At 45.0% G+C, this 62,300-nt stretch overlaps 1 protein-coding gene across 2 annotated transcripts; it reads right to left on the minus strand.

The window, feature by feature from the left end:
* Nucleotides 1–1,573: 1,573 nt before the first annotated feature.
* NGF (nerve growth factor) lies at nt 1,574–28,704 on the minus strand. 2 transcript variants are annotated; one of them, XM_033080179.1, is made up of 3 exons: nt 28,219–28,704; nt 5,891–6,018; nt 1,574–2,428 (listed from the first exon to the last, which is right to left on the minus strand). In XM_033080179.1, exon 3 carries the CDS (start codon nt 2,415–2,417, stop codon nt 1,701–1,703), a length of 717 nt encoding a protein of 238 aa, XP_032936070.1. In that variant the 5' UTR covers nt 2,418–2,428; nt 5,891–6,018; nt 28,219–28,704; the 3' UTR covers nt 1,574–1,700. The 2 variants fall into 2 exon arrangements, with proteins under 2 accessions (XP_032936070.1, XP_032936071.1); XM_033080180.1 differs by lacking the exon at nt 5,891–6,018.
* Between the last annotated feature and the right edge of the window lie 33,596 nt (nt 28,705–62,300).

The raw sequence follows: 62,300 nt of genomic DNA on the forward strand, positions 1-62,300 counted from the left end.
AGGTGGCTGCCCCTGCTCTGTTCTGCTGCTGTGTCAGAGCATCTGATACCTGTGTGAAGCACCCTGAGCCTTCCTTGCCTCCCCCTGCTCCAGAACAAGGGTTATTTGGAGGATCAGGACAGCCAGGAACCTGCCTGTTCCTCAGCCTTTAAGAAAAGTGATTATTCACAAAAACATTGCAAATATGTAGTTCTGGAGAGAGCCTTACTTTCTCACTGGGACACTGCTGCCCCACACCATAAAGCTTCTCAGAGGGGTGAAAAAACTGGCAGGGCAGTGATGGTCAGGAGTGTGGCTGTGCCCTCCACGTCACACACACTGGCACTGTCCCCCAGGAGCCACCTCTTGCCTGCCTGGGCTCATTCCCCTGGCACTGTTTTACCCCAGCACGTTTCCTCTGCAGATTTGCTGCCCTGCTGTGCTGCTGACGTGGAGGAAGCGAAGGTCAGCTCTGCTTTTTGCATTAAAGCAGGAACCGTGCAGGAGGGGAGGCGAGGGTGGCTGTGCCCTCCAGGGTTTGGAAGGGACCACGCTGAAAAACCTTGGTGGTATTTGTTTTGAAACAGTTTCTGCAGTGGAGAACAGCTGCTTTTCCAAGGGAAACAACGAGAGGATCTGCAGATTTTGGAGAGCGGGGTGAAACGCCCAGCACAGGCCTGGGGCTCCGCCGGGTATTTCTGGAGGTTGATGTCCCCAACACGCAGAGATTTTGAGCTCTGGGTTATTTTGGGTCCTTGCTAAAACACAGCCTCAGTGATTTTTTTCATATTTATTTTTGGATTTGATTCTGTCATGCATGAAAAGACTTGCTCCTATGGCAGGTCCCCATTACCAGAACACTGGTTTAAGAAAATTATTGAATTTGGATTATAAGGCACGGGAACTTTTTTAATTTATAGAAGTATATTGACATTTGAAATCCCATCACTGTAATGTAGTTCTGGAGTAATGAGCTCTAAAATACCATTGTAACAGAAAAATACACACTTTGAAATCCTACTCTTGTGCAGACAAATGTTCCAAAATAATTCAGAATGGATTATTTTTGCAATGAAAATACTTTGGCAATTTTAAAATATGCACTAAGGGTCTTACTTAGAAATTGATCTGGCAACAATGAAGAACTAGTGTTTCTACCAGAGCTTCACTAAGATGATTAATTATATGTGGATAATTAGTTATTATATTAAGTAGCTATCATATTATATTTGGATAATTAGTAACACTGGAAGCAAATTTTGAAAGTTCTGTTTCAGTCCCTTGGTATTTGGACAAAAAAAATTCAATTTAAAAGAAACCTACAGCAAACTGGTGGGGCAATTTTCTTGTCAAAGAGCAACTGCCCAAAGTCCTGTTGGATTTGCCGGTTACTGCCGGAGTGGCCAGCAGTAAATGAGCTCCAGAGGAGTTAAATGTCCTCGGGTGGGGTATCAATATGTGTGAAAACTGTGTGGAAAACGTTTTGTTTTTGCTGAAAGCTTGTTCAATAGCCCAGAGTTGCAGAGATGAACTAGACTAAAACAAACACGCGTTTTAAAGAGCTCTGCCAGCAAATAACTCACAAAACACCAAAGGTTTCCAAAAGAGTTTAATAAATAATGAGGTTCTTTCTGTACTGTATAAACTATAAATATACCATGCAGTCCTTTATAACTTAAAATAATTTACAGGCTGAGGTAGGGGGGTCGGAGGGTGCGGGCTCAGGGCCTGGCCGCCTTCCTGCTGAGCACGCAGACGCAGGCGGTGTCGATGCGGATGAACCTCCAGGCCGCCTGCTTGCCCTCCATGGTCAGGGCCTTGACGAAGGTGTGCGTGGTGGTGCAGTACGAGTTCCAGTGCTTGGCGTCGATGCCGCGGCACCCGCCCGACACCGGCTTGGGGTCCCTGCACTTGGTCTCGAAAAAGTACTGCTTGAAGACGTTGTTGTTGATGTTGACCTCGCCCAGCACCGTCACCTCCTTGCCCTTGATGTCGGTGGCCGTGGTTTTGTCCCCGACCCACATGCTGACGCTGTCGCACACCGAGAACTCCCCGCGGTGCAGCACGGGGTGCGTGCTCCTCCTGCTCCTGGCAGTCCTGTTGAGACCCCCTGCGCCGCTGAGAAATCCCAAACTCTGGCCCTGCCCGGCCAGCGGCGGGGGCTGCGTGCTGAACAGCACCCGGGGAGAACGGAAACGCCGCTTCCGAAAAATGTTGGGGTCCACGGTGATGTTCAGAGCTTCTCTCCTGCCGGGGCTCCACGTGGCGCGGCCGTGGGACGTCTGCGGAGCCGCCTGGGCAGTGCGGTGTCGGTCGCTCCGGGAGCTGAGCAGGGAGTGTTCTGCAGGGAACTCCAGTGGAGCATTGTCCTCTGACTTGGGAGCTGCCTGTGTGCCGATCAGAAAAGCTGCAGTCAGAGTGTAGAACAGCATGGGCATTACGTTAGGACCTGGAACGAGAGAGAAAGGCACGGTTACTGCAGGCAGAGTGTAGAATGGGCATTGCATGATAACCTAGAACGAGAGAGAAAGGCACTGTCACTGCAGAGTGCAGAGTGGGCATTGCATGATAACCTAGAATGAAAGGCACTGCAGAGTGTAGAACAGAATGGACATTGCATGATAACCTAGAACGAGAAAGGCACTGCAGAGTGTAGAACAGAATGGACATTGCATGATAACCTAGAACGAGAAAGGCACTGCAGAGTGTAGAAGAGCATGAGCATTTCATGATAACCTAGAACAAGAAAGAAAGGCACTGTTACTGCAGTCAGAGTATAGAATGGGCATTGCATGATAATCTAGAATGAGAAAGAAAGGCACTGCAGAGTGGTGTAAAACAGAATGGACATTGCATGATAACCTAGAGTGAGGCAGAAAGGCACTGCAGAGTGTAAAACAGAATGGGCATTTCATGATAACCTAGAACGAGAAAGAAAGGCACAGTCACTGCAGTCAGAGTGTAGAACAGCATGGGCATTGCATTATGACCTAGAACTGACTGTTGCTGTGAGCCAGGTGGGCACAAACCGCTGCTGTTCTGGCCATAAATTCATCAGATACCCGGGATCATACGGATTTCATCAGGTATTCATGTGAGTGCCAGATGTTGTTCTTCCGGAAGAGCTCATTCAGACAGCATCAGTGTTCTTAATAAAGCGAGAACATTAGAAAATAATAGCTAGATTATTATTAATTCCTCTGGTATTTGTTGTTAGAGCACTGTTTATGAAGCACTTGTTTGGTGTTATTAATGTGGAGACCATATGGCGACAGCATGCTCCCAGGAGTCAGATCTCTGCTGAGTTTTGCAGCAACCTTTTTGGCCAGGGCCGGCCTCTTGGCTGCAGAGGAGTGAAAGCAGAAGCAGTCCCTTGGCTAAAGCAGCTGTCCATTCTCTAAATTTGTCTGCAGTGGGGGCCACCAAGCCAGGCCCTCTTGCCATTGTCACCCCCTCAGCAGCCACACTCACCTGCCCCGTGGCCAGGCCCCAGTGCTGGCTGGCTCAGCAGCCTCCAGCAGCTGCCAGCTCTCCCACCTGCCCTTCCAGGACACACCACATCACTGAGTTAGGCCAGATAAATCCCAGCTCCTTCCTCCAAGAGCTCAGGTATCTGTGTCACAAGAGCAGATAGGATTTTTCCACATTCAAGGGCAAATATGGGAGCACTGTGGGTGCCAAGCTACCTCTGCATTGGCATATTGGATACAGCTCAGCTAAAGCCATTGTGGCCAAAGCATTGGGAATTCTGGACAGGGAAATACCTGCTTTTTTTCAGAATGCCATGAGCAAGAACTCCCCAAAAGTCCTGCAGAGCAGATGCAGTGCCAGTGCTGGTCCTCCTTCAATCCAGAGGATAAGCACATCTGTTTGGTCATGGAAAAGTGCAAGCCAAATGTCCAAACCTTTGCTAAGACCCATTGCATGCTGGAAGAGCAGCAGCAGCAACACCTCGTTGGGCAACTACCATGTGCTGACTAATTCAGCCACGTGTTGGGAATGAGAGACATTCAAAAATGCTCTGGAATTGCAGTGAAGGGCAGACGTTGTATTTCCTCTGTAAAGACTTAATAAGCAGAGACAGGGTATAAACAGAAAAGCCCTGGTGAGGCTCCTCCCCGTCTCTTTGCCTTGTTTTCCTGACATGTCTCAGCTGGCCCCGAGCTCTGCCGTGGCTGGCCAGCAGGCAGGGAGCCCCAAAGCCACTGGACAAACAGGGTTTTGTACCAGAGGAATCGGGCTCTGCAGTTCCACTGTGATTTCCCAGAATGTCTCAATGTTTTTTCTGGGTGTGGGTCAATTCTGGTTGCAGTTCCCCCTCTCTGTGGAGCTTTCTCAGATTAGAATCCCAAGCAGCACTAAAGGACTGGACCAGGGTGCTCTGCCAGAGCATAATCCTGTGGAAAATGCAGAACAGCCCTAAGATGTCCCACAGGATCTTGTGTGTCTTATCTGGGACAGGAGCTGGAATTACATAAACAGCAGGGTTTGTGAGGGGCTGAGCAAACATTTAGGAAACCAGGAGGAGACACCAAGGGAAGGTGGTGACTGGGGAGGGTGGAGAAGCAGAGCCTTGGAAGAGAGGCCAAAAGCAGTGTGAGCACTTGTCTGTGCAACTGTTGGGCTGGAGGCACTGGGGGCAAAATGATGACGAGGAGAGTCAAATGTTTGTCACAGAGCAAATCCTTACTGCTCCAAAGCCACTTTAATTTGCTTAGAGCAAGGCTGAGGGTTGCTGCTTTCCCACGTGCTGCTCGTGCTGGAGCACTCGTCATCCTCTGTATAAGGAAAGAGAGCTGGGTGTAGCTCTGAGCTTGGCTGTGCACCCTCCAGAGAGTAACCCCTTGTTCTACAAGCAAATTAAAGTCAGATGGTTCATTACATGTCTCAAGAGTCAGCTTTCCCGACAGAAATGTTAATGGAAAAGGTTTGCAGAATAAAATCCAGGCACAATTTAGCCATGCCAATAGAAGCCTCAGTGTATTGTGTTTATGCAGAAACCCCTTTTTTATTATTTCCTTCTATAGGAAAGAGATGCTGCAATGTCAACAAAGAGCTGGTTCTGGTTTTCTGCTATACAAGATTTGCTGCTCTAAAATGCAGCTACTTTTACCTCCCTTCTCTGGGTTTCTTGTGTTGCCCATGCTGAGATTTTTGCTTTTAGGCCATTAACACAAAAGCAGAAAAACATTGCCTGCTTGGCTTTTTTCTTTAATTGTCCTATATTTCTTCTCCTTGTGCTAAATCACTATGTGGAGTGTGGTCCAAACAGACAGAATGCATTTGAATACGTGGTAACTTTTCTGAAGGTACAAAATGGAATATTTTTATCAATTAGTGAGTTAGTGGAGAATAGAAAGTGGCACATTAAAAAAGTGAACTCGACTCGATGACAACACAGGCAAGAGAAGTTAACATTAAAGAATAGATGTGCCTTGGGCTGTGAGGGTTGAGAATCTTTTGCTGGCACAGAGAGGTACTTTACAGATTATTTTGGGGAGCTTGGGGTGTCCCTGCCCATGGCACGGGGTAGGAACAGAATGAGCTTTAAGGTCCCTTCCAACCCAAACCATTTTGGGATTCTGTGATTCTCCCTCCAGACTTTGTCACATAATTAGTTAGTAGAGCCTCTGATGGTGCTCTCTGGAGATGTTCACAGTGATGCCTCCTGGGCTTGCAGGGGATGTGCAGCTGCCAGTTCCAGAGCTGGGGGTCCCTGGGTGTCTGATGGAACCCTGGCCACAAAGGTTATCACAGGCAGTGCCAAGCCACAATGCCACCACCTGTACTAACCCCACTTCCATGCTGGGTAAGTGCCATTAACCCTTCCTGTGGTGCAGCTGCTGGGTGAGCCTGGCCAGGGGTGACTCCAGGCTGCTGTGGGCACTGAGGGCAGTGAGGGCTGGCTTACCTCTGAGTGCACTGCACAAAGAACTGCTCCCCCAGCAAGGTCCTTATTTCATCCAGAGCTGAGCCGGGCTGGGCTGCACCTTGCCATGGGGCCCTGCTGCTCCTGCCAGCTGCCTGTGCCGTGGGTCACTGGGGGCACAAGGGTTTGTGTCAATAATTAGCCAGCAAATCAGTATTCTCAGTGCCATCCCCCCTTGGGCAGCAGGAGCACAGGGATGAACTCCCTTGGCTTTCTGAGCTGTGCCTCTTCCCTTTTCCCTTTTCCCTTTTTTTCCCTTTTCCCTGTCACAGCATCAAGCTTGTCCAAAGCAGTTCCAGACTCTGCAGAGCAGCACATTTGTAAATTTGTAGGCAGGTCTGCCTTTACTCAGCACCTTCACTAGACTGTGGATGTTGAGCCACTGCTTCCCACTCCTCTCAGACACCTTCCAGGCTCAGAAAAGCCAGGAGTGGTGCCCTGTGGGGCAGCAGTCCCTGATGGCACTGCACAGCAGCCAGGCACCAACCAGGGCTCACAGCCCCGACATCTGTTCTGGGAAGCAAATCTGGTTACAATTAAATTCAGGAGGAGACTCACAGATTGCCATTTATTGGCAGACAATTATCTGATTATGGCTGATATTTGAGAAGAATTGAAGATACAAAACTTGCAGGCACATAAAAGCACATACTTCAGTGTTTGTTGTGTTGCTGCTGCAGGGGCAGCAATGAATCATTACATTGTCAATGGCCATTTAGACCCCACCTAAAGGAAAACCATTATTTTCTTCACCAATTAAATCAAACACACTGACACCATCTCAGCAAAACACATTTTCTGATTGCAAATTCATGGCACTGAAGGGGATAGAAATAGCATTTTATTAATCTTATTATTCAATAGCTTATCTGCTCCATTTCATAAGGGAAGTAGGGGTTGTATAAGGGAAGTAGGGGTTGGATAAGGTAAATAGGGGTTGGATAAGGTACTCCTGTGCTGCAAAACTCCTGCTGCATTCAGGCTGAAGTGCATTTGCTCAGGAGAACAAGCTGCTAATGCCAAAGCAAAGATCTGGACTCACTTTCCACCTGCACAGTGTCTGTCCACGGGAGCACTGGCTGCCAGCAAAGGCAGCCACTGGGTTTGGCTCTTACCAACACCCAAGTACAAGTTACTTGATGTTTAAACCTTCCCAGCCTGTTTCCATCAGTGCAGGCACAGGAGTCACCCTGTTACGTGCTCATTGAGCAACCCCTGTGCAGTGGTTTGGCCACCCTGCCTTTGTCTGGGGCTCAGGTTCCCCCTGGGTGTTGCAGGGTTTGGGAGCTGAGCTGGTTACACTCATATCAGTGTGTCAGAGAGGTCACACAGAGTTCCAGAATCCAGAGCTTCATGCTACAGATGGAGTATGCTGTATTTTTGCAGGAATGTACTAGTGAAGTAATAACCCTTTCAGTGAACTCTGGAGAGTTGAGTACCAGTAATGATAGAGCTATAATGTGCTGGCCACTGCCAAAAATAATCCAACAACTTTTCCAACTGTTCTGCCACCCTAAGAAAACACTGTTTCAGTTCCAACTGGCTGGTTTTTAACCACAAAAGCATTTATTTTCAGCAGGACCTTTTTTTTAAAAAAAAAAAGTTCTTTTACTGTCTTTTTCCCGGATTCCTGGCTGTGGTGGAATCCAGTAAATGATGCAGTGTTATTCAGCATCCATAGACTATTCCTCTGTTCTACCACTCCCAGACATTCATAAAATATCCTCCTGAAGTGAGCCTTTCTTCAGGATTTACATGCATACAGGAGGACAAACCTGGTGGGTAAAAAAAGCTCACTGGAATCTTATTTCTTAGTCTCAGCACACTTAGAGTAGAATTAAAGAGTCCCAGACTGGTTTGGGCACAGAGCAGCTGTGGCTGCCCCTGGATCCCTGGAAGTGTCCAAGGCCAGGCTGGATGGGGCATGGAGCAACCTGGGACAGTGGAAGGTGTCCCTGTCATGGCAGGGGTGGCTCTGGATGGGCTTTAAGATCCCTTCCAACTCAAACCATTCTGGGATTAAACAAATCCATAATTCTGGAGAGTGGGGAAATGGATCACACCAAAAACCAAATGGTTCTGTGGCTTGAAAAGCTCTTTGCTTGCAGGGCCTGCAAGTGCAAAAAGTGCAGAACAAAACAAGTTTAGGGAATTCCCTTTTCATTAAATTTACCCACAGAATCTGAGGAAAAAATGGACAAACAGGGAATGTTGCCTGGAACGTTATTAGGCAAGAAAATTTAATAAATTTACTAAATTAATTGTTTCCAATAAGAGCAGCAGTCAGTGCAGCTCTCTCACTGCACATTGACCAGATGCCATTAAAGCAGCTCCTAAAAAAGATAAATTAATGCTCATTTGGCTCAGTCAAACACAGCAAGTAAATTATTTTCTAAATAAAAACAAACACAGTCAATAAACATAAGCATAGAATGTTGTAGTCTAAGGGATGATACAATTTGGAATGTTGTTTTCTGTCATTCTTGAAGTTGTTGGCATATTTTAGGGATGTGCAAAAAATAAACAGAACTGCTTGGCTGTCAGTGCAGCAAATGGGATCGTGGAGGTCACCAAAATAAGCAACAAGTAGTGAATTAGTTTGGTCTCATTGCTTCTGGTAGTGAGAGAGAAATGAGGGAGGCAGTTGCTGCTGAAGTTGCTGGTAAAGAGAAGTTGCCTCTGGCACATCTCTCATAGAAACATTTTCACAGGTATACGACTTTTATGAATTAAAATTTACCAGTAGCAACTCAGGGAAAAGATTTCTGAGTCCTGGGAGGCCTTGAAGGGAATCCTGAAGCCATTATGACTAAGAGCAGTGTCAGAGGCACAGCTTTCCCTTGATCTTAGCTGATGAGCAAGAAAATGGGAATCTCTAATGGACCCAACATTTCATTCCTCCATTATATCTGCAGTGACTCAGCCTGTAAATAAGAGGTTTATGGGTGCTGGCGAGCCAGCTGGAAGCTACCTGTGTCTCACACACTTCCTTTTTTTTTTTCTCTTTTTTTTCCAAATGCCTCCAGCACTGAAATGTTCCTTTGAGGATTTCTAGGGAGAGCAGTAGACTGAGAAAAATGCTGCCCTGGAGCAGGCAGCGTCGTGTCACCGTGCTCCTCCTCATCATCAGGATGTGCACCCAGCATCTGCCTCCAGAGCTCTGACTCAGCCTCAGCCCAGCTAAAGATAATGACAGGGGTGGTTCACAGCCCTCTGAGCCTCTGGGAATTTGGGGAGCTTCAGGGGGAATTGCACCATGAGTCTCAACCCATCCCTGGAGGTGCTCAAGGCCAGGCTGGACGGGCTTGGAGCAGCCTGGGAGAGTGGAATATTCCCTGCCTGTGGCAGATGATCCTTGAGGTCCCTTCCAACCCAAACCCTTCTGTTTGGTGGGGATGCACCAAATCCAAACCACTGAGGCTTTGGAAAACACTTCTTAAGGTTTGTTCTGTATTTACTGGGGTATAAGTAATGGAAATGGGTTATTTGCAAGGGCTTAATTTTATCCCTTCAGCATCACTATTTCACATGCTGGTGTCTCAGCAGAGGAGTCCACAGGGAGGAAATGAAGTGTATTTCCCATCACCTGCATTGACACCCCCTTCCCTCCGAGCATTTGGTGCTGAGTGAGGCCATCTGCTGGGAGAGATCCAGCCTGGAGCCACAGCTGGAGGCTTCTGGCAGGAGGGGACAGGTCTGGTGACAGGCACAGCTCACCTTGAGGAGGCTCACTTTAAAACTCCTGAGTGGTAAAATCAAAACTTCTAAGAATATAATCGCTTGTTTTGCTTCTCAAATTTGTTTTACAGTGTTTGGCATCGTGATACTCTGGCCTGTAGAATATGCTCATGGGAATTCAGAGGCATCAACAGCCATCTAAAATGTGATTCCTTTGGGAAAACCCCATGATCTTAGGTCAGGGTGGCCATACCAGCAAAGGCTTGTGACAGGATGCAGCTCTTGCTGTGACAGATTGGCTGTTAGTGAGTGTTAAACATGCACAGAGCCACCCTGACAGAGCAGAAAGCTTTATCCTGCTGCAGATAACAAAACCAAACTGACACTTGTTAAATAAAAGATAAAGGAATTGTCTCTGTCAAGATAAAAATCTCTTTAAATAAAGTGAAGGAAAACACATCACTTACGAAACTAGTGTTGAATCTGAAAATAAATGACAGAAAACAGCTTTTGGAGGAGCATGTCAATGTGACTCTCCTGAAGTCAATGACCTCAATGGCATAAAGCTGGTAAATTAAATGAGCTAGAAATAAAAATCCTGGCTAGGAGTGAGTTATTGGAGCATACCAGGGTTGTATATCATCCCTATATTATCCAGAAAGCAAATCCTGAAATCAGTGATTGACACGTGATGATTGCTTTGGAACTTTCCATATCGCCTTGGAGCTGGCTATATATATTTTATAGGACTCCAGGGTTTCATATATCCTAATTCATAGGCACCAAGGAGTGACTAAAGATCTCAGGCACTAACTGACAGGAAAACTACTGCAGGATAAATGGGATAAATCCATCCATATAAAGCTGGATGCCTCCATCCTGCCCAGCTGGCAGCCAGCATGGGATTGCTGCTCCCTACAATTCCTGTCCAAACACAGCAGGACTCATTCCCTATTGCTGCTTAAAACAGTGAGTCCAGAGACCTTGCTGAGGCTGGAGCATGGCCTGCCTTTCTCCCCTCTACACCTTCCCCAAATGGATTTAAATTTGGGAATAGTTGGCTTGCTATATTTGGCCCCAAGGTTTCCAATACAAAATTACCAGGAATGAAAGAACTGGAATTTCAGACTTCACAACACTACCAAAATCAAACTGGAATTCAGCTGGGAACAGAAAGTATGAGGGCAGTCAGACTGTGATGTTACATCCCCTCTTACAGCCAAGAGTAGTTAAGGCAGAAAAATACAATATCTTTAGGGCCAGTAAACCTTTCCAACTAGTGATCTTATTCCAGCTATTCAGAAGGGAATATAAATCCTGATTCTTTTCCAAGCCCTGATTAATAAGAACCAGCTGAATCCCAGCAGCAATGCTAGCTAGCATTTAGTTTTTATTCAAGCTCAGAATTTTCATTTATATTCTCCTTTTTCACTTTTCTACAACTGCACAAATAAACTCGAACACGACTTTTAGCAATTGCACGTGTTGTGGTGTAAGGCATCGATGTGGTGACTCCAAAAATGAGGTAGAAAACAAAAATGAGCTGGGATGTCACGATCAGATTCCCAAAGGTAGACTCCATCATCTTCAGTGTTTCTCTGGATCATGAATTTGGAAAAGAACATTATGTAAGGACAAGGAGCAGCCATAAATTACGGCCATGACTTTTCAGACTTTCCCGCTCTATTAATTATTTACATCCAAAAGGAATTTTATCTTGTACAAATCTTCCAGTGTGTTTATAACTATTCAAAATGACTCAACGATATTTTAATGGGGCAGGAATTCTGAGAAGTTCCAAAGGGAAGCTGAAGGGTGTCTGTGCTTGGCAAGTCAGAGTGCAGAAGGATGCAGCAAAGGATAGAGTTGAGAGAACTTTAAAACCTCTGTTCTGCTGAACTGAGGGCCTGGCTGCACCTGATAAAAAGTTCTGTAGCTGGAGCAATTCAAACTGATGTGTTGGATTTTTTTTTTTCCATTCAAAATCCCCTTAAGGATATAGACAAAAATCTACAAAATTAAATCTTATGACATGGAGGTGCTCTTGTGTTCACTCAGAGTGCTGAGATAGGGAAGATCCAGTCAATATGGAATGGAATATTGCTCTGCTTGTGGAGGATTTTTCCATCCAGAAATGTCGAGAGGTTTTACAAACACTTAATAAAATGATCCTCCCCACTCTCTTATGGGCAGTAGAATTTACTTCTGTAGCCTGTGAAGAACCCAAAGAATAACACAGGATTCTTGCCAAGCAGTAGCAATGTTCCTCTTCTCCATTGCCCACCTCCTTTTGTTTTTCTTTTTTAATTTTTAGGATATTCTTTCCCATTTTTAAATCTATTTTGCTTTCATGAGACCTACAGAATTCAATTGCCTTCTTAGAGATTGAATTCCCTCTCTTATTATTTCCTTTACATTACAATAGGGAAATCATTACAAAAACCCTTAATATGACACCTTTAGAAACAGAATTCCTTATTTTTATTGCATCTGGAAATGGGTATTGACCCCAGAGCAGTCCCAGTCATTCTGTACCCTTCTTATTGTAACTCACAAGGCACAGGCATAATACTTTGGACAATAGAAAATATTAATATTTTTTCTTAAACCAGCATACCTCAGGGTGAATTGTGTGCACAAAACCCCTCAGTCTTTGGGCTGTTGCTCATTAGCTGTTTGATTTCTGTATTTCTTGACATGTGCTGTACATTTGAGAAGTGTATTTCCATATTTTCTGGACAACTGGACATAAACTTTGTGTCCTGCTGTACATGAGGTGATCCCCAAGATTTGGGCAGATATTTGTCTATCTCCTCATTGCAAAGCCTGAGTTTTTTTCTGCAGATTGTAAAGATATTGTAATGCTCAAACCCTTGTACTCCACCTGCCTTTCCCATTTGAAATTGAGTTCAAATCAATTTCTTTAGAATTCCTAAGCACTCCACTGCAGAGTGAAAACCCACTGAAATACAGTGGGTTTTAAACTAAGCAGATCTAAATAAATAGTGATATAGTAATATATAATAATAATAAAAAATATATTAAGTAACAATCTTAATGTTAAATCTAAACTAAGCAAATACTTTAGTTGGGTACAAGAAAAACTTTCAGCTTTGAAGGTTTTTTTTTGCTACTTGCTGGTGGCTTAAAAATTTAGTTACCAAAGAGGTGGAAAAAAGGGTTTTCTTTCCCTGCACAGCAGGAACCTTTTAGATGTGGTGTAGTTTTGAAATGAGAGGGTAAAACCTCCTAAGAAACAGGGTAGAGATTTCCACAAAAAATCTGGAAACACCACCAAATAAAACAAAGTTAACCACAGAAACACTGAGTTATCAGATTGCAGTGTCATCTTGTAATGTTCTCTGCAAGCACAAGTAGTTCTTGCAGGAGAAATGGGAGTCTCCTGATATCTGGGGTAGTTTACCAAGAAAAACACGAGGTTTTTACAATTGCTTAGACCTTTCAGATGTTCCTTTTAATGCTGGGGCTCATCTGAGCACAGTGAGAAAAAGGGAAGAAGCAAATGGGGTTTCACCTTGCAGCTCCAGCCCTCCAGACAATGGTGCTGCATTGTTTTCATGGACAGAGCTGGTTTGTAAACTGTGCTGCTGCTGGAATTTTTACCCCTGGGCTTTCATACTTTGTATGTCTGCACTCAGCACTTACTGAGGATTAAAGCTCTTTCTATGCAAGTGTGTTGACACCATGCAAAATGCTCCATACCTACATTTTTCCCCTGTAAGTTTTTCTGGGTTCAGCCTGGGAGATCATCTTGATTACTTGGCAGAGTAATCCACTGCAAAGCACAAGTGTTCAGGGTGTTTGGGAAACTGATCCTATTTCTTCACAGCTTTTATTTGCCTTACTGTCCTTATTTGTGCATTGTATTTTAGTGTGTGCGTGCCTCAAGTGGTAGAAAAAACAAGAGTGGTTTTGCCAGTGTTTGTAATCCATGTGAGTACCAGCTCCTTCTCTCTTTACCAGAACCCTTTTCTGCACCTTTCTTTATGGAGTGGATGGATTAAAAAGCAGCAGGAGAGTGAGATAGCCATCCCTAAAAATCTGTTCTCTGGCTCTCTCACTCGTGCCCCTGGTCATGCCTATGTGTTGACATCCTCTGTTTTGTTTCCTCTCCAGCTCCAAGTGCTGCTCCACGTGCTTTCTGCCTCCTTTATCTGCCAGGCTCCTGCCTTGTCCTGTCACACATTGAGTCCAGCTGCCTCAGAGCTGCTGCCCCACACAATCTTCCCTGTGCAGCACACGTGGGACCTCTCCAGCATCTCGGCTTTCATCTGCTGTGGAAGGTATTTACTCCTTGCTGTGTGATTGTTTTAACTCATTGCTGCATTAACTCACACCGCCAGACAACTGCTGGCAACATTAAAGAGGGCTGCTAACAAAATGTGATGGATTCTGTACATTAACAACAAAATATATATTCAGAGAGACGGATCCAAGTTGTGTTTCCTTGCCCTGAGTTAGCACAGAGATTGATTTAGGGGTTACTTCATTCCTGTGCTCCGAGGATCTCAGCTGCGACACCAAACCTGTGAGGCCAGAGAAGCACAGCCCAAACTTCAGCACTCTCAGCATCCCCAGAGTGTCAGGCAGCTGCTGCACAACAAATCTGCTCTGAGAGCAGAGGCAGTGGAGCTGGGGCCATATTTCAGCTGTGCATCGTGGGCTGCTGGGCGCAGACCCAGCGAGCAGTGGGGAGTAGGAGTTTCCACTTTGTGTTGTGTCAGAGTCTGAGGGGAGGCAGCTGCTGGGGATGTTTTAAGATAGGAGGTTTCTATTCCCTGCTCAGCCATTTAAGGTGAAATGAAATTTAAGGTGACATCTCAATGTGGTTTGTTTGTCTGGATGCTGAACCTGTGGAGCCTGAGAGCTCTGGAATACGCTGGCCTCACACAAAGCTGAAGGATGGTGGGTGTAACATGCAGGGAAGGGAAGGATGGAGCAGTGTGCAGGACATCCTCCCTTGCTGGGAGCCTGCAGCTGTCTCTGAATAAATTCCTGTCTCTTTGAACAGCTCTCCTGGCCACACAGCCCCTCTGTGCACAAGGACAGCTCACCTGAAGAGTGTCTGTGAAGGAAAGATCTGTCCCTGTCCTGTGCTGTGGGAATCCTTCAAGCACAGAACTGAGCCCTAAGAAGTTTAAATGAAGTTCAGCAACCTTTGCTTAAGAACAGGAAACAGGGAGTTGGACTGACCTGGCAGTCTCAGCAGCTCTCATAAATCTGAGTTTGGCAGCTCACTTGTGTGAGGAACATTTGAAGGGTCTTCACATTTCTGGCACCATCTAGTAGTTGAAAGCATTTTTTGCTGCAGTGCAGATTATAATGGGAAAGATGCCTCTTTTTCCTTTAAACCATGCCCTTGAATGTTTCTACCATATTTTCTAAAACTGTCTTTGGCTCTGCTCTGAGTCTGAACAGCTCTGAATCCCTGAATTGCAACACAATGCAATCACTGATGGCATAGGACATCTTTGGACTACTCACACTTCAGCTTTCTGTGGGGCTCACTGACTTCCCTGGTACGTGGACTTGGAAATTAGGGAATTCTTATAAAAGTAGACCAGGATTGGAAGATTACACTTCCTGTGTTTACCAGCTTATTATTTTCCTTGCTACTTTTTATTATATTAGATATGAACTTTTTTTTTCCCCCATTTCCACAGTGAGAACAATCAGTGGATTGAATGTGGGAGCTCTTGGACTGGGAGGACTAAAGTGCTGTAATGAGTTTCTTTAACCTACATTCACCAGAACAATCTTGCAGAAGCTGATTAAACCAAACAGTCTCTTAGTGCTGTGTCACAACCTTAGAGAGAACAGGGGTGAGAAGTGAGGGCACTGAAAGCTGTGGAGTGGTACCTTGATATGGCAAGAAGCTACAGAACTAAAAACTTCATAAATAAAATTTCAAGGCAGTGCCTGGTAAGTGAAATACAGTTTGAAGTTCACAGGATCATTAAGGTTGGGGAAAATCTTTCAGATAATTAACACAGCACTGTCATGTCCACCACTAAACCATGTCTCCAAGCACCACATCTACATGGGTTTTGAACATTTCCAGGTATTACAATCCACCACTGCCCTAGGCAGCCTGTGGAAATGCCTTCAGTGAAGAAATTTTCACTACTATCCAATCTTCCCCAGCACAGTTTGAAGTAATTTCCTCTCCACCTGTCCCTGTTCCCTGGAGCAGAGCCTGACCTGGGTTGTCCCCTCCTGTCAGGGAGTTGTGCAGAGCCACAAGGTCCCCTCTGACCTCCTTTTCTCCAGGCTGAGCCCCTTTCCCAGCTCCCTCCAGCCCCTTCCCCAGCTCTGTTCCCTTCCCTGGACACACTCAGATCATGCTTCTTCCAGTTTAACAAGGAATAAATGCTGCAGGAAGATGCAGCGTCCTCCTGACAGGACAAGATGTTGGGAACCTTTGGTTGGCAGGGACACCTTCCACTGTCCCAGTTTTCTCCAAGCCCCATCCAACCTGGTCTAGGACACTGCCAGGGATCCAGGGGCAGCCACAGCTGCTCTGGGCACCTGTGCCAGGGCCAGCCCACCCTCCCAGGGAACAATTCCTTCCCCATTTCCATCCATCCCTGCCCTCTGGCAGTGGGAAGTCGTTCCCTGGCACTCCAGGCTGCTCAAATCTCTCTCAGAGCCCCTCTAGGCACTGGAAGGGGCTCTCAGGTCTCCCTGGAACCTTCTCTTTTCCAAGCTGAGCATTCCCAGCTCTCTTTCCATGGAGGAGATGATGTTGATCCCAGTACAAAATGGAGCCTGTTATTCAAACCAGTGTGGATAGAAGTCATGGCCTGCATGGAAGAGAGTTATCTTTGTGCAAGCTTTGATGTTAAAAAATAGTAACTTGAACTCACAGATGTACTGATTACCCTGCTAAAAGAAGACGTGGAATCTCTTGTCAGAATTACAGCATTTTAATTGGAAGAATGTGAGCAAAGCCTTAATCTTGTTAGTGGGATAGATACGGATGAGGCAGAAACAAAATCCACAACAACACAGTCCAAACACGAAAAGCTCTGTCTTGGAGCTTGGTAACAGCACCAGAACTGCTCCCTGCCACTGCTTTTCCTGCAAGACTAAGCTTGACAGTGACTAAGTTGGAAGAAATAGCTCTTGTAGCACTGAGCTACATCACACACAGCTGTTCGAAAAAAAAAAGCTGAACTGTGGGAAAGATACTTCAGATTTACAAACCAAATCCACAGATACTTGATTATTCTCTTTAAAGTTCTTTTGAGCCCTTCTAAATTCTTGTGACATTCAAGGATCAATAAGAATCTCATCTGTAGCTGATTCTGACAGATGTTAATCTTTGCCTTGGCTTTGCAGTCTGCTTGAAATAGTACTTGTTCCTTCATGTCAGGCCTCTGGCAATGCTTACAGAGTCAGGATTACAGTCTCCAGTGAATCCCATTTGTACTGTCATTAACTTTCTAAACTGTTCCCCATAGCTGGCAACCTTTCCATGCTTGGAGATCTACTGAGTGGGAAGCTGGGAGAGTGATGGGGTTTGCCTGTCTGGAATTATTGTGCTTTTAATTGAGATTTGTTTAATTTTGTCATTAAGTCCATTTACATTGTAGGCATTTCATGACCATGATTGCACACTGTCCCTGTACCCTGGCTGTGTTTTGTGCCATTTACCTATAAAAGAAAGAGAAAAAAGCTCTGTGTTTACTTAAGATTTTTACAAGTAGCCTTTTTATTAACTTAATTAATAAATTAATCTAATTTTTAGATTGGAAAAAATGGTGCATCTGCAGATTCTGTGCTGTGTTCTAAGGAAGTGATCAGATTTATTTGGTGAGGACTCAGTACCTGCTTGTCTAGAAGGAATTGTAAGAAACCCATTGGTTGATTCTCAATTAGGGACAAATCTCAGTCAGAAAGCAACAGGAATAGGGATATTTCTCCTGCAAATCCCAAGGACTTCATGGTGAGCAGAAATCCCTGGGAAGCATTGCTGTGTCCCTCCGTGCCAGAGGTGTGGGAGGGCTTGGAGCAGCCTGGTGCAGTGAAAAGTGTCCCTACATGGCAGGGGTGGAATGAGATGAACTTAAAGGTCCCTTCCAGCTCAGACCAGCCTGGGATTCTGTAATTCCACAATTCCTGACAGATCAGGGCTGCAGGTGACTTTCCTCCCCTCAGAATGTGAGTCAGGGGTGACCAAAGCTGTGAGAGTTACAACACGAGCTCGATAGTGATCACTTCAGCAGCTGGGGAAGCCAAGAACTTGCTTTTTAATAAGAGAAAAGAAAGCTGATTAATCAGCTGAGTCACCCTCTCTGCCTCAGTGCTGGTATGAGTGGCATTCCCTATGGATCAGCTTATTCCGAGGGAAAAGCCAAACCATAATCAAGGCTAATTGACTGAGCTCAATCAAATGTTTCAAAATACCACCCATGAGTTTGACATCAAATAAAAAGCAGGGATATTCCCAGTCAGGCAGTTAATTGCTTCCTGAAACCTTGCTCTTTGCAAAAATTTGAAGATTTTCACCAGTGCTCCCTTTTATTTCCATTTCTAGGCTTGCAGCAGGTTACAGTGTAATGTCCACATTAACACACTGGAAACCAGACCCTTGGCCTCTCACATTTCTTCCTTCTCAAGATGCTGCAGTGCTGCCTGGTCTCTAGAACAGAAAATTTGCAGCCTCCAGGAGTTAAAACAACTTTTTAGAAGGTTTTAGAAAGATAAATAATACCAACTTCTTGCAGCTATTAGTACTAGCAGCAAAAATTGCAGTATTTTAGAGTAAAGCCAGTAGGCTTTTCAGTCATGATGTTTAGAGGATTAATCCCTAAAGGATATTTCTATGGGGTTTGTCTCTTACATCCAGCAGAAATTGTTTCAAAGAGGAGCTGAAATGTCAGACTTCTTTGCAAGAGTTTGTCTAGTGGAAAATAACGGTGGTGTTTAAACATTTGTCTGGCTCCTGATGTGCCCCAGGTTGTGTGCAGCGATGAGAAATTTATCAGCAGCACATCTGTAAATGAATCATCTTTTCCCCTGCACGCACATGGTTGCACAATTTTATCGACGGCAAATATTTGATATTTGTCATGTGAAGCTATCCCATCCCATTGTAATATCAGAAATTCCAAGCACAATTAGCAGCTGGATTTGATGTCACAGTTAATGAGCCCCAGTCCTGCTGTGACTGTGGGCAACAGCACACAGACCAGCATCCTGCAGTCACCAGTGATACCAAGCTGAAGTCACAACATCTGGCTGCAGCTGGATTGGGCAGTTCCTCATCTGGAAATGTGCAGAGCAGGAGGGAGGACCTCAGGTGAGCCCAGCATTAAAAGAATCCATGTGGAATCCTGGAATGGTTTGGTTGGAAGGGACCTTAAAGCTCATCCAGCTCCAACCTCAACACCTTGCACTGTCCCAGCTGCTCCAAGCCCTGCCCAGCCTGGCCTTGGACACTGCCAGGGATCCAGGAGCAGCCACAGCTGTCTGGGAATTCCATTGCAGCCCCTCCATCCTCACAGAATCCCTCCCCAATATCCCACCTAAACCTTGCAACCTTTCTGTCCAACCTTTCCTTCCCTGCAAAGGGAAGTGTTTGGGTTTCACAAGGACTCTGGCAACACTTCCAGATTCTTGAGCTGCTTCATCCTGAGATCCCAGGGAGGTGCTGGTGGAGCCCCAGCTCTGGGATGTGGGTCTGGCCTTTGTGTGGGGCACTGGTCACAACAGGGGGTGCAAAATGATTTAAGGGCTGTGGTGGTGTTCAAGCAAAGGTTGGACTTGATGATCTTGGAGGCTTTTCCAACCTTAATGATTCTGTAATAAATTCCATGATCTTTTTTCCCCACATAATCATGATTCTGGTTTGTATTTCACTTAAAACTCCATCACTCTTCTGCAGCAGGACATGAACACAGGTGCCACAGGCCTCACACCTTCTGAACCTCCACAAAATCATTCAGAAAACTCCCATTCCAAATCTGAATTTCCATGGGGGTAGTGTCAATATTAATTAGTACAAATAACCTGATATATTTGAAATTAGCTGTCATTATGACACTTAACCCCATATGTAATCACATATTTTCCTTGTCTGGATATTTGCTGTGCACCTTGTATTTATTACAGTGTTATTTGTTAATGCCTTTGTGTGGTGAACGAGTTGTCAGGAAGAATCATTGTGGTTACAAAAAAAGCAGTTTTATTGTGAACTGGAAGGAAGAAAATATGGATGGGGATGGAGTGGGAGGAGATAGAAGATGACATTTGTAGCCAGATGTGATTTGTAGTATGAAAATATTAAATGCTGTTGAAAAGTGGCACTCCACAGATTACTGACATAATTGTGGCAATAACAATAGATTTTTTCTTTGGTATTTTCCTATTTTTGCCACAATTTTTCATCAGATGATGAATACATGACAATTTTACATTGTCTAACAAAAAAAAGGCTTTTTATTCTATTTGTTAAAATAGCATATGTCTAGCAGATTTCTAACTGAACCATCTTTTTAAAGAAGCCTATTGTGATTGAATTTTGCATCTTTCAACTTTTCTCTGGGGTTTCTTTGCATTAGTATTAGGTTCAAAGCAATAATCAAGGTCTAAGCCTTACAAGATCATTTTTTGCCTGCTTGAAATGAAAACCAGAGGGGAGCTCTGCTGATTAGGTGTGTACTTCATTTCTGTGCACAATGCCAGAGTTTAAATACATGTCACTTGGAAATGAGCTTTTGCAAATTCAAAGGGAGAGAAATGAACTTTAAATCTGAACTTTAAACTCACATCAGTTTTCCTGTGGCACTGGAGACGTGTTATTTTCACAGAAAGTCTTTCCCTTTGCTTTCAAGTGATGGCACAAGCAAGTGCTGAGGACTGAATTCAAATTACTTGAATTCTTCAAAAAATTTGAAATCCTGAACAAAGGGAGGAAATTCTGCAGGTCATTATTTAGTTTTCTAATTTCTTTGCTTTCAGAGAGGAGGGGAGAGATGAGAAGGAAAGGGCCACACACTTTTCTGTCTCAGAACACACAGAGGAAAGAAATGGTCTCTAGTGCAGCCCTTCCCAGCACCAGGAACGTGCACCCAGGGAGAGCTCATGGATCAAACTCCCTCTGATGCTTTGGATTCTGGATGCTTTGCCAAAACCAGAAACTCACACTTTTGGCACAGATAAAGTGTCCTGGAATGTGAGGCTGAGCAGTGACCCTTTGCACTCTCCTCTTTACAGCTTGTGCCTGAGAAAATGATGAGAGGAAGGTTTGGCAGCAGGGACTGGGGCAGGGAGGGTTTGGATCCAGGCAGAACAAAAACGTGGATGTTGAATGTTCAGAGCACTGACAACACCAATCCAGGATGGTTTGGGTGGGAAGGGACCTTCAAGCTCCCATTCCACTGCACCAGGTTGCTCCCCAGTAATGAGGGAAGAGATGGAAAAGATTTTTGATGTGGAAAATAAACCCAGGCCTCACTTCAGTGGCTTGTTCTGTGCTTATTTATTTCTCTTGACACACTTGATGTACTTTCTCCTCCCAGGTAAGAAGTGCAGTGTGATCAGTTTTGCTGAGGGAAATGGATAAAATGGCTAACACTGAGCAGAAACAAGAATAATCAGCTTATTCCTTTTCAGAGAGAACCCCTTAATGTCCCCTCAGTACAGGTGAAGGGCAAACCAAAGATTCTAAGAGCAAGATGAGCATATCATGGTGTAAATAATTCACATCAACAGATTGGATGGCTGTGGGAATGCACCCACCTCAAACCCCTGGTTGGTCTGGTGCTGGGACACAGAGCATCCCAAAAGGCTGATGGAATAATGGGCAGGAAATGATGCATTTGGAAAATGCAGGCTGTGTCATCCACCACAGGGCAAAGCTGTTTGTGAACAAGCACAGGTCTTTTCTCATACCTGACTCATCCAGCACATAAAGTCGTCAAAGAAAAAGAATAAAAGCCATGTTTCAAAATAGAAAAACATGCATTCTGTGAGCCAGAGCTCTTAAATGTGTCATAATCAAAGTATTACGTAGCAATGAGGTGCCTGGCAAATCCCCATCACAAAAATTTCTGCAGAACTTTTTTTTTTTTTTTTTAAAGAGCCTGGATCACATATGGTTGTGTCAGGAGCAAAATAAAATAGTTAAAGTAAAGCAGTGAACCAGACCAGTAAAAAAACTGTGTCACCTTTCTACCTATACAGCAGTGGGAATACAAAGTGATTAAGAACTGGAAAAAATCAAAATAGTAGTTTTTCACCTGGCAAAGCCATACTTGGCAAATAGAAAGTTATCAAACACATAATCTGTTTCCCAGCTGTATTTACACTGGGCTAATGTACTCATTGTAGGTCAGAACTGTCAGAATCAGTGTAATTTTTATAAATTTCTGGGGCAGTTAACAAGTAAATAAGCAAAGGCAATTTTTGCTGTATCCTCTTTAAGGCAGCAACATTTCTCACAAATATGGCAGTTCAAAAAAAATGACCAGCCCTAAATTACAAACCATTTTATCCATTAGTCATTCATTTCTTTGATTTTATTCTTGGAGGAGCTTCATATTTGCATAACAGAAATGTCATTATGGTTTCGTGGTGTTCGTCAAAGGTTGGACTTGTTGACCCTGGAGGTTTTTCCCACCCTTAATGATGCCATGATTCCAGGATTTTGTCAATGATACCTAAACCAAGGCCCAAAACAAAATCCAAGAACTTGTTTTACCTTCTGGTTGATTCCTGTCTGTTTTTATGCTCGAATCTTTTCCCACTGAAAAGAAAGACTTCACAGTGAGGATTTTGATTCCTAACAAGTCAATGGGAGCAGAATCTGATCTTTTATTAGCACATTGTCCTGGACCCCATGGGGACAGGAAATTGGATTTTGGAGCCAGGAAGATAAATGAGGGAAAGACCTGTTGATGTTCAGTTTTAGAAAACCCCTGAATAAAAGAAATCTTGAACTACCTCACGTGGTCTGGTCACTGCAGGTTTGATTTCTGTCACTCTGAGGGGGATTGTGTCAGGGTTTGGTGGGGAATTCCAGGCCAGGCAGGTCCTCACCTTGGTGCTTTGTCACCAACTCTCAGCTTCTTCCAGGAAATGCCACTGTGAAATGTGGAAGTCACAGCCATGAGATAGGACAAGGGGGAATGGCTTTAAACTGGAGAGGGAAGAGTTAGATGGAAATTGGGGACAAATTCCTCCCTGGGAGGGTGGGCAGCCCTGGCACAGGGTGCCCAGAGAAGCTGTGGCTGTCCCTGGATCCCTGGAAGTGTCCAAGGCCAGGTTGGATGGGGCTTGGAGCAGCCTGGGACAGTGGAAGGTGTCCCTGCCATGGCAGGGTGGAATGGGATGAGTTCCCTTCTCACCCAAACCATCCAGTGAATTTATGTGATAAAACCAATCCCAGCAACAGACAGTGTGTGACTGACACACCTTGATTTGGGTGCCTGATGGGGTCAGCCACTGTGCCAGAAAATCTCAAAGCACTTTTGGAAACGCAGGAGCCTCTGGGAATAAAGAAGGAAGGTGATAAACAGCTGCCTCCAAGATAAGGAAAAGCCAGAGGTGTTTCATTCATTGAGCACCGGCCTGAGACAACTCAAAGGATGGACAGAAAGTGGCAGAAAAGCCATCAAACCTTATTTCAAACTACCTGCTGCAGACATTGGAATTTCTGTAATAAGCCTCGTTGGTGTGTGTGTTCAGAGCCTGATTTCTCCTTGCACTGGGCACCTTTCAGCTGTGTGCAGGCTCCAAATCCTGAGCAGCACTTTGCTCGTTTTCTCCTGCTGTCCAGCCCTGGTGTGATCCAAATGTCTCTCCCAGGAGCTGTTCTGACCCTGCACTGCTCTGGATGTCCTTGGTGACTCCCAGCTCTCTGCCAATGCACTCAGGTTCTTGGCATCCAGGTCTCACTGCTGGCATTGCCATTCTCTGCTGCATTTCTCAGGGTGATGCAGTTCTCAGAGTTCAGTGTAATTAATGAGGCATTGCCCTGCTACTTTTTACTTGAGATTTATTTGTGTATAATATTTTTTAGTGGAAGCTGTTAGAAAAGACCTGAGTTCAATAAAAAATTTCAAATAAGATGCCAGCTCCTTACAAAGACCACATTGAGATGAGATGAGATGAGATGAGATGAGATGAGATGAGATGAGATGAGATGAGATAAAATTTCCCCATTTCAGTGAATTTCACAAGATGCCCCAGGATTCACAGGCCCTTCTCCACTGTCTCATAATCTGCCCAGACCCTGATTTGCCTGAAGAGCTGTAAATCTCATCACTGATGTCTTTCTGTAGTGGTAACATCCATAAACACTGCCCCACACCTAATCCTTGAGCAAAAACCAAAATGAGGGATGCTATTTTACCTTTTCATTTTGCCAGAATTGCCATTCTTTCACCAATGAACTGGCAACCCACGGTAAATATGACACAGCCACCTTTTTTGGGGTGGGGTAGGTGAAGTGTTTGACAGCTGAAGCACCAAGGAGAAGGAAGCAGAGCAGATCCAGGTCAGGAATTCTGCCTCCTGCAGCCCCTGGGGAGTGGGGATCATCTCCTTGGGCTGCTCTCCACTCCCAGGTCGCTCTGGCACAGATCTGTGGAAGCACAGGCAGCAGTTTTGCTCTCAGCCTGATTGCTTCCTGAGCCCTGTGACCTGCACTATCCCCTGGGCAGGAATTTCACAGCTCCCAGACAGAGGAACCACCTTGTTTTGTTTGCCTCGACATTGCCACCTGCCAGTTTTATTTCCTGCTCCTCGATTTTTGACAACAGCCATTTCCTCTCAACAACCTAAGGACAACTGTGGCTATAAATATCTCCCTCACACCCCTGCTCAGCCATCTCTTTTCCAGACTTAGAAATCATGATCTCTGTAGTTTCTCTAAATACAGAAAATGTTCCAGGCTTTCATCATCCTGCACCTTCTCTTGTTTTACTTTTCTATTTTATCCTTGTAACCAATGACCAGGACTGCAAGCAGTACCCAGGATTTGGGGATGGGATGGGTTCATATTGAGGATCTGAGATCTTATTTCCCCCAAATTCCATGGCTTTAGTATTAATGGCACTGGGCAGACAAGAGTGCACATACTCACAGTGATTGATACTGTGATCTCTTGGCAACAGCAAAAATGATCTTGCTTTGCTTGATCATGCTTACCACATAATTTCTGGTATAAATTCACATCCACACACACACAAACATTTAATGAATTCTGTGGGGCTGTACAAAGGGCATTGTGGGGAGAGAAAAAGCCACAACACATCCCACAGGACATCTGTCCCTGAGCTTTGGTTGGAGAAATGTTCTTGGCCTCTGTGACCCTCTCAGGTCAGAGCCAGCACAGGGAGAATTTCCTTCTGGCCAGGGCAGGAATGCAGCTGGAGGAGCTTTGGTGCATGTGCCTTTTGCTTCCACAGAATCATGGAATCATTAAGGTTGGAAAAGACCTCTAAGAAGATGGAATCCCCACATTAACTCAGCACCACTGTGCTCACCAGCAAAGCACAGCCCCGAGTGCCACATCTGAGCATTTCTGAGCGCTTTGGGCTGGTGACTCCAGCACTGCCCAATATCTGGCAACCCTTCCAGGGCAGAAATTTTCCATAATATCCAACCTGACCCTCCCCTGGCACAACTTGGGGTTCCTTCTCCTCCTCCTGTCCCTGAGCAAGCCTGACTCCCCCAGCTGTCCCCTCGTGTCAGGGAGTTGTGCAGAGCCAGAAATTCCCCCTGATCCCCCTTTTCTCCAGGCTGAACCCCTTCCCCAGCTCCCCCAGCTGCTCCTGGTGCTCCAACCCCATCCCAAACCCCACTGCCCTGGGACAAATTTCTTTCTTTCTTTCATCCCACAAGATAAATTTGATGGGAAGAGCTGTTGCCCCATTTCTGTGGGAATAGAATGAGATTTAACAAATATTTCAGTTTAACAAACCCTTTGCCCGAGCAGCTGCCGGCAGAGGTCAGCGTTGCTGTAGCTGGGCTCGAAGGGGTTGAGTTTCCCCCGCTTTTATTGGCCTCACATTTGGGATTGACAAATATTTCTAACCCCACCAATCCAGCACTGACTGTTGCTATTAGAGCACTGAATCTTTTGGAATGAAACCATCGGGTTTAGTCACCCTTTATCTCTCTCTCTTTTTTTTTTTTTTTTTTTAAATCAGCAGTTTGTTTGTAAAACAGATGAAAAAAAATCAAAGGTTTCTGTTAACTTCTTAAAATTACCAATGTTTTTTTCCACGTGCCTTTAATTTAAGTCAGTAATGCTAATTAATGCATATTCAATATTCTGTTAGCCCTAAAAGCATTTTGCAGGGAAACAGAAAACCAATTAATAGAATCTGTGCTTAAAGGAACTTTATATGGCCAAAACCATAGAGCAGTAGGGGAATTTATGGGATTTATTCTGCTGATTTAAACAATCTAGTTTGTAATGTGTTCTATTTGAACCTTGTTCTAGACATCCCATTAAATAAAGATATTTTACACTTGAAAATGCTAATCTAAATACATATTTTAGGTATTTTTCTAAACTGATTTTTAAAATTAGTATTTTGTGGTTATTTCATAGGCTGCACAGTTACCCTATGAAGTAATTGTTTATTTAGCATATTGGTTGAAACAACGCTTGTGCTCATTGTAACTCTTCAGTGAACTTAGATGAAGACACCTGAAAAGATAATTTCAAATTTGGTGGGGCACTGCTCAGCTCTGAGGATGAGGAAACACGAGTTACTTTCTTTAGCACCTTGTTGGGAGGGCCAGATCCCTCCAGGGTGAGTGGCTGGGACTGATCAAGCTGGGAAATCTCTGCTCCTGCTCCGATCTTTTGGGGGCTCCTCTCCAGACCTCGCTGAGATTTGTTTTAAAATTATTCATATCTATGATTATTAATACATTTAAAGGCTGGGTCTTTCTTATCATTCTTGAGAACTCTCCAAATATGTTTGATTCTTCGTTCCATCCCTGTAACTCCTTGGGGAAGTGCAGAAAATATTGTAACCCCCTGAATTTCAGACAAAACTGCCTGAAATGGCAGTTGGCAGGGGGATTTTAAAAGCCTGTTTTCTACAATATCTGAACCAGTTCAGAAGTGCCACAAGCAGGAATGTACAGACAAGTCAGCTCCCTCCCTGTCTTATTGCAGATAATTGTCACATTTTAGTTTGGCTTAGCAATAAAAGTGCCCCAAAAACTTTATTGTGACACTCTAATGCACGAAAACATCCATAAATTATCTGTCTAACAGTCACAATGCAACTTCCAAGTTGTGACAACTTGGAAAACCAGCCTGACAAGCACGCTCACTTTTGGTGTTTTTCTAAAACTTCCTGAGCTTTATAAGGAGAATTTAAAGTGAAGAAAGAACCGAAGCACAAACACTTTTTGTTCTCAGCACACAAATTCCTTCTGTCTCCCAGCCTGGGGTCCCCGTTTTCATCTGTGAGCAGTGTCTCAGCTAAAACAGTGTTATCAGCAGCTATAAATCAATAAACATTGTCAGCTCCATCCTGTCACTACACACAGGCTGCAGGGAGGTCGTGAGCTTTTCCAAGTGGACATCCCAGAGGATACACGGTCTCTAGTGAAGTACTGCTCTGTCTGCAGCTACAAGGATCCTGCCTTGGGTCAGTCACGCTTTGATTTAGCAGAATTCCTATTTATTTATATTAGTAAAGAAAGAAAGGAGTTTTTATCTAGAGTAGAATTATCACGGGGAGGAAAGAAAGGAAATAAGAAAGCCTCAATATTCAGAACAAAGCCAGTAAAGAATTCTCATATAGGTGTAACTGCTGTAGAATGCAAATAAAACTAAGTTCCCATATACCTGCATAAAAAGACTAAGCACACTTGCATTTCCCTGGGATTAAGCTGCTCTCACTAAAGATGTTTTTCAAGCCTTAAGTTTATCCACAGCTGCCTCACCAACACCTTCCAGATGTGCGTGCAGCCAAACCTGCCTCAGCAGATGCGAATTTCAGTTCCACCAAAGCACGCTGTGCTCACAAACGCTGCTGCAAGCAGCGAGTGCTCCGTGTGCACAGACATCCATCCATCCATCCATCCATCCATCCATCCATCCATCCATCCATCCATCCATCCATCCATCCATCATCCATCCTTCCATCCTTCTGTCCCGTGTGTGCCTCCTCCTCCTCCGCAGAGCAGGACCGAGAGCTCGGACCGCACCTGGGCCGTGCGGCTATGCCGGGCTATGCCGGGCTGCACCGGGCTGTGCCGAGCTGTGCCAGGCTTTACCGAGCTGTGCCGGGCTGCACCGGGCTGTGCCGGGCTGTGCCGAGCTATGCCAGGCTGTACCGAGCTGTGCCGGGCTGTACCGAGTTATGCTGCGCTGTGTCGGTCTGTGCCGTGCTGTGCCGAGCTATACCGAGCTGTACCGAGCTGTACCGAGCTGTTCCGAGCTGTACCGAGCTGTGCCGCGCTGTTCCGGGCTGTACCGAGCTGTACCGAGCTGTACCGATCTGTACCGAGCTGTACCGAGCTGTACCGGGCTGTACCGAGCTGTACCGAGCTGTACGGAGCTATACCGAGCTGTGCCGGGCTGTACCGGGCTGTACCGCGCTGTGCCGCGCTGTGCCGCGCCGCTCACTCACCTCAGAGCCCGAGCGCTGCTGGCCGGGGGCTCGGCGCTGCCCAGGGGGTGTCCAGGCTGCTGTGAGCTCCGTGTCCCCCTGTCCCCAGCCCGCAGAGCCATTCACATCGCCGCTGCCGCCGCAGCCTCATTCAGCGCTCGGGGCTCCGCTCTGATTCACAGCGAGCCGGCTCCCTCTGGGTCCTAGCGCTGTGGACGTGTGGGAGCTGCACGGACTCGCAGGAATTCAGCCCTTGGCTCGCTGCCGAGCGCAGGCAGGGATGCACAGATGTGCAGTGAAAGTTTCAAAGCGCGGCTGCTCGTGTGAGTGCGCTCGCAGAGCGCGCACTGAGCCCTGCGGCTCCGCCACTGAAACCCCCGGCCGGGGTTTTGTCCTCAGCCTTTCCACTCTGCATCCTAATCCTGGAGTGAAACTCCCAGCTCCCCGATGAGCGGCTCCTTTAGAAGATCATCCCCAGAGCTCTGTGCTCCGCTCAGGAGTGTGCAAACAAACCTGTAGGAACAGCAATGGTTAACTGGGGAAGGAGTGGACCGGGTTCCCTGCAAAAACTGCAGTCCTCATTATCAGCTGGCTTTAACTGGGGTCAGCCAAGCACTGCTTGAGAGTAGCAAAGAAATATTTGACCCTGACTTGAGGCAGAGGAAAAGATTATATAAGAATCCTTCCAAATGAAATATTCTGTGTTTAACACGCTTATTACCTTCAGCAACAAAGAGATATGGAAATGTTTTCCAGCGTGTTTGAGGAGTGGGATTAAGTAGTTTACAAGGGAACAACAGTGGGATTTAGGCAATGGTAAATATAGGAAAGAAATGTAAAAATTTAATACTTTGTTTTATATATATATATGAAAGGCAATTTGGCTAAAAACTTTACTCTAAAAAAAGTTGGCAGCTCTGTTGAGGATTATGAAGCAGCCCCTTAGAATTTCATAGTTCTTGTTCTGGCACAGTGGAACCTTTGTGATTATACAGACTCAAGGGGAAAAAATTAAAAGCAGATCACTGCATTTTATCTAAGTGGAAGTAATCAAACACTTTTTGATTCCATCCAGGAGAGGGCAGCCAGCTGGAGAGACTGGTCCTTAAATCCTTTGGGAAAGATGTGTGGAAGGCACTATGAAAAGGCACTGAGAAGCCTTGAGATAATCAAGTTATTTACCACGGGGTTGTGCTGCTTTCTGAACCTGCAGCACCCATATCCTCATGTTTTATTAGCCCCAGGAAAAAAAAAACTTAAATTCCTTCCCCACAGAGCCAAAGTGGCTTCAGTGCTAAATTGATTCTTGGAGGTGATGTGTGTTTAAAATTGCCTGGAATACCCTTTAGGAAATTGCAGCAAAAAATGCTGGACATGAGTGCTGAAATTGCCCTCCCCATTTGCCAGGATTATGCAGATTGCTTTGTTTTTCTCCAAAAAAATGCTTCTGCACATGATGGCAGTCACAGGCCAAAGTGTGTCTTCATTTACACAGGGAAAGTTTCTTGAAATGCTGCCTGCAGACCTTGACCTTGGGATTTGGCCGCAGCCTCAGGGTCCATGGCAGAGCTGCCAGGCTGTGCTTGTGCTGAGCATTTGACTCATTTCTTTAGGACATCCTCAGATTAGGACTTTGTGCTGGCAAATTGGAAAGAGCCCATTGTGACTGCAGCAAACAGCATCAGATGAGAGCTAAAAAATGAGAGGATTTTGTTTTCTTTACATAAAAGTTAGTGCACACTCGTGTTGAGCATCCCTAAGATTATTTCTTGGCAAGAGCTGCATGTTTTTTCTCAAAACTGTGTCACAAAAGCTGGTTTGGACACAGTAATCAACAATACATTATGTTTGTACTTAATCTGTATCACCAGCACTAATTTCTGCCTCGAAGAAATCCTCCCCTTGTCCCAAATTCTCTTGTCCTCCCTCCTGAGCTCACCCCAGCAGGCTGATGTTAGCAAGGCTGATGTGAGCAAGCTGGGATCCCTGGGAAGAAGCAGGAGCTTGTCTGCTTTTTCTGACGTTCCCATGTCACCCAAACAAACACCAGCTCAGCTTTTGGAGAAGGTGTGGCAGCAGTGCAGGGAGGAATGTCTGATCCCAGGGCACTGCTGTGCTGGGAGGTGAATCCTTCCCCTTCAGCAGTGGTTGGAGTTAAAGAGGAAAGCCTGGGGAGTTAAAGAGGAAAGCCTGGGGAGTTAAAGAGGAAAACCTGGCTCAATCCCTCCATGAGCTCAGGGCTGTCTTGCTCTGGCAGGTCACTGGGGCAAGGTGAGGGGTTGGAATGTCAGGCTGAGTAAGGAAAGGAATCAGAGAGGCAACTGGAGAAAGAGTCTTGTGAGCACAGGATGAATAAATCCTGATTCTCTGCTGGGCTGCATCCAGGTATTTCTCTGCTTCTACCACATTTAAAGTCTCCCATGATCTCTTGGATGAGCTTCTTCTATGAGAAGCTGTGGCTGCCCCATCCCTGGAAGTGTCCAAGGCCAGGCTAGACAGGGCTTGGAGCAGCCTGGGACAGTGGAAGGTGTCCCTGCCATGGCAGGGGTGGAACAAGATGAGCTTTAAAGTCCCTTCCAACTCAAAATGTTACACAATTCTACGGATTCCTCCTGGAATCCGTGTCCTTTGTGCTGCTCAAAGTCTCAGAGAAGGCATTTGGGAAGAAGTGTCTGGGCTCTTTTGGTTTAGAAGAAACAGCCTTCGAGGAAAAATGTTGCTTTTGATGAATCCTCATTTATTTGTGAAATCTTTGTGGGTTTGGAAGCAACATGGGTGAGTACAGCTGCTGTTCATAAAATCTTGGCACTTTAGAGAGGTGTCAGGTCACTGAGAAAGGGACCCACAGAGCATCAAACCCTTTTCAGAGATCCTGTAAAAGTATAAAGGGATGGGATCAGCTTAACAAGTTCTATTTTCTTCAGCAACACTTATTTAAATGTGCATTACATTCAATACTTCCTTGTAATGCTAAGTCTTTACAAGAGAAAAGATGTATCACAAGTAACCCTCTTCCCCTCCTGTCCTGGGGGTGCTTTGATGTGAGGAAGAGTTTTTGATGTGAGTGTGAGGAAGAGTTACAAGCAGCTCAAATTAAACACTCAGAGTGGAAGACAGTGTCTGTTTTACCTGAAAGAATATTTAGCTTTTACACTTCTACATTTGCAGGAAGCAGAACGTTGTTAACTTGTGTAAACTTGTCTGAGAGCTGTTCCCAGGGCTAAAGTGAATGGAAAGAGATCACAGAATCCCAGAGTGGTTTGTGTTGGAAAGGACCTTAAAGCTCATCCAGTTCCACCCCTGCCATGGCAGGGACACCTTCTACTGTCCCAGGCTGCTCCAAGCCCTGTCCAGCCTGGCCTTGGACACTGCCAGGGATGGAGCAGCCACAGCTGCTCTGGGCACCTGTGCCAGAGCCTGCCCACTCTCACAGGGAAGAATTCCTTCCCAATATTCCATCCATCCCTGAGCCATTCCCTGTGTCCTGTCCCCATCCCTTGTCCCCAGTCCCTCTCCAGCTCTCCTGGAGCCTCTTTGGGCACACAAAGGGCTCTGAGCTCTGCCTGGAGCCTTCTCCTCTCCAGGTGAGCACCCCCAGCTCTCCCAGCCTGGCTCCAGAGCAGGTATTAAACCTTCAGGACTCAGCTGGAGGAAGCTCACCCATGTTTGGCTGAGGCTGGAAGGAATCACAATGCAAATTCTCTTCTTGCGTTCATTGCAGAAAATGAAAAAGTTGATAGAGGAATTGAGGGACTGTGTTGCCTTTTGGGGTTTGTGTGTGGGGGAGACATTTCCAGAAAAAAGCAGAAGCACACTTATGGGTCATGAATAAATGGGTCAGACAAACAAGTTCATTACTGATTTACTGTAGGACTCAGTCTCCTGTAAATATTTTCTTAACTGTCTCTGCCTCATGGCTTCAGAGCTGAGTCGATACCACATAGGGAATGCAGCTTGGGCGTGTAGGAAAATCGATGGGGACACGATGCAATTCCAATAGCCTGCAATCCAAACCAGGCAGGGAGACAGCCACTCATCTGTGCTGCACTGCTGAGTGATCTGCACTAATCCTTCCTTTCTCTTTTGCTTGGTTCTGTACTGCACAGGAGAAAGAAACCCTTTGACTCTAAATGAAAACATCTCAAAAGCCTGAGCTGACTGAAAGCAAAATATCTGGTGATGGTTCAAGAGCTGTTACAGACAGAACATAATTGTAGTGGCAGTGACATATAGACAGATATGAGAGCTCTGAGAAAAACTTCACATTCTGCTTCAGACTCAGCACGGATTTGGCCTGACAGTTTGAAGAGATAACAACAATTACCGTTCTTTTCTGGAATGCACAGGCTCTGCAGGCAATGCTTTATTTAATATATGTTGTTACTAATGGCTCTAAACTGAAAGAGTTTAGATTAGATGTCAGGGTTAGATTAGATGTTAGGGTGAAATTCTCTCTGAGGGGGGTGAGTCCCTGGCACAGGGTGTTCAGAGAAGCTGTGGCTGCCCCTGGATCCTTGGAAGTGTCCAAGGTTGGGCTTGGAGCAGCCTGGGGTAGTGAAGGTGTCCCTGCCCAAGGCAGGGGTGGAATGGGATGGGATTTGAGAATCATTCTATGACTCTTTGATTAATTATCAGCTATTCATTGGCAGAGAGGATCAAATTTAAAATACTAGAGGAATTACAGATTTTGAGAATCAGCCTTCACATGTTTATTCCATGCTCTTCTGTGAGAAAATGAATATTTTTAAGAAATTCTGCTTTGTAGCTGCTAAGTTTTTTCCCAGGACTGAGCTTTTTGCACTTGGCTGAGCCAGACTTAGGTGAAGTCTGAGTTCCCCTTGGACACAGTTGTTTGTCAGAGTTTGCTGATGGTGGATTTTGTTCGAGGTCTCTCTCCTTGGCCAGAAGCTGCTCTGATGGATTTTTTTAGAAGGAGAACACCTGCTCAGGTGTACCTTTCACATTCATCTCCTTGACAGAGGCTTTTAACGAGCCAGCAAAACCCATCCCTGCCCTGTGCTGGGGTTGGGTATTTTTGCCTGGTTCTGTGCTGCCAGCACTGTGCCAGCATTAATCTTTCAAACACCCACAGGTGGATCTTGTTTTGGGGGTGCCAGCACTGCCAGAGGAGCTCAGCAGCTCAAGGACTCACTCCTCCAATGCCAGCATGAAATGGGACTGTTCTGGGGGAGGTCTGCATGTTCCTCCTGCTGCTGGGCACTGGGACCACAATTCCAGAATTCCTGAGAATCTGTGGCTTCAGCATCACCCCTCTCCCTGCTGCAGAGGATTGGGAGGCAGAGAGGAGCATCAGCTCTGGCCTAGAGTGACTCTTCCCTGCTGTGATGGCTGAAATGGGGCTGGTGCTTCCCCTCCTTGCTCCCCACTGCTCTCCCACCCCTCTGTCCCAGCCTGGACTCCTCAGAGGGGCACAGCCCCTGCTGACACCATGGCAATCATTTCCCTGTAGGATCCTGCTTTGCTCATGACCTCTGGCAGTTGGCAGCTGGTTAAGGGATTTTCTAGCTGCAGGGGATGAGCATTAACATCTGATCCTTTTTGCCCTGTTAGTGGGCAGATGACATATGATCATAGCACAATTCTGCCTCCCTGCAGGGCTGGATCCTCGTGTGCAGCAGCACTGGGGCCACAGCTGTGGGATCAGGTTGTGCTTGTCCTCCAGGGATGCTTCCATGGCCTGGACACAAAATTCATGTACACACCACCACAGGAACTGTGGCCACTGGGCCAAAGATTCTCCCACAGAAGAATCTGCTTTTTTCAGAGTGCCCCAAAACATTGCAGGGTGCCCCTTGACCTCCTGCTGTAGAACAGACCCCACGAGAGAACTTGCTGCTCTCAGGGAATGTTGCTTTGTTGCTTCAGTCTTGTGGAGGGGGTGGGACAAACACTTTGGCATTTGAGTTGCTGGTATATAATTTTTTAAGGGTAAAATTAGGCTTTTCATGAAACACCTTTTCCTGCTCTTTGGTCTTTTTCTATGAGCACTCTGCTTAAAGCTTCCTTCTCAGGCACTGGTTTTGCTGGAAGTTTTACAGAAAACTTTTGTGAAAAGGAGACAGAAATAATAACGAGCAAAATGTCACCAAACTGTGGAATTGAAGTTAAAAAAGGTAATTTGGCAGAGTCAGCAATTACTGTGTGATAACAGGAATTACTTGGCTGCTTTAAAGTTCATCCAGGATTTGTCCAGGCTCTGCTACCAGGACAGGCTTTACCATAAATCAGCCAATTTCTTCAAACATTTCTGCCCTGCTTTTCCAGCTACCTGTGCTTTACCATAAATCAGTGAACATGAGAGAGGCCAGGCTTTGGGGAGAGCCCCAGATTGCCCCCCAGTCATTCAAGATTTAATTTCCTTAGGTTGAATTCCAACTTTGAAAAAGAATCCCCATCTGCAGGATTCTCCCTTGCCAGCCCTTCTCTGTGTTTCCAAGAAGGAGCACACTTAGGAATTGCTGTAAAACATGGCTTTCTGTTCCTAGCACTGTTGCAGGGCAGTAATTAAAACCAGGACTGTTATTCACTCTTTACATACCAATGCCTGGAAGCGTGAGCTCTGTGGGCCTGTGTCCTGTGGGAAATGGACTGGGTTGCTTTAGCTTGGAGTTTTGGTTGGATTACTATTATTATTATTATTATTAAAATTTTATTTTATTTTATTTTATTTTATTTTATTTTATTTTATTTTATTATTTGTTACCATTCTTATTTGTTATTATTGTTATTACTATTCATATTTCTTTAGGGAAATAAGCATTAGTGACTACAGCAGATTTAAATGAATAAAAGATGCACTTTGTCCCCAGAAGTGACAGCTGGAGGTAAGATTTACTCACAGCCATTGCAGGAGAGATGTTGAAGGCACACCCCTCCCCTAATTCCATTTCTATCTGGATGAACCTGTTGTCATGAACTTGTCTGCCTGAGGCACAGTTTGCTTCCAAACCTTTTCTGGCAGCAATATCCAGAAGTTCTCCATCCCTGCAAAGCACTTGTGCATGTTCTGAGCTGCTCTCAGTGAGTGCCCCCAGGTTTCAGCAGTGTCAGTTCCTGAGCAGCCCCTCCATCCCCACCTCATCCATCACCTTCACCTCTCTGCAAACCTCCCCTGTGCCCTGCCCCACCTCCTTCCCCAGCCCAGGGAGCCCCAGTCTCACAAGGCAGCTCTTTCATCACTTTAATCTCTTTACAGGCTCCTTTGTGAGTTATTCCTCACCCCTGTGCCCTTCCAGAGCCTGGAGCTGCACAGGACTCTGGGTGGATGCAGAGAGGTGCCCCAAGGTTTGTGCAGGTTATTTCTGATTCTCACAAATTTCCTGATTCATTTGCAAGCAGTGATGAGATCCAGTAAAACCATTTTTATGAGCACAGCATCAAGCCATCTGTTGCACTAAATGTTCATTTAAAAACCCAAGGAATCCCTTCTCCATGTGAAGAAATCCTTTTCCATGCTGCAGCAGTGTATTCCAACTCGTTGGTGCCTGTTTGCAAGTCCCTACAAGCTGATCACTCCAACTGCTGTGCTGTCCTTTGTTCTTGTCACAGGCCAATTGTAATTTCAAAATGTTACTTTAATTAAGAAGGAAAATGTGCCTGAAGAGGCCTCCCCTCTGTGAGGGTGTGTTTAACTTGACCAAGAGAACAGCCCAGACCTGGACACCAGGCTCACACCAATTTAGTGTGAAATGTCTCTGTTCTGCACTGGATTTTAGTGGTGGAAGAGAGCAGTGCTATTGCTTTGTGAGGCTGATCCCTTGTTTTTCTGGTGGTTTAAATTCTGCAGATCCTGAAAATCTTTTCTGCAGTTTTTCTTCAGGCATGTGGGTCCTGTCCCAGCCTGGACACAAGTCCAGCCCACCAAGCACCTCCCACCTGATTCTGTGTCTTTTGAAAGGAGCCCATTTCTTCAGGGTGGTCATCACTAATGAAACCACATTTCTCTCATTAAGGATCAGAATATCAGAGTTGTGAAAGCTGTCCTGGCATTTGTAAATGTTCTCTCCCTCAGTGTGGGTCTGACCCAGGCCCCTGCACTCAGCTCTCATCCTTCCAGCAACACCTGGGCAGGTGCAAGGGATGCAGGAGGGTTTCCTGCTACGAAATTAGGAATATTGACTTAACATCAGTCCTGGAGAGAAATGCATTTTGCAATTTGCCCCATCCCTGGAAGTGTCCAAGGCCAGGTTGGACAAGATGAGCTTTAAGGTGCCTTCCAACCCAAACCATTCCATGATTTTATGATTCTGTTGGGGGTGGGACAATTTAAAGTAGCTGAAAAAAAGTGCCCAGTTGGAGGGAGCCTGCCCTGACACCAGGGACTCAAAGGATGGACTTGCCCTTCATCATCTCCCTGCTCAGTGTCTGCTTATCTGTGTAGAAAAATCTTCATGAGGCTTTGGGGAAGGCTGAAAAGAAGTGCAAATAATCACTTTTTAAGCAAAGCTCTAGAAGTATTTAATACTGTACTCATCTTCCAGGACCTGAGCTCAGTATTGTATAACAATAGAGATAATGAAAGTGTAAAACACTGGGGCTCCCTGCCAATGTTACAACTTGTTTTTACTACTAAAAAAGGCAGTAAACTGGGAGGGCACATCCACCAGTGAATTGCTTTGCACTTGCCCTGTTTCTTACACTTGTTTTCTACACTTCTGGGCTCTGCTGGAGGCAGAACTCCAGGCCAGATCTACCTTTGGGCCAAGCCAGTGTGGGAGTGCTCAGTGTGTTCAGTTGTTCTGCAGGAAAAGGCGAAGTTCTGCCTGTGAGAATCATTGCCTGAGTTGAAAACTGAATGAAAACCAAGCTTTTCAGTTCTGCTGGGTGGAAAACTAGGCATGGAGTGAGCCCCTGGTAGGGCTGTCACACTCATACACCAGGTTTTTTTTTCAGTATCACAGACTTTGTCTCATCTTCACCCTGATTCCCACCTCTGGATTTCTGGGTAAATAAAATCCCTCAATTATCAGCAGAGAAGTGAAGCTCTCAAGAAACTCATTTTGATGTATCCTGGAGTTCCTTGTCCTGTGAGCTGACATGGGACCACAAGGGCTGGGGGAGAGTGGGGAGCTCAGAGCTTTGAGAATAAATAGTGGAACAGCTGGAGCAGAGATGTGGGATCCCACAGAGATGGGGTGAAGTGGTGAGAGGCCAGGTGAGGTGGGGAGGAGGCACAAGGAGCCAGCACTGCACAGATCTGCAGAAATAACGGAGTTTTCAATTCAATAATGATGTTTTCAATGGAATAGTGTTTTCAATGAGCTTGTAGGGAAAGGGAGAATTTTGGGATAAGGAAAAGAGTTTTCTATGGTTTTTGCCAAGCCATTGTAGTGGATGAAGCCTTGCAAACAGGAACAGCTTTGCATTTCAGGGACACTTGGACACCCCCATCCCAGGGGTGTCCTGAGGAGCCTCTGTGGCTTTGACAGCAGACCTGCAAAATGTGACACCAAAGTCCACCTGTGAAAATCACACCCCCAATGCAGGTTTAAGAGATGCAGCTGCAGCATGGGTTGAAAGTGCTCTTTGCATGCACAGAGGGAATCCAAACCAATTTGGGTTTGAGGAGAGCAGGGTTTACTCCAGGACACAACACAGTGTTTGCAGATCATTGGACAGCTCACTCTCGTACAGAGCATGCCTTTTTATGGGGACATTCCAGCTCCAAAGAAAGCAAATTCTTCTCAAACACATTGTCTTAGTTAAACTTTTAATATGTTTTGATATTGCCAGCAGCAGCTTTATATAATGCAGTTGTGTAGCAAACAAAACTCACTCTGTGCTCTTGAGGAATGAAGCCCAGGGATGGAGGGGATGGGTTGGCACTGTGGGATTTGCAGTGGTTCCTGCCTGGAATCAATGGGTTAATGTCCTTCTAGCCCTGCATCGGGCCTGGGAAGTACAGAATGTTCTGGAAGCAGAAGAGAGGCTCACCTTGAGCCCAGGTTATGGATGGCAGGAAAAGCTCCAATTAGACCAAACCAGTCACAGACTGGGCTTCTGGTCCCCAAAGCAGTTATCAATTGGGGTTCTGATCCCCAAACCAGTTATTAGTTGGAGTTCTGATCCTCAAACCAGTTATTAGTTGGAGTTCTGATCCTCAAACCAGTTACAGACTGGGGCTGTGATCCTCAAACCAGTTACAATCTGGTTTCTGGTGCCCAAGCCAGTTACTAAATGGGGTTCTGATCCCCAAACCAGTTACTAATTGGGATTCTGATCTTCAAACCAGTTACCAACTGGGGTTCTGTTCCCCAAACCAGTTACTAATTGGGATTCTGATCTTCAAACCAGTTACCAACTGGGGTTCTGTTCCCCAAACCAGTCACAGACTGGGGTTCTGATCCCCAAACCAGTTATCAACTGGGGTTCTGATCCCCAAAGCAGTTAATAATTGGAGTTCTGGTCCCCAAACGTTACAGATTGGGGTTGTGATCCCCAAACCAGGACAGACTGGGCTTTTGGTTGCCAAACCAGTTATTAATTGTGGTTCTAATCTCCAAACCAGTTACTAATTGGGCTTCTGATCCCCAAACCAGGACAGACCGGGCTCCTGGTCCCCAAACCAGTTACTAATTGGGGTTCTGATCCCCAAACCAGTTCCTGACTGAGGTTCTGATCCCCAGACCAGTTACTGCCTCTAACGTGGAGATCAATCCTATTCCCTCTTTCCTTCGTGCAAGGCACTTGCCAAACACCAAGCAGATAAGCCTGGAGCAGTCATTGCCATAAAAAGGAGTTGGGATGGTGGCAGTGCTCCGTGTTTGTGGAGGCTCTCCCTCATCTCCGTGTCCCCAAGCTGTGGCAGTGCCCTGATGGCACCAGGGCTGTGCAGCTCCTCGTGGGGAGCATCACGCCTGGCTCCTGCCTGGCTGCCCATGATCTGCTGGGGGCTTGGCTCTGCAGGAGCTCCTGCCATGCTGCTGTGCCTTGGCACCTTCTCCTCAGTGTGCTGGGATTCCTTGGAAGCACAGAGCCACGTAATGTCCTGAAGCTGTTCTTCATTAGGGACAGTCAGTATTTTGGGTTGTCCTCTTCATTCTGTTCTTTTCAGGAAAGCAAAGACAATTTTAAGTTGCATTTGTCGCTCCACGAGCCTTTCCAAAAGCTGGGTCTTTCCAAATTCAGGTTGTCACGTGGGTAAATAATTCTGCTTGGGAATTAAGCTGGGAATTTCTGCATTAAGAGCAGAAGTGACACATGGAAATCTCAGGTAATACATATGCTTTATGTTTTCCTGAAAAGAACAACTACTTAGGAGTTCTGGAAGTGCAGGGGAATTTACAGGATATTCAAATAATGCCTCCCTTTTTCTTTGAGTCTAATACTGATTTTATACCTGAAGCTCTTTTGTGGAACTTGAGTAATTTTACAACATTTTGGTGAGTGGGAAAAGCTGTATTGTGCATGTGCTTTTCCTTTTTCCATCCTGGATTTTCTGTTGACACATGGCCTGTCAGTTCTTCTGCCACTGGAGCACAGCACGGTGTCCTTTGGGACTGGAATGAGACTTTGAGACAGCTCTGCTAATGAGGAAGGGGCAAACATCCCCTGCAGTTTGCTTGGGATGCAGGAGAACAAGGAGATGTTCAAATCACCATCCATAATCTTGGCTGTAAGTGATCAAACAAATCACCACCCACGTTTGTCAATCTTAGCTCCTAAATTCTTAGAGGGCTTTGTCCAGGTAAAGCAGAAGGAAAGAGGGATCCAGGAGTTGTCCTCAAGGTGGTGGGAAAATCTGTAAGTTGAAAATCTGCAACACGGGGCAGGCAGGGCACGGAAACACTGCCCAGTGCTGCAGTCAAGGGAACTGTTCATCTCTATTTTTAAATTACTCCCTTTCTTTTAGAATTATGTTCCACACTGTGATGCCTCTGGATGTCCAGCAGTTGAATTATTAGCACTTAGAGCACTGATGAGAGCCAGCAAACCGAGCTGGAGCACGGCTGGCAGAGGAAATATTTGTGTAAGAGGTGACTGACAGCGACTTGTCCCCGTCTGCTAAGTTTCTTCTGTGACTTCTGTGTCAAAAGTGAGTTCTTCAAAACCTCCAGCTCCCTCAATTTTTTAACCTGCTTGCTGGGAACAAGAAAATATCTCTTTCCCAGCATTCTCCTTTTCACATTGGCCTTGTTGCAAGCAAGAGCTGAGTGAAAAGGAGACAACCCAAACCAGAACAACAAAAAACCCCCCAACACAACCTTCATTCCAGAGTCCAATTTGCAATGAGAATCTTTGAGTCTATTTTTGTCCAATTCCATTTGGACAAAATTCAAGAATTTGATTTTTCCCATTGCTTTACTTTGTACTCTGGTTGACTCGGAAAGCAGGGGCTGAAACCAATGCTGAACCACAAAATTCAATTAAAACACAGGGAGTAAGCAGGGAGCAGAAATCAATGAGTGGATTAGTCTATCAGCTGCTGTTCCCATGATCTTCTTATCTTATCCTGCACTATGAGAAGAACTGTTGGGAAGTGGAATCATTCTAAAATCAGCTCAGGCTGCTGTGTCCTCTCAGCACAGAGCAGAAAATTGGATCAATAGCCTGAGCCTATTCCTCTTTGCTTTCCTTCTAAACAGCTGGACAGCCAAATCCAGACAGAGAATGGAGGCTAATCTGGGGTTTAATCCTCTGTTCTTCCACTATGAAGTTAAACAACAGAGCCTGAAACAAGCAGAAATCAGTACAGATTCCAAGCCAGGCTGCTGAGAGTTTACATATATTTATAATTTTTTAATATTTTTAATAAATTTTGCTGCTGTTCTTGCATCTAGCAACTGCATCAGACATTTGGAACAGAAATGTTTATCAATGTTTGAATTTCCTGTGGGTCTATCAAAAAAGAAAACATAAAGCAGGAGGGAAATGTTCGAAAATGACAATATTTCATTTTTCATTTGTTCCTACTTCTATCATATATTTCACCTTTTGTGTAGAACATAATAGCAGCACTTCTGAAGTTTTGCATCAAAGGTCCTTGATACGAGGGGAAGAGAACAGAAAGGAGCAAAAACATTCTTGACCTTGAATGAGCTGTTTCAAAAACTGCCAATCGTGACTTCTTCCAACCTTAACAACTGTATGATTGTACCTCTATTTAAATAGGCAAAGGGCAAAATATGCTCTTTTTATTCTTTGTCTTTTACTCATGAGCAATATCAGCCTGGTTTGCTGGTGGAAAACTGTGTAAGTGTGGATGGGGAGTCCTGACGCAGGGAAGGGCTGGAGAACAGGAGGGAAGGGATTTGTGGTGGTTCCCTTCAGACATCTCAGTGCTGCACAGAACCCCCAGGTGTCCCTGGGGATGAAACTGGGACATTGCACTGCAGGAGAGGCAGCCCTGCACATCCATGCACCTGCAAGGATTGCAGCACCCAGGCTGGGTCACACAGGGCCAGTTCTGACCCCTCAGCCACTGCTCACAACTTGAAAATTCAGTGGTTTTGGCTGGGTTCAGGTGGCAGGTAACAATGTTTTGGTGTTGATGTGGGAAGGGTGGGGGAAATGCAGCAGGATGGGCTTTAATGTCCCTTCCAACCCAGCAACTGTGTCTCTGCTGGACATTTATCTCCATGGAAAGAGCAAGTTTGGAATGTGCTGTTTGGGTGGCAGGCACAAGGTTCTGGTGCTGATGTGGGAGTTGATATTTGGGGTGCAGGATGACCTGCAGCCCTGTGTAAGGATGAGCTGCATTCACACTCTGCTGTGTCCTCACAGGGGATCACAGAACCAAGAAGGATCCCAGAGTGGTTTGGGTTGGAAGGACCTTAAAGATCATCCTGTTCTGCCTTGTAAAACATGGAATGGAGTGAAAATTGGTGAAAGTGGCTGCTCTTGTTGGTGGTTAAAGGCAAGGGGTGCCACTGGGAACTGTTTCTGTCAGGAGTTCCAGCTCTGCACTGATCTCTCAGGCTGGGCACCCCAAATCTCACCTGGGCTGGTGGGAGCCAGCCCTGCCCATGGATGGAACCACTCCAGGGCTGCTCCAGATGTTTCTGTGCTGGAACTTTTCTCACTGTGGAAAGAGCAGGTGTTTGCAATGTGGTGCTACAGTTTTGAGCAGGAGAAGCCAAGACCAGTGTCTCAGCAAACTTCAGCTACAGATTGGGGTGTTGGAAATAAACCTTATCACAGAACCACAGAATCAAAGAAACACAGAAACACAGAATCACAGAATCCTGGGTGCTTTGGGTTGGAAGGGACATTAATGATCACCCAGTCCCACCCTGCCATGGCAGGGACACCTTCCACTGTCCCAGGTTGCTCCAAGTCCCATCCAGCCTGTCCTTGGACACTTCCAGGGATCCAGAAACAGCCACAGCTTCCCTGGACACCCTGTGCCAGTGGGAGCAACATCCCTGTCTGCTGCCAGAAATGGACAATCAGCATTTCTCTGGGTGGTTTGAATATTTTCCTGAGCGTTCCTCCAAGAATATCTTGTCTCTCTTAAGCACCTCCAAGCCCCCATAAACACATCTTCCTTTCTGCACTTCCCTCAGTGTATTTATTTTTGCAGCAGGGAGCGGGAGATGGAAAATCCTCTGAGCAGTAGCCACAGAAGCTGATCCACCACTGAGCAGGCACATGGCCAAGTGGATGCATGGGCATACATGCAGACAGCCCAAAGGACAGATGTAGCAAATCAGATTTATGAGGTCAGTTTTCCCAGCCAATAAAGCCCAGATTGCTGTCTGCCCCGTTATAACCTTCCTGTGTTTAAATGGATGTGAAACAGATAATCCAGCCTTTGGCGGGAACAGCACTGATAAAACACAAACATTATTTCTGTAGCCACATAAGATTATTTTTCCAATTCAGCAGAAAGTATTGGTTTGAAGATTGTTAAAGAGGTCACAGTATTTTTATACTGGTTGTGTGTGAATAAAAATTTTCTCAGTCTGAGAGAAGGAGCAGAGGATGTGTATTAATTATTATTATTATAGAGTACAGCAGGAAGGGACTGTGTATCTTGGTGTGATGAGATCTGTCCTGGGCAAACCTGGATAACTGATATCTGCTCCTCAAAAATAAAATAAATAGAGTCCTGATAAAAGGATCCTGAGGCCTGGGCCAGGCTGGTGTTTCCCTCAAGCTGAAGGTTGTACCTGTCAAAGTGGTTGTTCTATGAATGGGACAGGATTTTGAGAACATTCCACCCCCCTTTTATCATGATTACTGACCAGTTATTTCCCCAAACCTAGAAAATGAAATGCAAATGTCCCATTAGGAAGGTGGTCTATCCATTACCTCCAGGATAACTGCCTGAAAAATGTTGCATTTTTCCTTTTATTTTCAGTAAAACAAAGCAATTTTCCTTTCTATAAGATCCCTTCTCTCAGCAAACAAACCCAAATTGGTTCAATATTGTTGTTTGAATCTCTATTTACTTATCCTATGGGAAAGAAAAGTAAATTAAAATATGAACATTACATGCAAGACACTTCAAGAAGATATTGAAATTGTACAGTAAAAATAGCTTTCTGATGGGAATATATTAAATAACATTGAACATAAAGACTCACTGGCAGTGTCATTTGCCAGCTGCAAAAACAGTATTGGGATGGGAAACATGCTAGGAAGAAGCAGGCACTTGGGAAGAATACATTAGTAAAAATGCTATTTTTATTTAAAGTTCTATACAGTCAAAGTTCATCTTTCAATGTTTTCTGAGGATTAGGCTTTCAGTGGCATTGAAACTTTTGGCCCAAACATTCCTGGAATCACATTGTCCTCTCTGGAACCAAATGAGGAGAAACTAATGCAGTAAATAAAACTTATTGTTGTGAATTTCATAAACTGCTTTTTTTCAGATTCTTTGTTTTGCCTTGTAAAACAGGGGAATGAAGTGATAATTGGTGCCCCTGGAAAGTGGCTGCTGATGTTGGTGGTCAAAACCAATGGGTCCCACTGGGAACTTTTATAGAAAAGAAACAGCAAGGAGAGGTAATTGAGATTCTGACAGTGATGTGAGCAGCTCCCTCTGGCATCTTTGGGAGAGTTCTCTGATGGGACTTTCCCCACTTTTTCTGAGAAGAACTTCCTGGCATTTGGAGTTCTTTAGTACTGGGAAGAGATGTGCTGAGCTGAGGCATTTCTCTAAATCCAGCTTTAGATGAAAATGTGTTTCTGTCAGGAGTTCCAGCTCTGCACTGATCTCTCAGGCTGGGCACCCCAAATCTCACCTGGGCTGGTGGGAGCCAGCCCTGCCCATGGATGGAACCACTCCAGGGCTCCTCCAGATGTTTCTGTGCTGGAATTTTCTCACTGTGGAAAGAGCAGGTGTTTGCAATGTGGTGCTAACAGTTTTGAGCAGGAGAAGCCAAGATCAGTGTCTCAGAAAGCTTCAGCTACAGACTGGGGTGTTGGAAATAAACCTTATCACAGAATCACGGAATCACAGAAACACAGAAACACAGAACCACAGAATCACAGGATCACAGAATCACAGAATCACAGAATTACAGAATCACAGAATCACAGAATTACAGAATCACACAATCATAGAATCACAGAATCACAAAATCACAGAATCACAGAACCACAGAACCACAGGATCACAGAAACACAGGATCATAGAATCACAGAACCACAGAATTACAGAATCACACAATCATAGAATCACAGAATCACAAAATCACAGAATCACAGAACCACAGAATCACAGAATCACAGAATCACAGAACCACAGAATCACAGAATCACAGAATCACAGAATCACAGAACCACAGAACCACAGGATCACAGAATCACGGAATCACAGAATCACAGAATCACAGAACCACAGGATCACAGAATCACAGAATCACAGGATCACAGAACCACAGAATCACGGAATCACAGAATCACAGAACCACAGGATCACAGAACCACAGAACCACAGAACCACAGAAACCCAGAACCACAGAACCACAGAACCACAGAATCACAGAATCACGGAATCCAGGGTGGTTTGGGTTGGAAGGGGCATTAATGATCACTCAGTCCCACCCTGCCATGACAGGGACACTTTCCACTGTCCCAGGTTGCTCCCATCCAGCCTGGTCTTGGACACTTGCAGGGATCCAGGGCAGCCACAGCTTCTCTGTACCAGGGCTTGCCACCCTCACAGGGAAGAATTTCTTCCTAATATCAGTTCTAAATCTTCCTCTTTTAGTTTAAAACTCTTCCCCCTTGTTCTGTTACTGTCTTACACAGCTGGGAGAGGAATCAGACACAAACTGTGGCCCAAAGGAGAGAGAGCTTTGTCCTTTAGCTCTTAGGGTTGCAGTAATTCCATTAATTTTTGTATGTAAATGCTAAGCACATGGTGAAGATCATTCCAGATCTGACCTTTTCCACTTTCTTGTTCCCCTTCCTCAGCTGAATGGGGGAGGTGGTTCTGGAACTGCCAACAAAGCCTGTGAGGAGCAGATAACAATGAGGTGATAGTACACAAATGTCAGATTAATCCCAGGACAGTCACCCGGATGCGTTTGCAGCAGATAATCCAAACACAAACACAGCGTTCTAATCTCTGACTCACCAACAGATGCTGAACTCAGCCCTGTTAACCTCAAGGCAAAGATCAGCGTCTGTTCCAGAGCTCTTCAAGGCTGTTTGGAAGGTATTGCTTTTATTTTCATCACCACTGCAATCCCATTTCTCAGTATTCAACTGTCCCTCGAAATTCTTAGAAGTGAGAACGGTCAGCAGCGGAAATCACGAAGGAATTTCAGATCTGGTCAGAGCAATAAAGGAATTCTTCCCCCAGAGGGTGCTGGGCACTGCCAGAGCTCCAGGAGAGTTTGGACACTGCTCAGGGATGCTCAGGGTGGGATTTGGGGGTGTCCTGAGTTGGACTCGATGATCCTGGTGGGTCCCTTGCAGCTCAGGATATTCCGTGACGATGAAGTTAAGGATGGAATCCTGATGTACAGCACTCCCTGCTATTCTCTGGATGTTTTCTCTTGGGAAAAGGAGAAGTCTGTGGTCTAGAGTACACCTGTGGCTCTTCAAAACTGTTTAGACTGATGTGTAAATGCCTGGTTATTATCACAGGTGCTGGAGTCTATTTCTTTTCCATCTTTTTATCCAGGGCAAAGTGGTTCCATAGCCTGCAGCCCTCCACACACACCAAGTGTGGGCTTTTCTCCCCTTTTCTCCCTTTTTCTTCCTTTTTCTCCCTTTTTCTGGAGACTTTGGAGTAGGCACAGGGTGCTGAGCAAAGGGAATTCTGCAGGGTCTTCCCAGCAGAGAAACAAAGGCTGATCACTGCTGGTTAAAGCTGGAACTCAGCAAGGAAAAACCAAGTCAAGGAGTCAATATCCTGAGGAACAGTGACTTTCCTTCTGCAAAATTAAGCTGCAGAGTAGCAGATCACCAGGCTCAACTTTTAATCGGCTGGTATGTTTGAAATTATAATGGGATATTATTTGGTATTATGACATTTTAGCCATCTAGCATTAAAAAATCTCTATATTCATTCTCTGGAAAAAAAACTAAGATTATTGACTGCCACTAAGAGATGAGAACAAATTCCATGTAGCTCCTGAAATACTGCCAGCTGATCAATATAATTTTTATTCTCAGATTGTGTCTTTTTTCACCTTTATTTCTCATTGGATTTCAAACTTTAGACTTTAAATATGCCAGGGTGGTTAATTGGGAGCCTCAGGGAATCAATGTCAGACAATAAGTTCTCCAAAGAGGGGTAAAGAAACCCAGATTCAGTCCTGGGAGGGGGGAAACGTGACTGAATGACACAAAAAAAGGAGCTGAATGTTCATTCAAATACCGACCAAAACCACGGCAGAAAGTTCTCAGACCAAGGCTCCCAGGGGACACGGACACAGAGCTATAAAATAAATACAGAGGAATATGGGACATAAAGAAATTCTAGAAAAAAAGCTTCATGCTGCCAAAAATATCACCTCCCATGCAGCCCAGATAAAAGGTGACATTTGTACGTGGCCTCTCGCACTCAAAGACTTCTACAGAGAGCCAGACTCCAAGTGCAGAAATCAGAGGTCGAAGTTTGGTCACCTAAATTTAAAACAGTGATGTGGAAAAACCTCTGTGTATCTGCTGCACTCCCATCAGCTGTCATCCTGCTCTTTTATTTCCAAGTTAATTAATTCCCTGGAGATGCAGCAGCCTTGGAAGGGTTGAGCCCCAGGCACAATCCCTGCTCCCAGGGCCTTGTTCCTCCTCTCTTTGGATATTCCACCTCCAGCACATGGGTCAGAATTCACAGCTGGGATCAACCATGGAAAACTTCAGCGTTTCCATCACTGATTTAAAGTTGTCTGCAAAGATTTAAAGTGATGACATAACAGAATTTGGTAAACTGTGATTATTGATTATTGACATCAGCTGAGAGACAAAATGTTCTGGAAATCATTGACAACACTGGTAAATGTTGATGTTCTTTTATTGATTGAGTTGTTTAAGGATTTAACTGTCTTATAAAAATTTGTGTCAATTTATAGCACAGAATTGAAGATTATTATTATGTATTCTGTTTTCCTAACAAAACCTGAAAGCAGCAAAGGCAGAGCAGCTCCACAATTCCTCTTTGCTGTCCTGTCCTGTTCTCCTCTCTTCCTCTTCCCCTTCCCCTCTGCCACAGAACATCAGCTACAGCCCCAGGCTCTGGGGGAATTCAGGTGGTTTTCTCTCAGGAGACCCCCTTAGTTTCCACTTACTGATAGCTGTAACATCAGTTATTTTCAGTAAAAATTATTCTTTACTCACCCTGACTCGATCAGGACATTCACAATTCGTTCTAGCAGTGACAAAACAATCTACTGCTAAGGTATGGTTTTGTTTCTTCTTTTAAGGGACATTCAAATAAAATTTCCCTTGTCCTTGGCGTGATGTCTCCATGAACTGATCTTATTCTGGTGACAGGTGAACTGCACCTGCACAGGTATAAATATTTAATGTTGTTCTGTGAACTCAAACCACAGACAGCTCTAAGGTTCCTCCTGTAAGGAACTGTATAAATTGAAAACTACAATAAATCTGGGTTGAGTGAACGTTCCCCTCTTTTCCTCCTCTTCAGAATGCTTGAATTCCTCATTTTCACTAATCCACATCCCCAGGTGTCACAGCCATGTGGCTTTTAAATCCCTCCAGGGATGGGGATTCCACCACTGCCCTGGGCAGCTGTGCCAGGGCTGGAAAACCCTTCCAGTGCAGAAATATTCCCCAACATCCATCCTGACCCTGCCCTGGGCAGCTGTGCCAGGGCTGGAAAACCCTTCCAGTGCAGAAATATTCCCCAACATCCATCCTGACCCTGCCCTGGCCATTTCCCCTCATCCTGTCCCTGGCTGCCCCCTCCTATCAGAGAGCTGTGCAGTTCTAGAAGGTTCCCCCTGAGCCTCCTTAAATGCTTCCACTCTTTAGTTAAATGGAACTAAATAAAAACATGGAATTCTCTAGTCTGAAACAATCTGAAAATCATAGTGATGCATTTCAAAAAGCCAATTTCTGTGCTGACACTGCTGGGTGTTGAGGTCCAGGAGAGGAAATTCCTTGTGGATCTTTCAGAAGGTAGGAAGACAGATGGGATTAAAGAGTTCATTACCAGGAGGTCCTGGGGTCTGAACCCAGGCTCATGGTACTCACAAGTGATTAGGAATGGGAAAAGAGCAAGGAGAATCTGTTTTCATGGTGGGCTCTGGTCTTCAAATCCCTGAGGAATTGCAGGAGGATGTTATTACATTACATTTTCTGTCAAATGGAATGAAAGGTAAAGGTCATTGTAGGCATGTGAAGTGATGCACCAGGATTACATTAAAAAAAAAAAAAACCTTCAAAAACCTAATTTTGCACAAAGAGTAATTGGCTCTGAGCTGACTGTTCAGAATCAGGAAAAATACCTTTGAATGATTTGTTTTTAATTAATTCTAATGTGAGATGACCTGCAGAATAAATTCTGTCCCTGTGAAAATTGCCTGGGCACATGTGCAGTTATTCACATATACACACATAATATATATATCCACATCTATAAAACAACTGCTCCAGGGGAAGGGAGTGGAGCTGGGAAAGGTTTGAAGAGGGGTGAGAAGGGCAGTGAAGGGGATGCAGATGTTTTTTCATGCAGAAGGAGAGGAATACATGGAATACTTTTGTCTGGAAAGGAGTGAAATAATGGGGAAAAGGAGTAAAATAATGGGGGAAAGGAGTAAAATAATGGGGGAAAGGAGTAAAATATTGGGGGAAAGGAGTAAAATAATGTGGGAAATGGGAGGGATTTGATGGAACTGAGTCCTGAGAGCCTTGGCAAAGGTGATGTTGTGTGCTTTTACAGCATGGGATGCAGGGGGCAACAAATCCACTCTCAGAAAAGAGGATGGATGTTCTTCCTGTTGCTGGAAAATGTAAATGTGGGAAATTTGTGTAGATTCAGGGAAAAATGAACACATTCCTGGGAGGAAAACCCAGGCAGGACCAATGCTGACTTCTGACTTGAGAAACCCCTAAAATGCAACTTTCTGGAGGAAGATCGAATACTCTGGAGCCCTTTAACACATGTGTGTCCTAATCTAACACACTTCCATGTCCTTCAGATGGTTGTAGGGAAGATATTTAATTAAACAGTGTCTGATCTGGTCCCCTGATTGTATGAAGGCATCTTGTGTTAAATATTTGTTCCATTTATTTGCCACTGTGTAATATGGAATTTATTGAGAAAGGAAACCAAGTTTGTAGTTTTGAACTTTTTACATTGAGTAAGACAGTTGAAAATAGATATTTTCCTTCCACTTTTCTTTTTTTTTTTTTTTGCCTCTACAGAGAGTGAAGGAGAGAAACCTGCTTTTTTGTTGGTTATTTACTGTGCATGGCTTTTATACTCTTCAGTTCTGAACAAAAACAACACTTAAAGCACTTTCCTACCTGAGGTGCCTTAGACTGTAAGCACAAAAACCAGTAAAAGGGCACAGAATAATAGTGGATAGTTACTGTAATACAAAGATTTATAAAGGTGAGAGAGGAGTTTTTACATCCTATTATGTTTCTGGTGATTGCATTTAGGTATTCTGTAATGTATTACATACATAATACAGTATATTATAGATATTGCAATATATTATATATTATGTGTATTTTTATCTATATTTCTATATTTTTTCTGGGTGAGGCTGTTAGTTTTATGACTTAGTTTTAAGTATTTCTGCATGGAACAGCAGGTGGACATGATGATCCTTATGGGTCCCTCCTAATTTGAGATATTTTTTGATTATTTAAGGAAAAATATGATTGTATGGGGTCACAGCCCAGGGAAGACTCCTGGTATGGCCTTGCTGAGCTCTCATCAGGCACTTTGAGCCTGGGCTGTTCCCTCCTGGGGTGAGCTGGGAGCCACTGGGCACAGTGGCTTTTGTGTGTGTGCAGGAAAATCCTGTAATTTCAGATTTCTGTGCACATAACACAGCACAAGCCTGGTGAGCAGCAGCTGAGGGAGCTGGGAAAGGGGCTCAGCTTGGAGAAAAGGGGATCAGGGGGAATTTCTGGCTCTGCACAACTCCCTGACAGGAGGGGACAGCCAGGGGAGATTTGGGATCTCATCCCAGGGGACAGGGACAAGAGGAGAGGGAAAAGCCTCAGGCTGGACCAGAAGAGGCTCAGGTTGGATATTGGGGAAAATTTCTGCACTGAAAGAGCTGCCAGGTGTGTGGAGGTGTTTGCAAGGAGTGTGTGGCACACAGGGCAGGGATTAGGGGTGGTTTTGGCAGTGCTGCATTAATGGCTGGACTCTGTGACCTTGGAGGGATTTTCCAACCTAAATGATTCCATGATTCCGTGGTTCTGCCCCCAGCAGCCAGAGGGACAGAGCCTTGTCAGGGCCAGCAGCACAGAAGAGCTTTTGGAGCACACACAAGAGATGCTCATGGTGTGGAGGCTGGAAATCTGAAATAACAGCACCTCTGTGTTGTGGGGCAGCAGCTGCCAAACCTTCCAGGAATTTTGTGCTGGTTCTGTTTTCCCCATCCAAAACACACCTGCAGCTCCCTGGGAGCAGCTGCTCTCCCTCTGGGTGGTGCAGGGTCAGGTTCTGCACTGTGTGGGACAAAATCTCCCCAAACATCACATCCTCCCAAAATCTCCCCAGTTCTCACATTTTCCCAAAGCAGGACAGGAGTTGGTCACAAAATTTGGACAAACTGTTGGTAGCTTTCACCTAAAAACTCTAATCATAACCCAACAGCTATTGACCTGAACTTAAAGACATGAGTGTACTGCAGCTGGTTATTTGTAATATCTGAGTTTTAGCTTATTGGAAACACCTGGGGTTTAGTTCATTGGAATATCTGATTTTTAATTTATTGGACAATTCTCCATATTTATTATTTCACCTTGCTGTGGTGACCTAGGATAAAAACGAGATTTTAACTATACAATATAATTTTTTTTTAAACAAAAAAGCTTTAAGTAACAGTCATGAGCCCAAAAATTTTTGGAAAAACTGCTCCATTACTGGAATGCCAGTCAGGTTTGTGTGAGCAGTGTGGGGAGAGGATCTGGACACTTGTGAAGTGCTGCTGTTTCTCAGCTCAAACATGATTTTCTTGCTCCATGAATCACAGGCCAGGGCTTGGCTCTGCTCCTACCCCTCGACAGCTCTGTCCCAGCTCTGCCTGAGCGTGTCTGGGCATTCCCACTGTGCTGTGGGAAACCCTCAGTGAGGGACAGACACTCTGAACTCGCTCTTCCCTGCTTTCCATCCCCCTCCGCACTGAGCAGTGCTTTGGTGCAGGAGTAAGAGTGTCCCTGGAGAAGATTTCTAATTTTGCTCCCTGGGTGAGCTGAAGCTTTTCCAGCTCAGGCTGTGGGCTGATCTGGGTGGAGGAGGGCTGGGAAAGGTCAGGGATCCCATCTTGGCTCCTTTTGCAGCAGCTTTGCTGGTAAAACCCCACCGACGTTCTCGTGGGCTCTCTGCTCATGGCCAGGACAGATCATTTCCCCTCTGGATTTATAAGAGGGTTTGAGGTTGTGGCATCCTCAGGACCCTGGAGGCAGCCAGGATCTGTGGAAATAGCTGGGAAAAGTGCAGCCACAGAAAGTGAGTGAAGGCTGCTGGGTTGGTCCAGCTCCTTGAGCAGAAATCACTCCTGGTTGCTGCAGGCAGAACCTTGAACAATCCAAACTTGGAAGGGAAAATGCGGGAAATTTCATTCCTCCAGCTCCAAAACATTCCATTTTTTTTTTCTATTTGGCTTTTAAAAATAATATTGTGTCCTTTTTGGGCACACATAAATATAGTGATGCTCCTCCTGTGTCCCATGTATTCCGGCAAACAAGCTGTCAGATTGCCTAAGTGGATGGTATATGTGGCAGGAGATTTATGAAACTGTTCCATCCTGCTTCTAAATAAATTAAAAAACGTCATGGGTTGGGGAAATCAAAGCTTTCAGAGCAGTGTTGTGGTTTTTGTTGCTCTAAATTAGTGAGATGAAGCATTTCATTTGAAAAGTTCCCTCCTCTGACAATTGTTGGGGAGTTCACACGAATGGAGCTTTTCATTTTCATGGAGAAAACCTAAATTGTGTGAGTGATGTCATCTATTTTCATACTCTGTTTAGACAGCCTTGCAGACTACAAAGGACATTTTCTGGACTGTGGATCTGAGTTTTCTGAGGGAAAATATCAGATATCTGTGAGGAAATGTTGGGGTTTTGTGCCCCTCTGCCCAGACACACCCCCAGGGTGTTTGTGAGAAGGGAGCACCCAGGAACCCCTTGTTTGCAAGGCAAGGTTAAAACACCAAGTTTAACTTCATATTCCAGCATTTTTTATGGAAAGTGGAAACAGATGGACTAGACAAAGGCACAGTAATCATGTCTCTAACACTAACCAGAGGGAAGAAACCAAAGCAGCTATTCCCACATTGGTGATTGCTTCTAGAAGATGTTCCTGCACTTCAACATTTGTCTAAAAACCTTACCAAGGCCATGGATATCTCCTGGCTGCTGGCCTGGCAGGGAATTCCACAGGGATGGCCCTGCAAAGGGTGAGGGACTGGTGTGGAGTTAGGAATGGCAGGATGATTTCTTAGTCTGAAACAAAATCTTTGCTAAAAACAGGGAAAGGAAACCCAAGTAACTGACTATGAGAGTGAGCAAAAGGCTGGTTAATCAGGAAATAATAATAATAATAATTTTGTCCAAGACTTTTCATGCTAGAGAGGAAATTTAGTGGTGCCTTACTTGGTAAGTCCAAGGAGCAGGTGACACTGTTCTGCACAGCTCTCTATTGACACAGAAATACCTTTAAAAAGCTCACAGAGATGTCCAAAACACTAATACCAAATTATAGTAAATAATAACACATTGTAGTAAATATAGTAAAAACAATAATACCAAAAACTGTCTGTAACTGAGAATCAGTGAATGAATTACAGCAACCCTTAGACTACAAAGCCAAATGACAAAAATTCCAAAACTTTTTTGTTAAAGGAAATAATTTTTTGGCACATGTGAGGTATGCATCATAAATCAATGGGTTTGAAAAAGTCCATCTAGAACTGCTGTGCTTTATTGAGTTATTTGCCTTAGCCCATTCTATTTTTGAATTCCATTATTCTGTAAATATCTGAGCTTGGGTTTTGTTTTCAGAGGATTTCTTTTGCTTTCACCACCTGCTTCTACTGCTCATCCCTGTGTGAGATAAAATATTTCCTGGGAACATTCCTTTGTACCAAGTGGGTACTGACACAACAATTTAATAATTTGTATTGATTGATTAATTAATTACCAGAATCAAGCTTACAAATTAAGCAAAGCTTTCCATCCTTCTTTTATTGTCTTTTCTAATTTTTTTCTTAACTGTGCCATATCCTACATCTTATTACTTCTCAGCATTTCTATATATTTGGATTTCATCTGACCAGGAGTTGTTTGATTTGACAGATTCTGTATTTGCAGCATCAAAATATGTTGCTATGGAAAAAGTTACAAGTTCTAATTAAAAATGCAGAGGTCACAAGTTTCCCAGAACCAGCAGGGCATAGATCCTAGGAGAAAAGAATCACAACATAAAAAATCCAGAGATATGTCACTCTGCAACTTTCCAGATCTGAAAAGGGAGCAGCAAGCATTCAGGACAAAACACGAGGCTGAAATTCATTCAGATGCTAAATTCTCCCTTCCCACTGGCACAGGCTGCTTCTGGAATTCATGCAGAGCACTGAGACTTGAAATGTCATCCCAATACAACTGAAACTGAGGAGAGAGAGAAATTAGATGGGCATTAGTCAAGAGAAATCAGACCTGCCAGGTCATCCTTCCAACCCCAATATTAAATTAATTTTCATGTAGTGGTGCTGAGGTTTTGATGATCTACCTGTGTCCATCACATCCTTTGAAAGATCAACAGGTTGGAAAACTCTCAGGCACAGGGTGGGGTTTTGGGGTTGTCCTGTACAGGGTCAGGAGCTGGACTGAATCATCCATGTGGGTCCCTTCCAGCTCAGGATATTCTGTGATTTTAGCTTTGATTTCCCTTCAATACCTTCAGCTGTTTAACTGTTTATGATTTCCCCTCTCATAAACTGTTTTGTCTAAACAATTATTATAGGTTTCCTCTCCTTTTTCTCCAATTCAGCCAAACTAAGAACCACTAAGAACCCAGCACAGCCTTGGGTATGAGCTGCACCCACCTGGGATGAGGTGTGCCCACACAATTCCTCAATATCCCAATAGATCAATAGATCAATATCTGCATCAGATACTGGATTTCAGATCAGGATTTCAGACCAGCTCAGCTGTACCATGCCTACACAATTCCTCAATATCCAAATAGATCAATATCTGCATCAGATATTGGATTTCAGATCAGGATTTCAGACCAGTTCAGCTGTACCAAACCTCTGCTCTGGTATGAACATACCTGCTCTGTGCTAGGTTGGCCATTTCTCCAATATTGTGGTAAATTAAACAGTTAAAACATTGAGTCATAGAAAATCCTAAATTGGAAGGGACTCAGAAGGCTCATCAAACCCCAATACTTCTATTCAAAATGCATTTAGCCTCTAATCTTTTGAGAGTATTGAAGCTCTCAGAGTCCCCAGTGCAGTAATTTTTATTTATAAATGACAAATATTGTGTAAATATCTCCCAGTTTGCATCCCCTGTCCTGCAGTAGCAGCACAGCAGTTTTTCTGTGCTCTGAACTCTGCAGTTCAGGGAAGTGATGCTGCTACAGCCAGAGTCAAAATCCCCAGCTCCTCCCTGAGAGCTGCTGAGTTTCTGTCTTGGGGAAAAAGGAAGTTGCATGGCTCCTGCTTCTCAGTTCCACTTCTAGATAGAAAAAAATAACATTTCCTCACAGATATTTGATATTTTCCCACAGAAAACACAAAGCTACAGTCTAAAAAATGTAATTTTTTGAGGATGGGGTGGCCCTAGCACAGGGTGCCCAGAAGAGCTGTGACTGCTCCTGGATCCCTGGCAGTGCCCAAGGCCAGGTTGGACATTGGGGCTTGGAACAGCCTGGGACAGTGGAAAGTGTCCCTGCCATGGCAGGGGAGGGATGGGATGGGATGGGATGGGATGGGATGGGATGGGATGGGATGGGATGGGATGGGATGGGATGGGGTGGGATGGGATGGGATGGGATGGGATGGGATGGGATGGGATGGGATGGGATGGGATGGTCTTTAAGGTCCTTCCAACCCAACCCAGTCTGGGATTCTGGGACTCTAATTCTGGGATTCTATAATTCCATATTTTGCTTACCCACATGTGAACCCTGGCTCAGGATTTCAATTCACTGCTAAAGGTCCCACCATAAGTGCAGCACAAATGCAGTTTAATGCATTTGCAGATCTAGAATTGTTTTCTCCCATTCCTGTGAGAATTCCAGAGTCAGTTCATTGCCAGGGTTATTTATAGTTCTCTATCATGGCTGTGGCCTGAGGCCACATCCCTTAAACTGAGGAGACAGGCAGTCAAGTGCAACAGCAGAACACGGAACTGAGTTTGTTGTTGGCACAACTACAGAGACCAGCACTGGATCCTGTGTTTCAAAGCCTGTGTGCATCATTTTGCTCTAATTAAAGATGCTATCATTGATAAAACAACAATAGATATCCACCTCACCCTTTTTTGGGGGTTTTAAACCACTATATCTAATTAGGATGAGGGCTAAATGCCTTCCTGAGGGCTCACAAATGCTGATCTGTAGTTTTGCAATGTCATTCTGCTGTATTTAATGAGTTTTGTTTATAGTTCTGAAGTCTATAAACTGAGCTAATTACCATGAAAAATTCTGGGCAGCTGCCCTGAAACTGTTTTACCAGTTTTCCCTTCTGGCCTGCTTTGATTTTTAATAAGGCAAGAAGTTTTCAGATATTTACAGACAATATTCAGGATTGGAATCCATATTTAATGTTTTTCTATTGAATTGCAGCAAGGTAAGATCTTAAATTCTCTAATTGCTTTAATTCTAAGACAAAGTAGATGAGAAACTGTGTGAATTCAGATGGCTCAGAGGGCAACTGCTTTGAGAAAGCACAAACTTTACCCATTTCTACATTATTCATTTTAATAAGTGCCTTAATTGAGCTCATAATTTAAAAATATTTCTAATATTATATATAATACTCTGTTATATAATATAAAACAGTTCAATATTATAGCATCAGAGTAATTAATATTTCATAATCAATAATTTATATTTGTTCTAATTTTAATATGTAATATACAGTATGAAATATTTACTATATAACTCATATTTGAAACAGAAAATAGTAAAGTTCCCATTTTTGTGTGCAGACAGGACAGTTCTGTTTTCTGTCACAAAGCAAAAAAAAACCCAACTTCATTTATCTACTGCTATTTCCATGCTCCCATGTTAATTTGGAGGTATTTTTAGTGCTATCCTGGCTTTCCTATAAATTTATTTTTAAATAGTCAAGCAAGATACTCTGAAAGAACAAAAGGGAAGCTCTTGACATCCTTCCCTGAGTGGAGTCCCTGAAAAATTTCTCAGCCCTGCAGATTTCTAAAAGGCAAGAAGCCAGAGTGAAATTGTTGGGAAGAGCATGGAGTGAAAGGGAAGGCTCTGTAAACTGATTTTGAACTAAAAATTCAGATTCAGGGTGTTGCTAAGTGCAAACAGAAATATTTCCCTGCTGGTTGCCAAACAAGCAGAAGACTTTGGGAGTTTCTTTTCAGCACTTAGAGCTCTGAACAAGGTGGTGGGAGGGGATTGGGAGGGTTTGCCAGGGCCTGGGTCCCTCATGGGGCTGGGTTTAACCCGCTTGGGTTTGTGCATGGGGTGTAAAACCAGTCCTAAACCTGCCCCAAACAGCCCCAAATCTGCACCAAACCAGCCCCAAACCAGCCCCCAAGCCAGCCCCCAAAACAGCTCCAAATCTGCCCTAAATCTACCTCAAATTGGCACCAAACCTGCCCCAAATCTGCACCAAACCTGTCCCAAACCAGCTCCAAATGAACCCTAAACCAGCTCCAAATCTGCCCCAAACAAGCCCCAAACCAGACCCAAACCAGCCTCAAACCAGACCCAAACCAGCCCCAAATCTGCCGCAACACAGCCCTAAATCTGCCCCAGACCAGGCCCAAGCCAGCCCCAAATCTGCCCCAAACCAGGCCCAAACCAGCCCCAAATCAGCCCCAAACCAGGCCCAAACCAGCTCCAAACCAGCCCTAAACCAGCTCCCAAGCCAGCCCCAAACCAGCCCCAAGCCAGCCCCAAACCAGCCCCAAAACAGACCCAAAACAGCCCCAAGACATCCACAAAACAGCCCCCAAATAGCCCCAAACCAGGCCCAAACCAGCCCCAAACCAGTCCCAAACCAGACCCAAACCAGCCCCAAACCTACCCCAAACCAGTCCCAAACCAGCCCCAAACTTGCCCTAAACCAGCCCCAATCCAGGCCCAAACCAGGCCTAAACCAGCCCCAAAACCAGGCCCAAACCAGCCCCAAACCAGCCCCAAACCAGCCCCAAACCAGCCCCAATCCAGGCCCAAACCAGGCCCAAATCTGCCCCAAACCAGGCCCAAACCAGGCCTAAACCAGCCCCCAAACCAGGCCCAAATCTGCCCCAAACCAGCTCCAAACCAGCCCCAAACCATCCCCAAACCAGGCCCAAACCAGGCCCAAACCAGGCCCAAACCAGGCCCAAACCAGCAGCCTCACAATTGGGACCCACGTCATTCAAGTACCAGGCCCAGAACATTGCAAAGTGCTGAGCCAGGCCCTCTCTGCCTTCTGAAAGCCACTGGAATTTGAACTGGAAATGAAAATAAAATAGAAATTCTCTTGGTGAGGATTCCCTGGGAAGATTTTCACGGCAGCATCAGGCCGAGGATGTTTCTCACGCGTCCTGATGATTTCACTTAATGAAGACAATTATGTGAAAAAAGATTTTTTTTTTCTGTGATTATAGGATGAAAAAAGTCCGTGGAGTCAATTAAAAAAAAAATTCAGAACAAGCCATATAAGGCACAGAGAATTCTGCCCTGCTGACTCGGGCCAGGCTGGGGACCAGCACTTAAAGGAAAAGGGCCCTTGGAACAGCAGCAGCTCCTTCATTTTGGGCTTCCCTGACCCAGCTTTAACACTGATCCTGTCACTGCTGCTTTCAGGAGGATTTTTAGTGTTTTTAGATTTTAGATTTTTTAACAGGTTTTTTGAGGCCCCTGAGGCTGGGGTGTGTGTAGATATAGATGTAGATATAGATGATATCTACAGAGATACACATAGGTATTTAATAGATATTATTATACATTAAAATATATATATTAATATTTCTATTTCTATATTAATGTTTTTATATTAATTTTTTTATATGCTGTCATCTCCACTTAACTTGCCTATATGAACAGGATAATATTTAAGCCATATACTAAAAACCCCTTGCCACCAGGTGCTGAATGGCTCTAGTTGTCCCTTACAGCTGCACCTGGAAGGAGCAGCACTGCTGGACGCTCTGCTCCAGGAAAAGGGGCTGGAAAACTCATTTAGGCTCAGTCAGGACAGCAGCTTGCTCTGGGTGGTGGGTTTACACCCTGGAAGGGGCATTGATTCCAAGTAGGGGCTTTGAAAGGTGTTTGGTAGCAAGGGTGACTTTTTAATATTAAACTATTCAGTATTAAAGCTTCCTGGGTTCTATTTTTAACCTGATTAATACAGTGAAGGTACAGACTGTGGCCAGTAGATCTCATGCTCCTCTCCTGAGGAAGGACTCTGGAACATGGGTTTATTTGAAGAGTGTTTTAAAATGCTGCTGTTCTCCCAGAGCCGTGCTGGTTTTGGCCTGGAGAGCTGGTTTTGTGGGAGACAGCTGGCTGTCCTGCTGGAATGTGTGGCTGGGAGGGTGAATCGTGGAGAGCAGCTGTGAGAGCTCCATCAGCAGCTAGAGAAGGTGGTGGGTGAGTTATGAGGAATGTGTGGTGAGGAGAATTCTGGGCTTGGGACAACCTGGCTGAGGGAACAGGGAACATGGAAGAGCTGGGGGTCATGGTCAAAGGAGAGGGGTGTTTAACATCTGGGATGTGCTGGAATCCCAGCTGTGTTGGAAGGGACCTTCAAGTCCATCCAGCGCCACCCCTGCCATGAGCAGGGACACCTTCCACTGTCCCAGATTGCTCCCAGCCCCATCCAGCCTGACCTGGAACACTTCCAGAGATCCAAGGGCAGCCACAGCTTCTCTGAGCACCCTGTACCAGGGCCTGGCCACCCTCACAGGGAGCAATTCCTTCCCAATCTAACCCTGAAGCATTCCCTGTGTCCTGTCCCTCCATCCCTTGTTCCAAGTCCTTCTCCAGCTCTCCTGGAGCCCTTTCAGGCTCTGGAAGGGGCTCTGAGCTCTCCCTGGAGCCTTTTATTCTCCAGGCTGGACACCCCAACCTCTCCCAGCGTTTCCTCGTGGGGAGGTGCCCATTCCTGTGCTGAGCTCTGCCTGGATGAAGGACACACACACACACACACACACACGGATTTATATTCAGCAGGAAGGTTCCTCTCTTGCTCTGTTCCTTTCCCCCCTTCTGCCATCCCACAAGTGCTCTTCCAGCCTCTCCATGGCTTTGGCCCTTGCTCAGAGCACGTTCCAGCACATGGAACAGCCAGGGGCAGGGTTTGCATCGATCCCCACACTGTGACAGATTGTGCCAGGGGCGACTGCCAGGGCAAGGGCTGGAAACAAAACCCGGGAAGTTCCTCATCCACTGTGGATCCTACAGGAATCTTAGTTAAATATATTGACATTAAATAAGTCTTTACCAGGCTTTAAACACAAAAACCTGCTGATGCAGAGCTGTAGCCAAACCCTATTTTTGGTTATAATCCATGAGTCAATTGTCTATTGTCAGTCTATGGATTCGTACAACTTGCCAAAAATGACTATCAAAGCAGGTCACCACGAGAGATGAGTTTTTCCAGAGGCTGTGCTGATGCTCTTGTGGTATTCTGTGTTCATTGTGTGAATTAATAGACATCACAATTCTAATTAAGCTGTCTTTTCACTGTGCTCATAAATACTTCCCCACCTGAGGCAGCTCGTGGCTTTTCCCCTGAGCTGGTGACCACTGCTTTACAAACACCCACTTTTAACAAACTGTGCACTTGCTGGCTCCATGGGCTGCACTCAGATCAGTTGAGTGGAAAAAGCAATTTAGCTTTGTATTTGCTGTCTGCTGCTCTGGCGTGCTGCAGCCAGGCTGACCTCCTCAAAACCCCCAGTTTGTTTAAATTTGATCAATAATTTGGGATTAACCAGCATGCTGATCTTTGTATTCTGAGGCAGGTACAATTTAAATATGTATTTTCCACCAATGAAAACAGCAGCGTTTGCATTGCAGTGCTCAAAATTTATTCTGCCAGTGACATTTCCCCTTTGTCATCATTCCCTATAGGAAATCCTGAATAAATACAAGTTTACAGGTGCATTTAACAAAGGACACAGACCAGTTTACCAGTGCACTCTCACAGTAACACCAAATTCCCAACATCCCATTCCTTTCTGTCAGTCTAACACTGACTGAAATAAACACTACATGAAGTGGTTTAGCTGCAGTGTTTCATAAATATGTCAGAGCCAAATCTCATGCACCAAATGTGTTCAGTATCTGTGATCCTGGTTTTCATCAGTGCCAGTTCAACATAATGTCATAATTTACAGCAAGAAACAAGAGATTTTTGATCTTTGGGGTTTTTTTTGTTCTTTGTTTGCTTTTTTTTTTATGCAACAGTTAAAAAACTGCATGGAGTTACTGCCACAGAAATAATGGGGGAATTTCAACACCTTCTACAAACGTATTGCATTTGAAAATTGAAACCAAAGGGAAATTTATTTATTACAGTGAGTTTGTAAAGGAAATTTCTTGTATCTCTTATAAAATTCAGCAAGGTTTATTGCAAGGCTTAGCAATGAGGATCCCTACCTGTGCACGTGTGTATTTGGGAATAAGAACTGCAGTTCCTTGCACCATGACCCAGCTGGACAGGTGAGTTCTGGCCCTTGCAGGCTTTAGGGACACATTTATAGCCCAGTGCAGGTAAAATCTCATTCCTGTCTGCCTGACCAGTGTAACAAACAGGGATAGCTCATTCCCAGGTGAGAAACATTTTACACACACAGAAAATGTTTTGGACACAGATGTCCCAAATGTTCATCTCAGTAAGCAATGTGTGTTTTCTGTATGCCTGACACTTGGGGAAAAAACCCCAAAAAGTCACCCCCTTTCAGGTACTTTTACACAATACCTTTTAAATCTAAGGTCCCATTCAGAAAAGTCTTTGAAATAAAGAGTGAACTCTCTGCTCTGTACCTGAGGAGCCACCAGCTTGCTGAGGAAAATGGTATCAATGAGTTTTCTGGTCACAGATGGAAGGAAACAGCAGTGAGATATTTTCATGCTCTATGAATTTATCTCCCCAGTGTGGGATGAGGGTTTCAAGGGAGGGAAGCACACAGAGCTGCCCCAGAAACAGGCAGGAGGTTCCTGGAGCTGAGGGTACCTGAATTCTTCTTTCCAGCTGTTTGCAACAGCAGCATCCAAGGGGAGGAATGCACAATCCCATCTGCTCAGTCACAGCCACTTTGATTCATCTCTGTGGA

Source organism: Catharus ustulatus, chromosome 25 (assembly GCF_009819885.2).
Source record: "Catharus ustulatus isolate bCatUst1 chromosome 25, bCatUst1.pri.v2, whole genome shotgun sequence".
NCBI lineage: Eukaryota > Metazoa > Chordata > Aves > Passeriformes > Turdidae > Catharus > Catharus ustulatus.

What these genes read in the sequence shown, in the direction of transcription:
- NGF (XM_033080180.1), bottom strand. Translation starts at nt 2,417, where the DNA reads ATGCCCATGCTGTTCTACACTCTGACTGCAGCTTTTCTGATCGGCACA.